The 72089-nt window shown below is 39.3% G+C and overlaps 2 protein-coding genes and 3 long non-coding RNA genes across 8 annotated transcripts; 2 read left to right on the forward strand and 3 right to left on the reverse strand.

The window, feature by feature from the left end:
- Positions 1 to 3989: 3989 nt before the first annotated feature.
- On the reverse strand, positions 3990 to 10990 carry LOC108644706. The gene is made up of 3 exons (XR_001923276.2): positions 8195 to 10990; positions 7237 to 8067; positions 3990 to 4193 (listed from the first exon to the last, which is right to left on the reverse strand). It is a non-coding gene; the product is annotated as an uncharacterized LOC108644706 (long non-coding RNA).
- A 3773-nt stretch (positions 10991 to 14763) lies between these two features.
- On the reverse strand, positions 14764 to 19570 carry LOC108644708. Of its 4 annotated transcripts, XR_004223320.1 has the most exons (6): positions 18978 to 19570; positions 18479 to 18616; positions 18260 to 18318; positions 17574 to 18185; positions 17427 to 17476; positions 14764 to 17219 (listed from the first exon to the last, which is right to left on the reverse strand). It is a non-coding gene; the product is annotated as an uncharacterized LOC108644708 (long non-coding RNA). The 4 variants fall into 4 exon arrangements; XR_004223321.1 differs by having other exon boundaries at positions 17574 to 17642; positions 17850 to 18616; XR_004223319.1 differs by having other exon boundaries at positions 14764 to 16939; positions 17008 to 17219; positions 17574 to 18616.
- Positions 19571 to 20844: 1274 nt separating this feature from the next.
- LOC100497520 (lamina-associated polypeptide 2, isoforms alpha/zeta) lies at positions 20845 to 22364 on the forward strand. The gene is made up of 2 exons (XM_002932051.5): positions 20845 to 21195; positions 21284 to 22364. Exons 1-2 carry the CDS (start codon positions 21152 to 21154, stop codon positions 22350 to 22352), a joined length of 1113 nt encoding a protein of 370 aa, XP_002932097.3. The 5' UTR covers positions 20845 to 21151; the 3' UTR covers positions 22353 to 22364.
- Positions 22365 to 22379: 15 nt separating this feature from the next.
- Positions 22380 to 35879, forward strand: LOC101731677. The gene is made up of 4 exons (XM_031904175.1): positions 22380 to 24658; positions 24967 to 25296; positions 32262 to 32483; positions 33318 to 35879. The coding sequence occupies exons 1-2, from the start codon at positions 22394 to 22396 to the stop codon at positions 24970 to 24972; spliced, it is 2271 nt and encodes a 756-aa protein (XP_031760035.1). The 5' UTR covers positions 22380 to 22393; the 3' UTR covers positions 24973 to 25296; positions 32262 to 32483; positions 33318 to 35879.
- Positions 35880 to 40818: 4939 nt separating this feature from the next.
- On the reverse strand, positions 40819 to 43796 carry LOC116411576. The gene is made up of 3 exons (XR_004223215.1): positions 41881 to 43796; positions 41736 to 41785; positions 40819 to 41537 (listed from the first exon to the last, which is right to left on the reverse strand). It is a non-coding gene; the product is annotated as an uncharacterized LOC116411576 (long non-coding RNA).
- Positions 43797 to 72089: the final 28293 nt, after the last annotated feature.

Here is a 72089-nt window from a genome sequence, read left to right on the forward strand (position 1 = left end):
AAAAACGCATTCGGACGCTTTCTGGACGTTCATGGATTAGTAAATGTGCCCCCATATGTCTCATTTTTCAAAGATGTATTTGGAGGCCCTGAGATTTCAGAGTAGGCACTTTTGTAGATCCTGATCACTTCAGGAAAACAGAAAGGTGAGAAAGGGAGAGGCCAAGAAACCAGATGTTTAGCTCATATGCCAACAATACATCTGGCCTGCTAATGAGGGGGTATTAGGCCTAATTGCATCGTATTAAACCCCTCTATTATTATTAACAGTGCAAACCATCTAACATAAGTTCGTCCTTACACGGATACTGGCTCACATTATTACACAAAAATGTGAGCCAGTTGCAAAACTTTACATAATTTTGCAGCTGCAAACCTAACAGGCTTTGTAGATGATCGTTAAGCTCCAATGTTTGGCCTCCTCCTATTATTATGTAATATTGCACAAGTAAGCTTATAGCAGTCTCTTAATAGTGTTGTAGAAAAAGGGAAAAAAACCCAGTGGGCCCTGCCAACCCAGGCCCATTACCCGCAGGAACATTGTACTTGCACCCACAATTAGGGGTGGTAGTGGAGCACACAAAGTTGCACACTTCACAACCTCACTGCCCTCATTGTGAAAAACCACCTACACTGCTTTAAATGAAAGCTCTGTTCCTCTAATCTAAAGGGGTGGGCTCTGGTATCTGCCTATAATCCCCTCAAAAGTACTTGTGAGGGGTCATGTTTACTCTGTACAAGTGCCTTTTTCCAGAGAAAACAACCCCAATCTTGACAGTCTAAACTCATAGCTCTCTCCAGCTAATTAATATGATCAGGAGCCCAGAACGAACGAAGTGCATAACTTTGCACATTGAACCTCATTTTCCAGTTTGCTGCCCAGTTTTCCAATTTTGTCAAATCGCTCTAAGTTCCATGCAGGATGCTGCCGCTTTGCAGTTTTGTACAATTTAGTATTGTCAGCTAAAATACAAACAGTACTTTCTATGCCCACCTCCAGGTCATTAATTTAAGTTAAAGAGCAAAGGACCAAGGACTGAAAATGTCAATTTACCACCACTCTTTGTAATCTGTCCTATTGTAATCTATCCTTCAGTTTTCTATCCAATTACAAATATTATGTTCTAGGCCAATATTCCTCAATGTTATCATTAACTTTCTGTGAGGTACTGTATAAAATGCTTTAGCAAAATCCAAGTAGATGACATCTACTGCCATTCCAGCATTGAGGTTCCTGCTCACCTCCTCATAAAAGGCAATTAAATTAGTCTGGCAAGATCATAAAACCATGCTGGCACAAACTTATTTGTGATTTGCAATGTATTCAAGTATCTTATGCCTTTTTACCTCCTCCAAAAGTTTTTCTTACCACTGATGTCAGACTACCAGGCCTATAGTTTTTAGGCTTAGAATGGGATCCCTTATTAAAAAATGGCACCACTTTAACAATTTGCCAGTCTCTTGGCACCATGCCAGACCTCAACAAATCCTGAAAAATTAAGCACATTATTAAGAGAATGCTATCAGCGAACTGGTGCAATATTACAGCTAGGAGGAGGCCAAACACTAACTTTGTATCCTAACAATCATCTACAAAGTTTAGAGCCACTATTACAAGGTGGGGGAATTTGTAATATACCATTGGGCTCCTACATGGGTGGTTATTTTGCTAATATTAGGGTTTTAAAAAAATTAAAATAATAAAGCAATGAATATCTTGTGTTTTATTGACTTCAGATGTTTATGAGGGGTAGGGTTAATACCTCACTAATGAATATGCTTGCTTCTTACTGGTTCAGTAATTTGACTGACAGTGTTGTTTCACAGAATTGATATTTTATCACTTTTGTGGAACCAAATATTCATTTTGTTGATAGAATGTCACGGAAAGTAAGATTCTATTGCACAGAATTCAAACAGCTATTTTGTCATGAAAATGTGAATATGTATTTGTATTGTGCATTGACCATTTTTTCTGAAAGTGACTTATATTACATTCCCCCAATAGTCACTATATTGTACATATACAGTAACCAGTAGCAATGAAATAGTAACAGCTCTTGTACAATTCAGTAAAAATACAACTTGCCTTTAAAGAGACTTTTTTTTTTTTACATACACTTATGTAATTGTGGAGCTTTTATTGGACACATGTTTTTTTCCGGTGTCTATGTGCCTATACTTTTTTATATTGTATTATACTACATTATATTATGGAAAATAAACTGGCTTTACCGTGGAACATACAAAGGTATCTTTCTTTGACAAGGAATTTTTTTCTTAAAACACACAATGACTTCTGCAATTTTGCCTGACACCATTCATAAAATAACTTTCTTCCAAAGACACTTCTTGCACTTGGTGCAAGTGCATTTATCTAAGTGCAACTATAGGTGACAGGATTGACCCAGTACATTCACATATGAAAAGGATAGTTAAGATTCTGTAGTTAGCTAATAGAGAATTTGTTTAAATCTCTATGCCTATGAGAGGGAGGTTGACAAAAGCTTCTAGTACATGAAGGGCAGAACCTGTTTTAATTGGTCATAATCTGAAATATTAAATAAAACAAGATATTTCAAACTTAATTATAAATTTATATTAAACAGGGATGCCCAGTGTAGAGCTGAGGTCCAAGATGTATGACAGCTGCAATGCTGCAAGTCTATAGAGTACACAATAGACACCCTTGTTTTATGGAGGTTTTATTATGTCTGCCTCATGCATATTTATGCTCTGAAAAGTGTAAGGCTACATAGCACAAGACAGATATATTATATTGCATAATTATCTCCAGGTACAGATTATTACACCTTTAAAATAAATGAGCATGTCAGTCTAAAGCAGTTTAATAAAGAAACAGATAATAAATGATACTGCCCAATATGAACTTCAAATATGATACAGATACATTTCTGATGAGACCCATAAAATATTAATGCAGGATTCTCCAGTACACCCAGAATGCACACTGTGAGTCTGACAGTGATTAAATGTACAACATATAGACTGAGAGTTTCAAATGCTCTGAGATTAATAACATGGTGAATCCAAACAGTTTGTCTCCTATGTGGAAGCAGCAGCTCACATCGGGGGAAGAATAAAGACATGAAGGTAACATTAATACCAGAGTTCATCAAATAGTGAGAAAACTTTATGCATGATTTAAAACAATTAGCTGTACTTACCACAATCCAATTTCAGTCTTTTTAAAAGTAAAACTTAGAATAGAAGAGTGTATTGACATGGAATAAAAAAACATTTTAAATTAATGCCAGTTGCACTTAAGTTAGGATAGTTACTTCCATTATAATAACTACTTTAGGTTGCTGTGGAAAATATTGAGCTACAACCAGGTCAAGAGGCATTTGTAAATCCAGGGCTTCCATAAGTCAATAGGCACGGTAGCACTCAATTTAGGAATGAAAGGCACAAAGGACTTTCATGGACAATTATATGGAAGTTCGAGGTGGGCATTTTGACATAGCCTTTCCTTCTCCTTTAAAAGGTACCCAAGTCACTGGGGGGTGCCAAAATGTTAGGCACCACCTAGTGACTTTAATCACTTACCTTTTACCCCAGGCTGGTGCTCCTATTAGGAGAAAACCTCACCTGCGAGCGAGCGTCTCCTCTTCCTTCTTCTGTCTTTGTGTGCTGTGCAGTAGAGTGAAAAGCTGAATTTTAACAAAAAAGTCACCTTATTCACTCTACTGCACATGTGCCAGCCCAAGGATTCAGAAGGAAGAGGAAACACTCACTGCAGCTACCCCGGGCTGGTGCAGTTTTCTCCTAACAGGGGCACCAGCTCGGGAGAAAAGGTAGCGATGTCTAACATTTGGCGCCCATGTATCTTTGCAAAGGGAAGATACATTTTAGTTGTGACCCCATTGTAATTTTCAGGAAATACATGACTTAAGGATTATATGACATATTTCTTTGCACCGTTTATTTCAATTTTCCAGGTTTTTGATGTCTGAGATGCAGTGAAAAAAAAGTTTAATTGAAAGTTTAGTGAATACAAACATTTGACAATCCTAATACAAATATAGAAACTCCAAATAAAAGTCCAGATTCTCATTCACGTGAGATGTGTTTCGATGCAGCCAAGAAAAACAGTTGCTTTGGGCGCTGATTTGGCCAGTAATCACCATAAATTGCTGCCGGGCTAAGCCTTTTTCCAAACCAGGTACCAACCTGTAAAACAAACATGCCCAAATGGAAGCAGAACACACAAAAATACATCACCTGCCCCCCTATCCCCACTCAGCTGTCAAGACTAAAGAAAAACCACAGTGAGTTTCCCCAAACCATGGTCCGACTTGTAACACAAAAATAAGCCTAGGCAGCACACTTTTGCATAGTAAAGCCAATATATAAAGCCACCCATGTGCAGTGGAAGTTGGAACTATAACTTCATGTACCAGCCCCATGTGCAGCATTTAAAATGCGTTCCTACAGTTTTTAAGGGAGAAATTATTATATTAAGTTTCACAAAAATAAATAAGAAAACAAAAAGGTGTTTATTGCACTTAAAACTAGAGAGCAATTAAAATACAGTAGATGGGTATGAGAGTACCTAAAAAGAAAAATAAGCAATAAAGGAGAAAAACCATATTGCCAACTTTAGTTATTAAGGTCAGTAAAGAACTCCCATTATTCAACAGTCTACACTCTGCTTTTTGTCAATGAAGAGATGCCTGCACTGTGCAGCAACACATGACTACCAGGACCCATGCTCATTAGCCATGTATGAGCTAGTTGTAAAGATGGCTTCTCCATAGGTGGGACAAGACTCAACCAATAAAACAAAGGTGCGCTGGCCAAAGAAGCCCACTCTCACACAAATACCAATCCATCCCTCCACATGCACACCTACTGTACCAGTACCATTTGCAAATACCATGGCATAAACACCTTCAAAACTTTTGCAATACCTTCTGCCAAACTAAAAAACAGATGCTCAAACTAAAGCAAAGCACTCCCATGAAAAACAATCTAATTGATATGCTGGTTCTTGTGGTAGAAATAAACTGTAGAGGCATGTTTGCAGCCACTGCATTAGCCAAGTAAACTACAAAACAAACTAAGCTAAGATACCCATATTGATGAAGCTGACTATCATGCACATTAGACCAATTACTCCTCCTGCATACTAAACATAAGCAGCAGCATCCCTACACACTTAATGCAATCAACATGATCCCTTCAACTACTCTAGCACATCTGGCACAAGTATGGTCACTAACCTGTAAGAGAAACCTAGGCTTAAAGGAGAAGGAAAGGCTAATAAAGAGTTAATCTCAAGCTGCAGGCATACCTTCAGTTGTCTCAATAGTGCCCTTAAGTCTCCCCATACTTCACCCGATCAGAAGCCAAACAGAGAAAAAAAACGCTGAGCAGTGTAGAGAAGATTCCCAGAATGTCTCGCTTTTTCCAGGACTTGAGGACTCATTTCTACAGGCAGCGCATGGGCAGAGAGCAGAAGCGTCCGGTTGCCATGGCAACGCAGCGTTGCCGAGTTCTCTCACAAGCAGGAGGGGGAAAGGGGGGGGTGGGCTGGTGCTGCGAGGGAGATTGTTTGTGGCAGGAGGGGGGGTTTGTGAAGCTGCAGAAACTTTCTAACAGGAGCAGGGAGCTGGCTTGTGCTTTTCAGCCCATACAGACACGCTGGATAAGATGGCGGCGCCGTTCACTGAAACAAGCATGTAAGTTCTAGTATGTGTATCTCTGTAAATCTTTCATTAGGCAAGCCAGGAATATAGCGATTTTACACAGCAATAGTAGTACTTTTTAATAGTGTGCTTAATAGATGTTGCCTTTCCTTCTCCTTTAAATATCACATTCATGTAAAGAAAAAGTAGCCTTATCACATCCCACCTCCACACAGCCACAATCAACACCTTACACCAGCCAAGGTTGAAGTTTTCCAACTTATAAAAAAAAAAATAATTCACCAATGGTGAAATGCAGGGCCATTTCAAAACCAGGGTCCTTCATATAAACAGACACCTCAAAAATGCTATCCCTTCACAAGTAAGTAAATGGGGATCTAGAGGTTTTAAGCTCCTCACACTTAATTATGAAAATCAGCCTTACTATTTACCCTCAACCCTACCAACAAGCAGAGAAACCCCATTCACCAGCAATGGCTAGGGCACTTTAACAAAATTTCCCAAAACAAAGCCAAACTTGTAAACAAAGAGCACATTTTTACTTAAAACCAATGCCATTAACACTTCTACCAAACACATTTGCACCCCCACTCACCTTCCATGGGTGAAGCGCCCCAAAGCCTAAGTTATCGAAAACTTGGCAAACAAAGAAGCTTTAAGAAGCACAAGCATCCAAATCAATTGATCCCTTCACCCTTGACACTATCCACATGTATAGTAATTAGACCACCAGGAATAGCGATGAGCTAATTTTTTCGCCAGGCATGGATTCGCGAAGAATTTACACATTTCCCCATTGGCGAATTGTTTTGCGAAACTTCCGTGAAAATTCACCATGGAAAAATTTGCAGCACGTAAAAAAATCCACTGCGTCAAAAAAAAAAACGCAGGCTACAACAAAATTGCGTAACGAATGGGTTTCATGAGTTTTTCTCCGTTTTGCAAATTTTCTTGCCGTTTCTCGAATTTTATGGCGAAACGGGACAGATTCGCTCATCACTACCAAGGAATATAGTAGAAAGGTTGCTTCTCACTAAGAATCCTGTATTTCATTTAAATGCAATAAGACTGTAAAATCATGTACATTTGGCTACGTTCCTTAATTGTAGATATTTGACATACTAGTACATAAACTGGAATGTAAGATTGTTTTTTCCTATAACAGGAAAAAACAAATAATAAAAGCCCAGGCTAAAGCACTGCACACTTACGTCCAGTGTAGTCAATCTATCCTTTATCTCACACCTCACCAAAAGCCCCAGCATCCCCACTCCCCTGCCAAAGTTGAAGCTCAACCAATTCTGGATATTTCTCAATGTTGCAATCTATAAAATAGATTTCCCAACAAAGATGCCTATGCTGAAGAATGACAATGCCAAACTGAATTAGTCTACAGTATACTGTATGTGTTACAAAAAACAGGATCTCAAGGAAACTGGCTGAAGAATCATTTATCCATGAACACCTATTCCTCTACTCACCAAGCAATGTCTCAACCTGTAAAACAAAGATGCCCAGATTGAAGAATAAGATAATTATGCATGCATATCTATTTTTCCACTCACCAATCACAAGCTTTTGCAGTACAAGGTTTCCTGACTCCGATGCTATCCATTCCCTCACAGTGTCCCAACCTGTAAAAAAAAGATGCACATGCTAAAGAGAGACAAAGCCAAATTTAATTTGTTCATCCATACCTACCACAAGAAACTGGTACTCCAGCCTGGCGTCTGTGTTCCTTAGTGGCTAGGTGTTTCCCCAAAATAGGAAAACCTGTAAAACAAAAAGATACCCAGGTTAAAGAACCAGAATAACCAATGCTAGCCTATTCTACTTACCAATCAATCACGGGTTTCAACAGCACAAGGTTTCCTGATGTGGCTGGTTGCCTTCCCTCACAATGTCCCAACCTGTAAAGAAAAGATGCCGATGCTGAATAATTCGAAGTCGAATTTGTTTATCCATACCTACCACAAGAAACAGGTTCCCACTAAAACTGCCAGTGGATAGACAATTCCCAACCAGGAAGACCTGTAAAAAGAAACAAATGCATGGGTTGAAGAATCAGTATAATCTGTGGCCATTAATTCTCTTTACTCACCTATCTATTACAAGCATTAGCAGACCAAGGTTACCTTCCTATGCTTTTAGCCTTCCCAACAATGTCCCAACCTGTAAAACAAATATGACCATGCTGAAAAATGACAGTGTCAAACAGAATTTGTTCATTCATACCTACCACAAGAAACAGGTTCCCAAATAAACTGCCAGTGGCTAGACAATTCCTAAACAGGAAAACAAATTCCCAGGCTGAAGAATTGGTATAATCTCTGCACATTTATGCAGACCAAGGTAATCTGAGCTAGCTTCTAGCAATTACCACACAGAATTCCAACCTGTAAAACAAAGATGTACATGCTGAAAAATGACAATAACAATCTGTTCAGAAAAAACCTGTAAAATAAAAAGATGCCCCAGGTTGAAGAATCAATATTATCAGTGCACATCTATTTTTCTACTCACCAATCACAAGCGTTAGCAGTACAAGATTTCCTGACTCTGCTGCTAGCCTCTCCCTTACAATGTCCCAACCTGCAAAACAAAGATGCCCATGCTGAAGAGACATGAACATTGAATTTGTTCATCCATACCTACCACAAGAAATAGGATTCCAAATAAACTGCCAGGCTGAAGTTCTCTAGTGGCTTGATGTTTCCCAAAACAAAAAAAAACAACCTGTAAAATAAAAAGATGCCCAGGTTGAAGAATAAGTATTATCCATACACATTTTTCTATTCACTAATCACACGTTTTAGCAGTACAAGTTTTCCTGACCCTTCTGCTAGCCTTCCCTCACAATGTCCCAATCTGAAAAATGAAAATACCCATGCTAAAGAGAGACAATGTCAGATTGAATTTGTTCATCCATACCTACCACAAGAAACAGGAACACAAACTGCCAGGCTGGAGTACCATAGTGGCTAGATGTTTCCCAAAAGAGGAAAAGCTGTAAGATAAAAAGATACCCTGGTTGAAGAACCAGTATAACCCATGCATGCCTATTCTTCTACTCACCAATCAATCACAGGCTGCAACAGTACAAAGTTTCCTGACGTGGCTGGTTACCTTTCCCTCAAAAAGTCCCAACCTGCAAAACAAAGATGCCCATGCTGAAGAGAAACATTGAATTTTTTCATCCATACCTACCACAAGCAACAGGATCCCAAATAAACTGCTAGGCTGAAGTTCCATAGTGTCTAGATGTAGCCCAACAGGAAAACCTGTAAAATAAAATAAAAGAACCAATAGAACCCATGCATGCCTATTCTTCTACTCACACTCACAGTATTTCCAGTCATACTTACCAATAAAACTGCCAGTGGCTATACAATTCCCAACCAGGAAATCAGATGCCCAGGTTGAAGAATTGGTATAATCTGTGCACATTTATTCCTCTACTCACTTATCTATTAGAAGCTTCAGCAGTCCAATGTAACCAACATGATGTCTAGCCTTTGCCCCAGGATCCCAACCTGTTAAACTGGATGCCCCTGCTAAAGAATGACAATGTCGAATTGAATTTGTTCAAAAAATGAGGAATTGAATTTGTACCGCAAAAAAAGAGGATCCCAAATAAACTGCTAGGCTGAAGTAACATAGTGGCTAGATGTTTCCCAGGGTTGCCTTTCCCTCAGTTTCCCAACCTGTAAAACAAAGATGCCCGTGCTAAAAAATGACAATGCCAAACAGAATTTTTAAATTCATACCTACCGCAAGAAATAGGATTCCAAATAAACTGCCAGGCTGAAGTTCTCTAGTGGCTTGATGTTTCCCAAAACAAAAAAAAACTTGTAAAATAAAAAGATTGCAAGGTTGAAGAATAAGTATTATCCATACACATTTTTCCACTCACCAATCACAAGCTTTAGCAGTACAAGGTTTCCTGATTCTGCTGCTAGCCTCTCCCTCACAATGTCCCAACCTGTAAAACAAAAATACCCATGCTGAAGAAAGACAATGTCAGATTGAATTTGTTCATCCATACCTACCACACGAAACAGGAACACAAACTGCCAGGCTGGAGTACCATAGTGGCTAGATGTTTCCCAAAAGAGGAAAACCTGTAAAATAAAAAGATACCCTGGTTGAAGAACCAGTATAACCCATGCATGCCTATTCTTCTACATACCAATCAATTACAGGATGCAACAGTACAAGGTTTCCTGACGTGGCTGGTTACCTTTCTCTCAAAAAGTCCCAACCTGTAAAACAAAGATGCCCATGCTGAAATACAATGCCAAACTGAATTTATTCATCCATACCTACCGCAAGAAACAGGATCTGAAATAAACTGCAAGGCTCAAGTACCATAGTGGCTAGATGTCCAGATTTCCAAAATAGGAAAACCTGTAAAATAAAAAGATTCAAAGGTTGAAGAATCAGCACTATCCATGCTCATCTATTTTTCTACTCACCAACCACAAGCATTAGCAGTACAAGATTTCCTGACTCTGCTGTTTCCCTCACAACCTGTAAAACAAAGATGCCCAGGCTGAAGAATGACATGAAAAAGTATTTCAATTCATACCTACCATAAGAAACCTCCAGGCTAAAGTCCATAGTGGCTAGGTGTTTCCCAAAACATGGAACCCTGTAAAATAAAATGACTAGGCTGAAGAATCAGTATTATTAATGCACACCTATTATTCTACTTACCTATCAATCACAAGCTTCAGCAGTCCATGGGCCTAGCCTATAATACAAAAATGCCCAGGTTGAAGGACACTATCACATTTCATCAAGGTCACTTACACGCAAGTATAAGCAGGAAAAAAAGCTTCCATGAAATGCTCAGGAATTACAAATATTGTAGAATATATAGCAGTATAATACCTAAACAAGAGTCCAGCCTACAAAAGATGTTCATGCAGAAGAAGCACAAAGGCATGTAAGTTGAGGGAGATATTTGTATGTATATAAGTGCCATATGGTATGAGACACAGTAGGATGGTTAATACCTTATAAATAACGTAAATAATAACATAATACCAGGATCCACATTCCCCTACATAGAGTCAATTTGAACTCTGAAAAAGAATTTTGACATCAACAGGTTACCACCTGCAAAAGAAAAGACACCCAATATTACAAACATCGAAATCAAGCTATCAGTTTTGCAGGTGCTTGAGGCAGGGAGGGCAAGTCAACTCACAGACCACAGAGCCACTGAAGCGAATATTTCCCAAAGCAATTATAATAAAGATGACCAGCATCCCCCATGCACTGAAGTGCCTCCATGGGAGTTTTTTAAATACAGGGCCCAACCTGTAAAACAGATGCCAAGGTAAAAATATCACACACTTATTAACACTAAAAGCAGTCTATCCCTTCACTCCAACCCCCAGCAACCCCCTCCACCTACCAAAGCTAAAGTTCCTTTCATGAGTAAGACAAATATTTTTATTAAAGGAACACATTAACAGACAATAAAATTCATAATACATATTGTGCCTGCAACCCTATCACCCCACCAAGACCCATAATCTCCACTCACTTACCAAGATTATATAGTCTTGCAGGACAACTCCAAAGACAGGGCCCAGTCTATTAATACCATAAATGAGTACAAACTCACAATAAAAAAAAATCCATCCCTCCACACAAAACTCACCTGCTAATGCTAAAGCACCTCTGCTGTTCTTCTCACTCCAGGGCACAACCTGTTAAAAAGACACCAGTTGAGGCAGCATATTCACACACATTGAAATCAATCTAAGCCTTCACTCCCACCCTAAGCACAAGCAACCCCAATACCTTTTCCATGGCAAGGCTCTCCCCCCCCAAACAAACAACCTGTAAAACAAAAAAATCACCAAAGTATATAAAGCACACTCTCCTGTACAATCCATACCTCCACCAGCAAACTTAGTACAGCCACCTCCATCCCCATTCACTTGAAAAAGCAAAAAACGCCACAACCTGTAAAATAAAGGACATCCAGCCTGAAGTAGCATACTCAGATAAGGAGATATATAACAATACAAACTTATTATGCACTTACCTGTTGATACGGTACATTCCAGATGAGTGATTCACTGGCGCTATAACCATGTGCAGATTCATTCACAGCCTTTGTCAGATTTACAGAAGTGCTCATCCCTGTCCCTTATAAAGCCAAAATGGCGGGAAAACCCACAATGATGAGATAATCAATGTCTCACACTGATGACATCATATCCTTTGTGAACACTCCCTTTCAATGTAAATAAATACAAGCTGATTAAATGACTGCATAGCAGTCAAATACTTAGAAACAAATAAGATTAAAAAAAAGAAATCAAACAGAGTGAACAGATACAACCCTGCAAATGCTATTTATTGCAAACTGATGCAACAAATAAAATATTTAAGATTATAATCATTTAAAAATATGTAAATAGAATTATAAAGTGATTTAACTACAATACAGCAGAACCCATGGCTGACAGAGACCTTGACTGTAAGGTCTCCTGTATAGTAATCTCCTTCCCCAGACATTACTGCCACATTAACTTTGCCACCCAGGGCAGATGGGTGACCAAACAGTGAGGGACTGCTGTGCCAGGCAAGTGGAAGGGGGCGCTGAACACATGCAAATATTACAGATTTCAATTAAAGAAAAATGTAATGAAGGTTCCCATGTTTTTTTACCCAGAATGCTGAATTTCCCCCAGGCAAATTGTGATTGTGCAAATATGGCTGTTACATAAAATTGTTTCAAGGACTGGATGCAAGTGATGAGCGAATTTTTTCACCAGGCATGGATTCACAGTGAATTTCCACATCTCTCCATTGGCGTATTGTTTTGCAAAACTTACGTGAAAAATTCGCCGTATGTCAATTTGTCCACGGTCCCATAAAAAAAGGGTGTGGTTGTGTCAAACTAGGTGCAGTCATGTCAAAATTTGGGCGCGGTTTTGTCAAAAAAGGGTGGGTGACAAAAAATAGACGTGGGCGACAAAAAAAATTGTGCGACAAATGCGTTTCACGCATTTTTTGCCGTTTCGCAAATTTTCTTGCCGTTTTGCGAATTTTATGGTGAAGTGAAACGGGACAGGTTCGCTCATCACTACTGGATGCCATTGCACTGCAATTTTTAGAGTCAGCATTGCATAATTTCTGTGCATGATTCTTTAGGTGCAAGTACTGTAAATGTAATGATACAAGCCACTTTAGAAACAATGGACCATTGGTGGTACTGCAGCTCTTTATTTCACTTGTAGCAGCGCCGGACGTAAGTATGTGGCAGTTCAAGTAGTATTGTAATGAATGGTGTCAATTTGAACATGGATTATGTGCATTTTTGTGCAACCAGATCTGTACTTGCAGTTATAGAACAGACCTTGAGCCTCATTTACTTCTCCATGTTTTTACCTTCTGTGCAGCATTTTCCCTCCCAAGTTTCCAACATAGTGTGCAGTGCATACACTGTTTAATGGTATTTTTTTTATAAACTGAGCACTGTTGGAGCAAAGACCTAAGATAAATTATACCTGTATGTTGGAGACCATGTGGCATTTTATCACTTTATTTTGTAGAATCCAGTGGCAACACAAAAACAACAAATCTTTCTGTGGAAGTAGAATTACAAAAGGCAGCTCCAAAGTCCTAAAAAAGACAATCCAAATACCAAAGAAAAACCCAATGAAAGGAGAACTAAACCCCCCAGATACAAAAGCCCTCTTAACTGCCCTGCACTGACCCCCCCCCATCTCTCCCTTCTCGCATAGCCTATAACTTTAAAAAGTGGCCCTATAGAAAAACCTAAGTTCAAAAAGCAGTGCAGCAGCGTACCTTGGGGACATCTTCTGTTCATTAGAAAATGCTTTGGGTCTCACTACCAATACAGATCTGCTTGAGCATGTGCAGTTGGGGCTAGCCAGGGGTGTACAGTAGTTCTCCTTCAAAGAGTAAATGAAGAGGTACACGTAGAACTAAAGTGCAGGAATCCTTTTATTTCTTCCAAAAACATCACCCAAAACTCTTTTTATTATCCAAATATCCCAGACTACATGCATATCCCTATTATTATGCACATAATTTGAAAACTTAGGTTAGGGGAAAAGGATCCGCTGTTCTCAGCCTACAGGTTGAAAAAAAGTTGATCTGCTCATCCATGTAGCACCCCAGTGGGCATATACCATTTTAAGCCTAACATTTATTCATTGCTGCATACAGAATGGTGCTGTGCCATACTAAATGTGGGCTGAAAAAAGCAGGTCATTCTTCCCTTTGCGCCTGGATTATTTCTATCTACTGGCACTACTAATTGCTCAAATAGAAATGTGCAGAATTATTGGTGCATATGGGGGTAATCAATACTTATCTGATTCCTATTGTCTATACATGCACTCCTTGAGATCAGGTTCTTAGTAAATCAGAACTTTATAGATGCCAGTTAAATATCTAAGGGTCAAATTGTCATGAAGGATTGCAGAAGTTTTTACTACTCCCAAAGGACTTACTTGTGCATGTTACATCTATCAGACCCACAAGTGTACTTCTGCACAACAACCAATGATTGTTTTCAGCCAGGCATTTTCTTTTAACTTTCCCATATTCTATTTTGATTATCATCAACTTCTTATTTTCCATGATGTATTGCATCATGTTATTGTTATTTTGTAAACAAAAAGACATAGGGCACTACTAATGATTGACTGTTATGCTTAACATAATGAAGTGTAACATAATGATATTTTAGCCATGTGTTGTAGTTAACACTGTATTTGCATTGCAGTCAATACACATGGAAAGTTAATGGCATTTTCAGTGTAATTACGCCATTGAGGGAGTTTTTAAACACCACCAGGAGCCTTATTGATACCACAAGCATCCATCTTTGTAATATTGTATTTACATTAAATGCACATATAAGACATACATATAAAAGAAGGAAGTGCTCAGTTCTTACTAATCATTTCTTTTGCTTAAAGAGCATAATTGAAAATTCTCCCAATCTACTAGGCAATTATGAATCTATATAGTTAAGTTGCACCTCAGTCTAAAAATGATCATTATCCTTTTTTTTTTTTTTTTTTTTAAAAGCCCCTTTATTAGATCTCCCATTGAAAATTCCTTTTATATTTAAAGTAGTTTAATGCAAAGGAACTTTTTTTTTTTACACATATATGCCACTTTAAAGTATAGACCAAAATCTGTAATATTTGCATATTCTAACTATGCAAAGATAAGAATTTTTGGTATTACTATATTTATATATAGGTTAAAAATATATTTAATTGAAAGTTTAATGAAAACAAACATTTGACAATCCTAATTCAAATATAGAAAGTCCGGATACAAGTCCAGGTTGTCATTCACATGAGACGTGTTTGGTGTAGGCAAGAAAAGCTGTTGATTTGGGTGCTGAGTTGGTCAGTCATCACCATAAGGAAACTGCTGCAGAGCTAAGCCTTTTTCCAAACCATGTCCTGACCTGTAAAACAAACATGCCCAAATGAAAGCACAACACACAAAAATACAGCACCTGCACGCCTCTCCCCCACTCAGCTGCCAAGTCTAAAGCAAAACCACAGAGAAGTTTCTCAAACCATGACCCAACTTGTAACACAAAAATAAGCCTAGGCAGTGCACTTTTGTATAGTAAAGCCAATATATAAAGCCACCACATGCACAATGGAAGTTGGAACTATAACTTCATGCTCTGGTCCAATGTGCAGTATTTAAAGTGTGTTCCTATAGTCTTTCAGGGAGAAATAATTTTATTACAATTCAAAAAAAAAAAAATCTAAACAAACTGTTCAAATGGAACATGGGTATAGGAGTACCTGAAAAGACATCAATTGATCAATCATCAATAAAGGAGTATAACCAAATTGCCAACATTGGTAACTGGTCAGTGAGGTATCCACTACTCAACAGTCTGACCAAAAGCAGAATGTAATCAAGAGATGCCCACTGTGCAGCAACACATCACTACCAAGAATCCATTAATAATCCAATCCAATCCAAAATAAAAAGATACCCAAGGTTGAAGAACCAGTATAACCCATGCATGCCTATTCTTCTACTCACCAATCAGTTACAGGCTTCAACAGTACAAGGTTTCCTGTTGTGGCTGGTTGTCTTTCTCTCAGTTTTCCAACCTGTAAAATAAAGATGCCTGTGCTAAAAAATTATAATGCCAAACAGAATTTTTTAATCCATACCTACCACAAGAAATAGGATCCCAAATAAAATGCCAGGCTGAAGTTCTATAGTGGCTTGATGTTTCCCAAAACAATAAAACCTGTAAAATAAAAAGATACTCAGATTGAAGAACCAGTATAACCCATGCATGTCTATTCTTCTACTCACCAATTAAGAGTGCTAGCAGTACAGAGTTTCCTGACTCTGCTGCTATCTTCTCCCTCACAATATACCAACCTGTAAAACAAAAATACCCATGCTGAGGACAGACAATGTCAGATTGAATTTGTTCATCCATACCTACCACAATAAACAGGGACACAAACTGCCAGGCTGGAGTACCATAGTGGCTAGATGCATCCCAAAATAGGAAAACCTGTAAAATAAAAAGACACCTAGGTTGAAGAACCAGTTAAACCCATGCATACCTATTCTTCTACATACCAATCAATCAAGGGCTTCAATAGTACAAGGTTTCGTGACATGACTGGTGCATTTCCCCTAAAAAGTCCCAACCTGTAACACAAAGATGCGCATGCTGAAGAAGAACAATGCCAAACTGAATTTGTTCATCCATACCTACCTCAAGAAACAGGTTCCCAAATAAACTGCCAGGCTGAAGTTCTCTAGTGGTTTGATGTTTCCCAAAACAATAAAACCTGTAAAATAAAATGATACCCAGATTGAAGAACCAGTATAACCCATGTATGTCTATTCTTCTACTCACCAATCAATCACAGGCTTCTAATGTACAAGGTTTCCTGTTGTAGCTTGTTGCCTTTCCCTCAGTTTCCCAACCTGTAAAACAAAGATGCCTGTGCTAAAAAATGAAAATGCCAAACAGAATTTTTCAATCTATACCTACCACAAGAAATAGGATCTCAAATAAACTGCCAAGCTGGAGTTCTATAGTGGCTGACTCTGTTACAGGTTGGGACCTGTAAAACAAAAATACCCATGCTGAAGAAAGACAATGTCAGACTGAATTTGTTCATCCATACCTACCACAAGAAACAGGAAAACAAACTGCCAGGCTGGAGTACCATAGTGGCTAGATGATTCCCAAAATAGGAAAACCTGTAAAATAAAAAGATACCCAGGTTGAAGAACCAGTATAACCCATGCATGTCTATTCTTCTACTCACCAATTAAGAGTGCTAGCAGTACAGAGTTTCCTGACTCTGCTGCTATCTTCTCCCTCACAATGTCCCAACCTGTAAAACAAAAATACCCATGCTAAAGAAAGACAATGTCAGATTAAATTTGTTCATCCGTACCTACCACAAGCAACAGGATCCCAAATAAACTGCCAAATTGAAGTTCTATAGTTGCTTGATGTTTCCCAAAAGAGGAAAACCTGTAAAATAAAAAGATACCCAAGGTTGAAGAACCAGTATAACCCATGCATGTCTATTCTTCTACTCACCAATCAATCACAGGCTTCAACAGTACAAGGTTTCCTGTTTTGGTTGGTTACCTTTCCCTCAGTTTCCCAACCTGTAAAACAAAGATGCCTGTGCTAAAAAATGACAATGCCAAATATAATTTTTCAATCCATACCTACCGCTAGAAATGGGATCCCAAATAAACTGCCAGGCTGAAGTTCTATAGTGGCTTGATGTTTCCCAAAACAAAAAAAGAAAAAACCTGTAAAATAAAAAGATGCCCAGGTTGAAGAATAAGTATTATCCATCCACATTTTTCTACTCACCAGTCGCAATCTTTAGCAGTACAAGATTTCCTGACTCTGCTGCTAGCCTTTCCCTCACAATGTCCCAACCTGTAAAACAAAAATACCCATGCTGAAGAAAAACAACGTCAGATTGAATTTGTTCATCCATACCTACCACAATAAACAGGGACACAAACTGCCAGGCTGGAGTACCATACTAGCTAGATGCATTCCGAATTAGGAAATCCTGTAAAATAAAAAGATACCCAAGTTGAAGAACCAGTATAACCCATGCATGTCTATTCTTCTACTCACCGATCAATCACAGACTTCAACAGTACAAGGTTTCCTGACATGACTGGTGCCTTTCCCTTGAAAAGTCCCAACCTGTAAAACAAAGATGCACATGCTGAAGAATAACAATGCCAAACTGAATTTGTTCATCCGTACCTACCGCAAGAAACGGGTTCCCAAATAAACTGCCAGGCTGAAATCCTATAGTAACTTGATGTTTCCCAAAACAGAAGAAAACCTGTAAAATAAAAAGATGCCCAGGTTGAAGAATCAGCACTATCCCTGCACATCTATTTTTCTACTCACCAACCACAAGCGTTAGCAGTACAAGACTTCCTGACTGTTTTCCCTCCCAACCTGTAAAACAAAGATGCCCACCTGTAAAACAAAGATGAAGAATTACATGAAACAGAATTTCCGTTCATACCTACCATAAGAAACCTCCAGGCTGAAGACCATAGTGACTAGGCATTTCCCAAAACATGGAAACCTGTAAAATAATAAAATGACTAGGCTGAAGAAGCACTATTATTAATGCACACCTAGTATTCCACTCACCTATTGCAAACTTCAGCAGTCCATGGGCCTAACCTGTAATACAAAAATGCCCAGGTTGAAGGACACTATCATATTTCATCAAAGTCACTTACCTGCAAGCATAAGCAGTAAAAAACCTTCCATGAAAAGCTCAGGAATAACATATATTGTAGAATATTTTGCAGTTCAATTAGCTGTAAAAAGTGAAGATCCTCCTCTCTGGCAGTACAGTACCTAATCAAGAGTCCAACCTACAAAACAAAAAGATGCACACCTACTGTATATGCATTTACATAACTATAATACCTAATAAATAACCTAAATAATAAGATAATAAAAGCACCAGGATCCACATTCACCTACAAAGGGTCGATTTGACAAAATCTATCTCCAGAGTCAAATATTTTTGTTGTTCAGCTTCCCACCCCAGGGCACAACCTGTTAGAAAGGTTGAAGCAACATATTTACACACATTGAAATCAATCTAGCTAAAGTACCTCTGCTATTGGACTTCTTACACCAGGACACATCCTGTTAAATAGGAAGCATATTTATACACATTGAAATCAATCTAAGCCTCACTCCCACCCTAAGCACAAGCAACCCCAATACCTTTTCCATGGCAAGACTCTCCCCAAACAAACAACCTGTAAAACACAAAAACACCCAAGTAAATAAAGCACACTCTTCTGCACATCTAAGTCAATCCATACCTCCATCCTCATTCAACTGAAAAAGCTGAATAGTCCACAATCTGTAAAATAAAATACATCTAGACTAAAGTAGCATACTTAGAAAAAGAGATATATTACAGTACATACTTACATTTCTTTCCATATGAAGCATTCACAGGAGCTATAACCATGCACAGCTTCATTCACAGCCTTAATCAGATTTACAGAAATCCACCTCCCTGTCCCTTATAAAGCCAAAATGGCGGGAAAACCCACAGTGATGAGATAATCCCACACTGATGTCCCACACTGATGACATCATATGCTTTTCATCCATGTGAACACCCCCTTTCAATGTAAATAAAAACAAGCTGATTAAAAGAATCCATAGCAGTGAAATACTTAAATACAAATACGATAAAAAAAATCGAACAGACTAAACAGATACAACCCTGCAAAGCTTTTTATTGAAAATGAAAGCAAAAAATAAATCAATAACATGATTTAAGTATAATCATTTATAAACATTTAAATTGAATATAATACAATACAGCAGACCCATGGTCAACTGGGACCCTGACTGCAAGTTCTCCTGTATAGTAATCTCCCTCCCCAGCCCCTTCTGCCACATTAACTGCCACCAAGAGCAACAGCATCTAGGGACTGCCGTGCCAGGTACATGGAGAGTGCAAAATTTTATCTTATGGCACTGGACATATGCAAATATAAAGAAAATAAAATTGGTTTTTGCAAATCCATTAAATGGGTCTCCTTTTAAGAATGTTATAGAACTGGGGATTTTCATTACATTTTTCTTTTCTTGAATTCTATTTACTTATGATAAATGCTGAGTGCTATGAACATTTACTTTACAGAGAACTATGTCACTTCAAGGGGTCAAGGGGTGGTTCATCTTTAAATTAACTTTAATATAATGTACAGAGTAATAATTTTTTATTATTTGTAGTTTTTGAAATATTTAGCCTTAAATGTAGCAGCTCTCCAGTTTGGAATTTCAGCAGCTATCTGGTTGCTAGGGTACATATTACCCTAGCAACCAGGCACTGATTTTAATAAGAGACTGCAATATGAATACAAGAGGGCCTGAATACAAAGGTAATTAATATAAACTAACAATAAAATTGTAGCGACAAAGAGAAATAGGTTTCAATAATTCAAAAACTATATAAAAGAAAAGATGTAGACCAGCTGAAAAGTTGCTTAGAATTGTCTGTTTTTTTACCCAGAATGCTGCATTTTCCTCCAGGTGAATTGTGTCTGGCGCAAATGTGGCTGTTAAATAAAAAAAATTTTCAGCACTGGATGCCATTGTACTGCAATTTTCCACTCATGATTTCTGCGCATGATTCTTTAGGCGGCATTAAATTTAGTGATACAAGTCACTTTGGGAACTATGGACCTTTGGTGCAACTGCAGCTCTTTATTTCTCTTGCACCTGGTTTAGAACTAGAGGCTGGGCAGATGTAGCAATGCCGGACGCAAGTATGTGGCAGTATAAGGAGTACTGTAATGAATGGTGTCAGTTGGAGCATAGACTATGTGCATTTTTTTTGCAGTTGCAGTTATAGAATAGCATACCTCCCTACTTTTGAAAAATGGAAAGAGGGACAAAAAGAAATGCTGCGTGTATGTCACCACAAGCACCCATGATTCAGAAAACCATCTTTCCTGGTCATCCCCAGGCAGCATGTCAAAACACACGGGTATGCACTCCTCTGTCAGCTACAGCAGAAGAAAACAACCACGCCCCCAATCAGCATAAGTACCTCCCCAACACTGGTCTCCTTCGTCTTTGTTTTCTTCTGTCAGCTGTTTGGGGGAGGGGTTTGCACTCACTGATCCCAGCAGGGATCCGATTACCGGGTGCAGTTCTCTGCAGCTTCTCTCCACCCGAAGCCCATGCCGTTATCAGCTCAGGCTGTGTGTGCTGGGAACCCTGTGCGGTGGGGGTTTTCCTTGCCGTGGGCAGGTCTAAGCACAGTGTGCTTCTGCTGTCTGGAGGCGACTGCTGATGACATCATAGAGGTGTGCACCTGTAGTTAAGTTGTGCATGGTGCTGGCAACTTTGCCCTTAGTAGTGTGCTGTTCAACATGGAGCCAGCTGCCTCTAAACGCGCCGCTTCTAGGACTTCAGGGTGAGTGCAAACCCACTTCAATTTACCTCCCTTTTTCCTATCTCCGAAAAGAGCTGCCTGTATATTTATATCACTATTTTTTTCTTAGTGATTCTGTCCCTGTGGAGGAGCCTGTGTCTAAAAGGGATAAGCATCATGGCAAAGAGGATAAGGAGTTAAGGATGTGTAAAGCGTGTGATAATTCTGCTATCAAGGGTAGAAGATTATGCCAGATATGTTTGGAGGAGTATGCTACCAGAGACCTTAGCAAGAATTTATCTGCTACTCCTGCTCTCTCTCATGCTAGTTATCCTGAGAGACCCTCCACTTCTGCTGTCGCTCCAGTGGATCAATCCATTATCAGAGACTGGGTTAGAGAAGCAGTATCTGAAAGCCTAAAAAACCTTCCGGGTAGTAAAGAGCCATCTGCGCAGTCTAAAATTGTATTATCTTCTGGGGATGAAGGTGAATGTTCCTTTTCTGATGAGGAGGATGATGATGAAGATGAGTCTCAGTGTTTTGAAACTAAACTTGTTCCTTCTTTAATTAAAGCGGTGAGAAGAACCCTTAGTCTGGAGGTCCCTCAGCCTGAATCTTCCATATCCTCCTTTTTTTCTAAGAAGAAAAAGCCATTTTTTCCTGTGCATCCTGAAATTAAAGACATTATGAATCAAGAATGGGCTAAAGGTCCTAAAAAGACCCCTGTGGAGGCTAAAATTGCTCAGTTGTATCCTTTTTCTCTGGAAGATCTAGAATTATGGGAGAATCTTCCCACTGTTGATGCCCCGGTGGCACGCTTATCAAAGAAGACGGTGCTTCCAATTGACGATATTTCAGCCTTAAAACACCCGATGGACAGACGTATGGAAACTGAACTGAAAAAGTTATTCATGATGGCTGGGGCAGCTTGTAAGCCTTCTGTGTCCATAGTTTCAGTTTCTAAAGCAATTTCCATTTGGGCAGACAACATTGAACAAGCAGTTCTGGAGGATTCTCCTAGAGAGAAGATTGCTCAAGCCCTTTTAGATCTCAAGAAGGCCGCAGAGTTTTGCCTTGAAGCTGCTATTGATCTTTCTAGATTATCGGCTCGTAATCTTATGTATTCGGTTGCTGCCCGCAGAGCATTATGGCTTCGCTCATGGTATGCGGATACCGCCTCCAAAAAATACGCTGTGTAAATTGCCCTATGAGGGTAAACGATTGTTTGGTAAAAGCCTAGATGATATCATTGCAAAATCCTCAGGAGGAAAGAGCACCTTTTAACCGCACCAAGGAAATTTACCAAGGTTCTAGTCGTCCTGGTAGCAAAGATGAGGAGGGAAGGTGTGGAAGTCTACCACTATTTAGACGACCTTCTCATTGTGGCGAGAGAAAGATCTACCCTCCTGCATCATGTAGCCTTGGTCAGGAATACACTGACCCGCTTCGGGTGGTTAGTGAACGAAGCCAAGAGTCAACCGGAGCCCTCTCAGACAATTATTTATCTGGGGGCACTTTTCAACACCAGGATAGGTATGGTGTCCTTGCCTCAACAGAAGATCCTGATGCTATCGAGGAGAGCAGAGCAGTTGATGTTTACTTCAGTCCTGTCGGCCAGAGAATACATGGCTTTTTTGGGTCTCCTAACATCCACCTTGGGTCTTGTGAAATGGGCAAGGTGGAGAATGAGACCGTTTCAAAGTTTTTTCCTCTCTCACTGGAATCGTTATCTTCAGGATTGGTCTCAGATGATTCCCCTGTCTTGGAAGGTGAAGAGACATCTCTTATGGTGGCAGAGTCCCAGCAACCTTCGCAGAGGGTATCCCCTGGCCGAGCCCGAATGGGTGGAAGTCTTCACAGATGCCTCGGGTCAGGGTTGGGGAGCGCATGTAGAAGAGATGGCGATTCAGGGTCAGTGGAGGTCGGACTTGTCTCATCTCCCATCCAACGTCTTGGAGTTGAGAGCGATTCGGGAAGCCTTGGAAGTCCTCAGACCAGTCCTATCAGGGACTTCGGTGAAAATAAGATCGGACAATATGTCAGCAGTGTCCTACATAAGAAAGCAAGGGGGAACAGGCAGCAGCAGATTGATGAGGGAAGTCAGTCCTATCATGAATTGGGCTCAGAGCAATTTGTTGGAGATAACAGCAGTTCATATTCCGGGGGACAAGAATTATCAGGCGGATGCCTTAAGCAGAACCTTGTTCCAGAGAGGAGAATGGGAGCTCAAAACAAGCATCTTCCAATGGATAACCTCTCTGTGGGGCCTTCCCCATATAGACCTCATGGCTTCGGAGAAGAACTACAAGATCAAACATTTTTTCTCCAGAGTCCCATCAGCTCGAGCAGTGGGAATCGATGCCTTTTCCCAGAACTGGCGGAACCTCTGGGCTTACATCTTCCCTCCATTCCCGATCATCTTCAAAGTTCTGAGGAAGATTCTTGTCTCTCACATGGACGTGATAGCCATAATTCCAGATTGGCCACGCAGGCCATGGTATCCCCTCCTCAGACGATTATGCATTTGTCAACCCCTGAGATTGCCTTTGATGGAGGATCTCTTAATGCAGGGCCCGTTTCTTCATCCGAATCTCAGCAGTCTCAATCTTGCGGCATGGAGGTTGAGAAGTCCAGACTTAGGCGACGGGGATGCTCTGACCAAGTGATTAATACTCTGTTGAAGGCCAGGAGGCCTGGAACGTCTAATACTTACCATAGAATATGGCAGCGGTTCGTTTCCTGGGCCAGAGAGAAGAATCTTGATCCTTTGCAACCTTCTACACCCATGATTCTGGAGTTTCTGCAAGCAGGCTTAGATTACGGGCTAAGTTTAAGTTCCTTAAAAGTACAGATCTCTGCCTTGTCTGCAGTGTTAGGAGAAAGGTGGGCTGAAGACCCCTTGATAGAGCAATTTTTCAAAGCCGTTTTGAGAGTGAAACCTCCTGTAAAGAAATCCTCTCCACCTTGGGATTTGCCGTTGGTCCTTCAGGCTCTTTCAGCTGCTCCTTTTGAACCCATTGATCAGATTCCTCTCTGGTGGTTATCCCTCAAGACGGTGTTCTTGGTGGCCGTGACTTCAGCAAGAAGAGTTGGGGAGCTGCAAGCTCTGTCTGTAGATCAACCCTATACCATTTTTCATGAAGAAAAAGTTGTGTTAAGAACTGTTCCGTCCTTCTTGCCTAAAGTCCTCTCAAGATTCCATGTTAATGAACCTATTATTTTACCAACCTTACCTGTTGAGAATGGGCAGAGTTCCTTGGATGTTAGGAGATGTCTTCAGGTCTACATCGACAGGACAAAGTCCTTAAGAAAGTCTCAGAGACTCTTCGTGGTACCGGCAGGGTCAAGAAAAGGAGAAGCGGCAGCAAAGTCTACTTTGAGCAGTTGGATTGTTAAAACCATCCTTCAAGCCTACAAGGAACAGGGCAGGTCATCTCCTAGAGCGGTGCGAGCTCACTCAACCAGAAGTATTGCAGCCTTTTGGGCAGTGGAGGCAGGAGTTTCGGTAGAATCCATTTGCAGAGCAGCTACTTGGGCTTCCACTAATACCTTTATTAAGCACTATAAGCTAGATGTATTGTCTGCAGCAGATGCTCAGTTTGGGCAGTCTGTTTTGTCTGTGTCTCAAAAATAAATGTCTTGCAATCATCCCTCCCTGTTTATTGCTCTGGTATTTACCCGTGTGTTTTGACATGCTGCCTGGGGATGACCAGGAAAGGGGAAAATTGTTTCATACTTACCGTAATTTTCCTTTCCTGGTCATCCCCACGGCAGCATGCCCGCCCTCTTAATTTTTCTGTTCATATTTTTCAGCTTTAAACTAAGACGAAGGAGACCGGTGTTGGGGAGGTACTTATGCTGATTGGGGGCGTGGTTGTTTTCTTCTGCTGTAGCTGACAGAGGAGTGCATACCCGTGTGTTTTGACATGCTGCCGTGGGGATGACCAGGAAAGGAAAATTACGGTAAGTATGAAACAATTTTCCCCTTTTCTTACAAGATTTTTGTAATATTGTAATTACATTAAATGCACATTGAAGACATAAAAATAAAAGAAAGAAGTGTATTCAGTTCTCACTAACCATTTCTTTTGCTTAGAGGGGACATAGAGCATAAGTTGGATATTCCACCAGCCTTGTAGGAAGGTATGAATCTATATGGTGTTGGTTTCACTATGGTTTAAAAATGATCATTGTCTTTAAAAAGATCCCCTTTATTGAATTTCCTAAGAGCGCTACAAAAAGGTGCAGCCTAAGTGACCTTTTACCTCAAGCCAACCAGATTTAATTCTGCCAATAGGAAGCCTTCACTTACCTTGACGCAGTGAGCAAAGTGCAATTTTGAGCACAACTGACATTTCCATTACGTCCTACAGGCAGCACAGACAGGGTTAACTCCCGCACCCCCTGATAGGACAGGTAGCATCAACAAATTATTAGCCAGCCTTAAAACCCTCCATAGACTCCTCCCCCAGCATGTTTTTTTCCTGTCCTACCTGAGGAATGGTGGTGAAGAAAGGAAGATCCGGATCCTGAGGGATCTGAAGGCCGACTGGGGACTACCTGAGGGTGAGGCCCTGGGGGAAAGAGAAGCTTTCCTAGGCATGCTGATCGCAAAGGAAAGTAAAAGCGATCAAGGAAGCTGGCCAAGGTCCTCACCGGTGGGGGAACTGAAGGCAGCAGGACGCGTTGAAGCAGGGAGCGCAGTGTGATGCGCAGGATACACGAAGGACCGGAAGTCGCGCTTGCGTGACGTCATCAGCGCGCGCGAACCAGGAAGAATGGGGCTTGGAACGCAGGACCGGCATTTCTACCCGAGGGGAAGAAGAAAAAAGGTATTTATACCTCCAAATTTGCTGGGATCTGTGCCTATGTTTGTTAGGTAGGCTCTGTGTATAATCACTGTTAGGAACGGTGCACCGGAAGGATCTCTGTGCTGCAAGGCTGTTTTGTGCTGGTATCCAGGGACAAGGTAGATATATGTATATAAATACATATATAACTCCATCTCTATTTATTGGGGGTTTTGCATGTCTGATTTTATTTTATGCATTTAGATGTCTAGGTCTCCTTCTAAGAAGACACAAAAGCTGAAACATAGATGTTGTATAGCCTGCGAACAACCCTTACCTGACGAGCATGTTCAGAAGATGTGTATGTCATGCATGAGAGCTGCGGTAGGTGAAGATCAGGCGCAACAATCTGAAGTCTTCATTGATTGGTTTAAGAATATGATGTCCCAGACATTTGAGGATATGAAACAAGCTGCAGGACCACCTGTTGATGTAAACAAAGATGACTTGATTGTGATTGATCAGGTGTCTGGAGATTCTGATTCCGGCGAATTGTCTTCTTCCTCCACTTCCACTAAAGGAGAGGCTAAAGAAAGTATTTTCTTGTTTCAACCGGATAAAATCCAGAAGTTAATAAAAGCTGTTAACAAGGTGATGGAGGATCAGGGGAAGAAGAAGAAACAAGAAGCAGCAAGAGATACACTGTTGTATTTTTCACGACAAAGTACAGATACTTTTCCAGTCAATCCGATTATTAAAGAGTTAATGCAAACAGAGTGGAAGGATCCATCAAGAAGGCCTGATATTTCTAAAAGATTTAAGCAAATGTTCACTCTTCATAAGCAAGAGATAACAACCTGGCAGGATCCTCCAGCGGTAGACATTCCGATTTCTAGGATGTCGAGGAGAACTACTATACCAGTAGAAGATATTTCAGGATTGAAGGATCCAATGGACAGAAGGGCAGATACGGCATTGAGAAGGTCTTATGTCGCAGCGGCGGAGCTGACAAAACCCTCCATATCTGCTGTTTCGGTGTCAAGAACATTGAAATGCTGGTTGAATAACTTAGCAGAAGATATTGACTCAGGGGTGTCAAGAGACGATTTATTGGATGCATTTAAATTCATCAATTTGGCAACAGATTTTTTATGCGATACAGCGGTGGAATCTGTGAAATTATCGGCAAGGTTAATGGCATTATCTTCAGTGGGCAGAAGAGCTCTGTGGATGAAGGCATGGAAGGCGGACCTATCGTCTAAAAACAGTCTTTGTGCGATGCCCTTTGAACCAGGTAAATTATTTGGAGCAAAACTTGATGCCCTAATTGAAAGTCTTCAAGGAGGAAAATCCAAGACTTTACCACAAGACAGGCCTAGGACGTCAAAGAGAAATTTTTTTCGGCAGAGATCAAGAAGCTTCTCACCAAGATCCAAGCGCTCTAGATTTGCATTTCGGAATAGAGAATCTTTCAGAGGTTCTAGAAGAACAAGATACTCTGGACCAAATAGAGACGATAAGCAGAGAGCCAAGGGCAAAGATGCGAAGAGCAAGAAGCTGGATTTCTGACGCCAGGCCTCAACAAGACAAAGTTGGAGGCAGATTATCTCTCTTTTTCCATCAATGGCAGAAAAAAACGACGGACAAATGGGTTCTTCGTACAATAAAAGAGGGATATCGGATAGAATTTTGTCAAAGGCCTGTAGAAAGGTTTTTGGTTTCCTCTCAAAAAGGGGAAAAATTTCAGGATACGGTGAAAGAATTCATAGAGATGAGAGTATTAGAAGAAGTAAATCCTCTGGAACAACAGCAGGGAGTATACTCCACAATGTTTCTCGTACCCAAGGCTGGGGGCAAGGTAAGACTGGTCATCGATCTGAGATATTTAAATCAGTATATCGAAAAGAAAAAGTTTCGAATGAAGACAATTCGTTCAGTTCAGAACCTTCTCAACAAAAGGGATCTGATCGTCACCATCGATTTAAAGGATGCCTACCTACACGTGCCAGTTCACGCAGATAGCAGGAAATTTCTAAGAGTGGCAGTGTTTCTGGAAGGAAGTCTCAGACATCTCCAATTCAGAGCGTTACCCTTTGGCATCACATCCGCGCCAAGGGTGTTCACCAAAATTGTTGTGGTGCTAGCTGCAGCCCTAAGGAGGGAAGGCATTTACATTGTACCCTATCTAGACGACTGGCTGTTAAAGGCATCAAGCCCAGAGGAAATGAGAAAACATCTGCAAATGACTCTACATGCTCTGGAAGCACATGGCTGGCTGGTGAACAGAGAAAAATCAAGTTTGCATCCATCAACCTCAGTAAGATTTTTGGGGTTTCAAGTCAATTCCCAGTGTATGAAGATTTTTCTACCCCAAGAAAAGTCAGACAGGATCATTCAAGAAGTGAACACAGTAATGAGGAAAAAGAGAATTACAATCCACAGAGCAATGAAGGTCTTAGGTTTGTTGACTGCGGCAATAGAGGCAGTGCCATGGGCCAAAGCCAAAATGAGATATTTCCAATCCCGTATATTGAGAACATGGAATCGGAAGATTTCAGGATTACACAGAACCTTGGAGATTACAGAGAAACTCAGGAAGTCATTGAGGTGGTGGACACACCATTACAATTTGAGCCGGGGGAAACTGTTTCTTCCGAAATGTTCTGTAGTGATAACAACAGATGCATCTCTCCAAGGCTGGGGGGCACATCTGGGGAGACACACTGCTCAGGGACTGTGGTCCTGGAGAGTGAAAGGAGAATCCTCAAACTACAGAGAACTGAAAGCAGTTTGGAAAGCTCTGAGGACATTCAGACACAGAATCAAGGCCAAAGATGTTCTGATCCAATCAGACAATATATCAGTAGTGGCTTATATCAACCATCAAGGGGGAACAAGGTCAAAGAAACTGGCCAAGTTATGTGCCAGGATAATGACATGGTCTCAGAAGAGATTGTCACACATTGCAGCGATCCACATAAGGGGTGTGAACAACTGGTGGGCAGATCGGCTCAGCAGACAGATGGTAACTCCGGGAGAGTGGACGCTGAGTCAGAGGATTTTCCAGGAGATAGTCGAACTATGGGGATTTCCTCAGATCGATCTGATGGCTACCAAAGAGAATCGCAAATGCAAGAAATTCTGTTCACTGTACCGGAAGGACAGACCGACATTTCTGGATGCATTCTCTATCAGTTGGGATTTTCAACTAGCGTATGTATTTCCTCCAGTGCCCATGATCCAGAGAGTGATCAAGAAAGTGAAACAGGATCGGGCAAAGGTGATAGCGGTTATACCAAGTTGGCCCAGGAGGTCATGGTACCCGGAGCTCTTGCACCTGTCCAGGGGCAGGTTTTGGAGGCTGCCGCTGAGGAAAGACCTGATAACTCAGAAAGGAATGATGTTTCCAGACCTGAAGAGACTCAAGTTGACAGCCTGGATGTTGAGCGGACAACATTGATAGAACAAGGTCTGTCTAAAGAGGTAGTGGAAACCTTGTTGTTGGCAAGGAAAGAGTCTACATCGTTGTCATACAAAAGGGTATGGAGAATATATAATAAATGGTGTTCCCAGAAGAAAGTGCAGGTATCCGCCTTGTCAGCCTACCTGAATGTAAGATTGTCCTTGGATCCCATGGTAAAGAGATTTCTGACAGCGACTAAGAAATTGAGACCACATGTTAAATCATACGTTCCACCTTGGGACCTGAATTTTGTCCTTAACAGAATGTGTGTGACTCCATTTGAACCTTTGCAAGAGGTATCATTAAAGATGTTGACACTTAAAACAGTTTTCCTAACGGCAATGACTTCAGCAAGAAGAGTGGGGGAAATTCAAGCCTTAGGAGCTTTCGAGCCATATATTGTCTTTCTCCCAGACAAAGTATGTTTAAGAACTTTGCCTTTTTTCATACCAAAAGTGCCTACTTCATGGTGTGCAGATGCTGTCATTAGTCTTCCAACTTTTTTTCCGGATCCAAAAGATGAGGCGGAAAGATTACTTCACAATCTGGATTTGAAAAGATGTTTGAAGATATATTTAGAGAGAACTAAACAGTTCAGGAAGACTGATCACCTCTTTGTCCTCTTCAATGGGAGAAATAGAGGAAATAAAGCTGCAAAGACATCAATTGCAAGATGGATTAGAGAATCCATTAGATTTACGTATGAGTTGGAAAACAGAGAACCTCCGGCGATTACCAATGCTCATTCTACAAGGAGCATGGCAACATCGTGGGCAGAGAGAGCGTGTGCAACGCCTCAAGAGATCTGCAGTGCAGCAACTTGGATCAACCTGCATACATTTGCGAAGCATTACAGACTTGACATCTTGTCCAGAGGTGATACAGCCTTTGGCAGCAAAGTTTTGCAAGCAGCACTTCCGAAAGAGAAATACCCTCCCAATTAGGGAAGCTAGCAATTTCCCTGTCTGTGCTGCCTGTAGGACGTAATGGAATTAGAAAATTGGTATACTTACCACTGGAATTTTCTTTTCCATTAGTCCGTAAGGCAGCACAATAACAACCCTCCCTGTAAATAAAATTGTGTGGATAGCAAGCAGTGTTTTGTTGTTTGTTGGTATGCTAGAAAAATAACATGCTGGGGGAGGAGTCTATGGAGGGTTTTAAGGCTGGCTAATAATTTGTTGATGCTACCTGTCCTATCAGGGGGTGCGGGAGTTAACCCTGTCTGTGCTGCCTTACGGACTAATGGAAAAGAAAATTCCAGTGGTAAGTATACCAATTTTCTAAGTTTTTCACCCACAAAGCAGTACTTTTCCCCCAGAATCTGTCGTCATTGGAGACAAACAAGCAACCTCAGAAAGTGCGGCACAATTGCGTGTAAAAAGTCACTTTTTTGCCAAAAATTTACGCTGAATGTTTAGGAGTCTACCTGGCATCATTTCCAGTGTTTGGCATGTGAGTAACATGTGCACCCTATACTTTCAGCACAAGTGTGCTGCACTGTTGACAAGTGATGAGCGAAATTATTCGGCAGGCATGGATTCACAACGAATTTCCACGTTTTGCCATTGTTTCACAAAAGGGGCTCCAATATTGACATGAAAAAATGCGCCGCACAACAAAAAAACTTGACGCACGTATCAAAACAAATGCTCATCAAAAAAATGACATTTTCATTTTCCACGTTTCACAAATGTTTTGCAAATCATGTCAAAGTTTTGTGAAATTTTCAGCAAAATGGGACAGATTCGTTCATCACTACTATTGACTTACTGTACACATAATGAAGAATTCTCATTGCTAGTACATATATTGCCTTGCTAAAAAAAAATGCAACTATTGTATGTAAGCAAAGAATCTCAGCATCTTAAGTAACTTTAGAAAGGCTAATGGCCAAGGCTGGAGACAATTATTGTTATCTGGTGTCATTTAAATTCAGATATCTGGTTAGGTTTAGGGAAATGCTATTTCGAATTAGGAGCATAAAGCTGCAGTAACTAAATTGCTGGTTGGTCTTGACAGAACAGCTTTATAGGGAAGGCTACACAAGCAACATCCAATAAGTTCTTATAGCTTACTACAACAGTTGCATGTCTCAGAAAATGTATGGATGATCACACGTGCCTTGTGGGCTATGAAGCTACAAGACAGATGCCTGCACTGGAAAAGAGATTTATATGTAATATAAATATACAGCCAGACTGTGACAGCAGTTACAATTGATTTATTTCAAGATGCCTGATCAACAGATACATTATTTAAGAGGCAGATTTATGGAAATTTACATTTTAGAATTTCTGAGTTTTTAAATAGTGATGAGCAAATTTTTTGCTAGGAATTGCTGAGAAATTCTGCATTTCACCATTGGCAAATATTTTTGCAAAACTGCTGCAAAATTTTTCAGCAAGAAAAAAACACCGTTAATGTATCTGGAGTGAGAAAAAAGGTGCTTGTGTAAAAAAATTCCAGTATTTTAGTGAATTTTTCAGCAAAGCAACAGATTCACTCATCACTGATTTTAAAAGATTTTTAAAAAAAAATTAAAATAATTTTTTCTCACTTCCCTGCATATTACAAAAAACATGAATCAAAAAACCTGGATGGCACTAAATGGCACCAAATTACTCAATCACACTAAAATAAAAAAAAATATATTTTAATGAGTTTCCCAAATCTTTAATTCTCTTACAGCACAATGAGATTTATTCTGTCTCCACTGCTGATTAGTGTAAAAACAACAAAAGAGTTAATACACAACCACACCCATAAATACAGGCTTCCAATTTTTTTTGTCCTATCTACAGTAGGTAACTGAGTTATTTACGAGTTTATTAATTCTTTGTTCTTTCTTTCAGGTTTTTTGCCAGGTCCCTAGGGGACTTGAGGATCGCAGGATGACTCCGAGGTATTCATCATCCGGGGGTGAGGAGATAGTCGCTTAGGTTTAAGTCCTTCATTTACTGTGCAGCCCAGGGTTGCCCTAAACTAATATGGCAGCGGATGAGCGGCTAAGAGTTGGTGCGAGTTATCAGGGTGGCTTCGGATGTTGTCACGTGTGTGCGTAAGAAATCACACAGGTAAAAGCCACTTGCATTTAAACTATGCACCCTTTCTGTGGCGCAAAATTTAACACGTTCCTAGCTCCGGTACTAAGCGTTTTTCTGCCTAGGCTGCAGCCCCATAAAACAAAATATAAATCTAAAATTACTAGTAAAGATCCAGCTTACCCAATCAGTAGTTTGGTCTGGGTGCTCATGCCCCAGACCCTCAGCATAGGGGAGCCAATATATGAAATCAAACAATAGGAAAGGCAGGCACTCCAGAGATCCAAAAAAGTTGAATAGAAGCTCAAAATTGAAGTAAAATCATGAGTACTTTATTTTAATATATAAACATGCTATAAAAGAAGCCTTATGCGTTTCCTACCATTTGGGGTACTTAATCATAGGCTAAATGGTGTTCTCTAGATACTTAGTATTTAAAGTCATACTGGCCTATCAGAGGGCTACAGTGCTAGCCAATTACAACTAAGCAACAGCTAACAATAAATTAGAACCAATAGTGAGGGCAATGTAATTAACTAGGTAATTACATAGGTAATTACTTAATTTACACTAAAAGAAACACATAGCAGTGTATATATATATATATAGATTGGTAGAACGAATTCTGAAATACAGATATATATTAATAGTAATGATAATAAAAATAAAAAAATAAAACATTGTGCTTATCAATAAAAAATTGTAAATTATAAGTCACTATAAATACAAGTATAATATTGCTGTTATTACATAATAGGCTGCAGCCCCGTGTGCTGGCTGTGAGGTATGGAGGTTTCTGCTGGGTTGCTGCTTCACCTTAGTGCCGTACTTGGTAAATTATATATTAATTATATATTTATATTACAGATGCCTGATATCCATGATCCTCCTCCCTCCAAAAGATATAAGAAGTCTAAACATAAGCAATGCAGAGAATGTGAACTACCATTACCAGATTACTATGGCAAAAGGTTGTGCATATCACATCTGGCTTGGAAGGAACCTGCTGTATTACCAGAGCAATGCAAGAGATGTTTAACCAATTACACACTGAGCCTGCTGCATCATCTGGATCCACAATTATGCATTCTCCTGAAGACGTTCAAAATGGAGGCTGTCAAGTCTGTGATAGAGATCCTAGATCGGGGAGAATTCATGGCTTCTTTGGATTTGAAAGACACATATCTCTATGTAACCTTATGTCAAAACCACAGGAAGTTTCTATGCGTTGCAGTACAAAGGAGTTATTCCAATGGTTAACACTTTCAACTGATAATGGTGAATAACAACTGCACCTCAGGTATTCACCAAGATTGTGGTTTCCATTGCTGCTGTGTTGAGGGAAAAAGGAATTACAGTCATCCCTTACCTAGACAACTGGGTAATAATGGCAGTATCAGCATCCCTGTTAAAGAAGCATCTGAACAAAACCATTTCTCTTCTCTAGTATCTGGGTTTGATTATAAATAAAGACCAATCTGTCCTGTCCCCTCCATAATAGCCAAGTTTCTAGGCTTCATAATCAATTCAACAGAGATGAAGATTTGTCTACCTCAGGACAAAATCTACAGGATTATGTATGTCACCCAGGGGATAACCCAAAACCCCTTTGCACATTCAGAGAATTAATGAAGGTGTTGGGACTTCATCCCTAAAAGTAGTTCCTTGGGCTTGTTTTCACATGAGACCCCTGCAGTCAGCAATGCTGATGAAATGGGATCAGATAATTTCCTTCTTAAACATGAGGGTCTGCATCAGCAGGGAGACAAGAATCTCTCCCGGGGTCGAATTCTTCAGCAGTCAACAGATGCTTCTCAGTTGGGCTGGGGAGCCCATTTCAACCAGTTAACATTTCAAGGCATGTGGATTCTGATGGAGAGCTCTATGTCTTCAAATTTTTGGGAGCTGAGAGCTGTGTATAGAGTGATCTTGGAGTTTCAACATCTTCTGAAGGGGAAAAGTCTAAAGATTTATATATAGCTTATATAAACAAACAGGGAGGAACCAAAGCTCCTATATTAAATCATGAAGTTTTCAAAATTTTTACATAGGCAGAAATTCAGTTTCTGTATTTAATGGCAGTGCATAAAGGAGGGGAAGACAACCGTTTGGCAGACCATCTTAGCCGGAAGTTGATCAACCCCGGAAAATTCAACTAACGAATTTTCAAGGAAATTACAGAGCAATGGGGAGTCCCTTCTATAGATCTGATGGTGACCAGCAAGAACCTGGAGTATCTGGAAGATCTTCAGAGGCTGGTATAGCAGACAGCAGTTTTCATCTACGGAACCAAACATTTTTGCTAAAGGGCTGGCTGTCAATACTATCAAAGTACAGATTTCAGTGCTGTCAGCTTTATTTAATAATTCTTATCTTCACTTACCATTATTAGAAGATTTATTTAAGCAATCTCTAAGATCCGACCTAGGATTCTTAAGCCTCCTCCTTCGTGGGACTTACCCTTGGTTCTCAACAAGCTATGTGAGATTCCATATGAACTTATAGAAGACTGTTAGCGGATGTGATAGCAACCAAGAGAAACACTTCATCTAAGAGTTGGGGAACTTCAGGCATTATCAGTTATAGAACCTTATTTAACTTTCCTTGTGGACAGATTGTTTCTTAGAACACTTCCAAGTTTCAGACCAAAAGTGACTACTTTTTCCAATGTTAACCAGGAAATTGTCTTACCATATCTTCAGGAGACCCAAGAAGAGAACAGCAATCTACACCTTTGAAAGTAGGCAGAATTCTCAAAATTTATGTTGAATTTTCTGAAAAAAATAGGAAGATGGAGAACCTATTTATTAGCTTTGCAGGGAAGAACAAAGGGATGAAGGTTTCTAAACCATCCTTAGCCTGCTGGATTAAAGAGAGAATTCAGATATTTATGGGTGTGGTTGTGTAACCCTTGTGTTGTTTTTCCACTTGTCCTACTCAGCAGGGGAGACTGAATAAACCCAATCGAATTGTTTTGCACAATGAGATTTATTCAATGTTAAGTAAGTAGATTTAAGTTACAGAAAGACCTCTTTTTCAGAAAGCCCCAGGTCCAGAGCATTCTAAAGAACTGGCCCCATACCTGTATATGAATTCTAGTTCTTCCTAGTCAAGTTCTGGCCATGTAGCATGTAGCTAAACACAGATTAGATCCCTTCTTCGATGAGACTGCTGACTGTGAGAGCACAGAGCACCAGGATAGCTAACTTTAACAAAAATAACCTAACTTTAGCAAATAAATGAAAAAGTGTTCATGATATGAAAATCAGTAGAACCTTATGCAATTCATGGTATCACTTCCTCAGAAGCAAGTTAAAAACCCAGCACCTGTATAACAAATCCATTCATGTATACCATATAGTGATCGCTGCAAAATTATGCATTTTACCATTGTCAATTTTTTTTTACGAAACTGCCTCAAAATTTTGCCGTAATAAAAAATGTATCGAGTGAGGAAAAAGTGACAGTTGCTCTTGAAAAACATTATTCACCGTTTCAGGATTTTTTCATCCATCAAATACAAATAAGAGGAAAAAATAGTACAGAAATCAAACAAACTGAACAGATACAACCCTGCAAATTACTAAATATTAAAAAGTGTAATCATTTAAAAACATGTTAATAGAATTATAAAGTGATTTAACTACAATACAGCAGAACCCATGGCCAACAGGCACCCTGACCATAAGGTCAGCTGTATAGTAATCTTCCTCCAACCACTTCTGCCACATTAACTTTGCCACCTGGAGCAGGTGGGCAGTTGAGCAGGGAGGCACTGAACTCTATACGTTGTGGCACTGGACACATGCAAATAGAAGCAGATTAAAATTGGTAATAAATGGAAACAAACCCATTTTTGCAAATCTATTAACAAGTGGCATAGTTCTCTCTAAAGTAAATGTTCATAGCACTCAGCATTCATGAAGTAAATATAGATTTCAAGTAAATAAAACTGTAATGAAGGTCACCATGTTTTTTTCCCAGAATGCTACATTTCCCCCAGGCGAATTGTAATTGGCACAAGTGTGGCTGTTACATAAAATTGTTTCAAGAATTGGATGCCATTGCACTTCAATTTTTCAGAGCCAGGATTACATCATTTCTGTGCTTGATTCTTTAGGTGCAAGTCAATGTAATGGTACAAGCCAATTTGGACCAGGCATGGATCTGTGGTACGACTGTAGCTCCCTACTTTACTTGCACCTAATTTAGAACTGGAGGTGGATGCTGGACACAAATATGTGGCAGAGTTCAAGTAGTATTGTGATGAATGTTGTCTGTTTGCACATAGACTGTGTGCATTTTTGTGTGACCACACACAAGTTATAGAACATATCTTGAGCCTCATTTACTTCATGTTTTTACCTAAAGTACAGCATTCCTCCCCCCAAAAAAATTCCAGCAAGTGTGTAGTGCATGCATAATTTAATGGGTTTGTTTCATAAACTGGGTGCTGTTGGAGCATTGACCTAATATAAATTATACCGGTATATTGGAGACCATATAACATTTTGCTAACTTTATTTTATAGAATTCAGTGGCAAGCAGTAGGATGTAGCTCACTAGACAGCGTATGCAATTTTTAGTCCATAATCCAGTTAGTGTAGCTGCAAACAGGCTGGCACTGTGCTATACAGGCTGAGAAAAGTGTGCCTGGATTATTTCTATCTACTAGCACTGCCTATTGTTAATATAGAGATAAGAAGACTTATTGGAGTCTATGGGGGTAAGAAATATTTATCCAATTCCTATTGTCTAAACAGACACACCTTGAGATCAGGTTCTTAATAAATCAGTACATTTTCTTCAATTCAATCAATAATGCTTAAGCAAATTTAAAAATGCTTCACATGAGAATTTTGTCTTTTTTTGGATCTACTAGCAGGCAGGTTTAATGTATAGGGTGTTTGTGTGTGTCTTATAAACACTTCTTGGGTTTAAAAGAAAAACTTGTTTATTAATTATACTTACTCTGTGGCTGCTCTGTTTTTGAATGCATACGTGGAGGGTTTTAGGGGCTCCACCTCCTCTAATGTATACATTTCTGAAGGGGCTATACCCTACATGTAAGAATTAGCGATAGGCGATCTTTTCCTGTTTCGCTTAGCTGATAAATTTTTAAAACACAGCAAAAATTCACACAACACATTGAAGTCAATTAATGGCTTTTGCATTAAAACCTGGTGAAGAATTTACCCACCACTAGTAAAAACAGCTGTGATACTGCTACTTTGGGATATCTCAAGATTATTCTTGCACATCCAAAGTTTTCATTAGAGCTATAAGTAAATGCTTTTCACAGACAATAGTTAAATCTATGGGTCAAATTGTCAAGAAAGATAGAAGTCCCATGCACTAGTAACTCCTTTGGGAGTGGTAAAAACTTCTACTATCTGACCCAAAAGCAAACTTGTACAATGAATGATGCTGGTTTTAAAGGTAGTAATTTGCTTATCAAACCTTGGCTAACGCCATGCGTTCGGTTTTCATCCTGGTTTTTAAAAATCCCCTCAGCATTTTTTTCCCAAAAGACATACAAATAATGTGCTGTGCCTTCTGCAGTTGCGTCAGATTTACCAAAAATAGACACCGAAAGTTTAGGAGTCTACCTGGCAAACTTCAGATGTCTTGGATTTTTGACAATTTGAAAGTCACAGTTTATCATGCGACAAGTTGAAAAATATTTAAATTTTCGTGACTTTTCACACAGAAACAAATTTATTTGAATTTTAAAATAGAATATAAGGAATGTTACCATTTTGGTAAATCTGCACCTTATTCAAAAACCTGGGTAATTTTATGTCTGAGATACAGTGAGAAATAGGTTTAATGGAAAAAACTTTAATAAAAAAAACATTTGAAAAAACACAAATATAGAAAAGAAAGTCCAGATAAAAGTCCAGATAAAAGTCCAGATAAAAGTCCAGATAAAAGTCCAGATAAAAGTCCAGATAAAAGTCCAGATAAAAGTCCAGATAAAAGTCCAGATAAAAGTCCAGATTCTCATTCGCATGTGATGTGTTCCGTACAGGCAAGAAAAACTGTTGCTTTCGGAGCGGAGTTGGCCAGTCATCACCAAAAGGAAACTGCTGCAACCAGGACCCAAAAGGAAACTGCTGTAAACAAGGTCCTGTAATTTTGCCTAATGGTAGGTGTTTTAGAATTAAAATGGAATATGGGTATAAGGAAAAATAAGCAATAAAGGAGAATAACCAAATTGCCAACATTGGTAACTGTGGTCAGTGGGGTCTCCCATTACTAAACAGTTTAACAAAAGCAGAATGTAATCAAGAGATACCCACTGTGCAGAAACACATCACTACCAGAACCCATGCTCACCCGCCATGTGTGATTTACTTGTTAAGATTCTACAACAGCACAGTCACTGCTTGGCCTTTTCATAATTGAAGTCATCAAAATCCCTATTCTGGCTTACAAGTGTGAGGCTCTGAAGCCTTACAGACTCCTCCTATTTCAACCACTGCTAGTGGCACCTAAATTCACCTTTCACCTTTGAGAGCAACATCCAAGGGGTTGGTGAGCAACATGTTGCTTACAAGCCACTAGTTGGGGATCACTGCTGTAGAGGCATGTTTGCAGCCGCAGCCTTCGTTTGTATGTAGGTTGCCAATTGGTTTAGGCAAAGATACCAGGTTGATGAAGCCGAGTCCCCCCCATCCACATCAAACCAATTACTCTTCCTGCACACTAACCATAATCAGCAGCATCCCTACACACTAACCAAAGCTAAAACACTACTGTGGCCATATTATGCCTGGATCCCAATAAAATTTCTAATTTTACTCTCAGGATCACTAAATCAACATGATCCCTTCAACTACTGTAGTACATCTGGCACAACTATGGTCACTTACCTGTAAAAGAAACCTGGGGTTAAATAGCACATTCATGTAAAGAAAAAATTTACTTAATCACATACCCCCAACACAACCACAAGCAACAGCTTTCACCAGCCAATGTTGACATTTTCCAACTTATAAAACAAAAATGGGTGAGAGAGGTATGTATGTACATCCAACCAGCAGAAGGAATACTGAAATTTATAAAGTGTCACCACAGCCTGCCCTTTGAGTACTTTAAGAAAATGAACCCCTAAATTAAAGTGAACTCCAACCATAGGTCTGTCACAAGCAAGCAAGAAATTCTGCAACACAGTAATATTTGTGCTACCCTAAAACTCTTCTCGAAACATCTATATATCTCAGTGATGAATACTATAAAAAAATCATCAAAACCACAAAATATCTCATACCATGACCTATTCTGTAAAATGATGTAATGTCCAAGCTGAAGCAGTACCACATACATTAGACAATATCAGTTTTTCAACCTGTGCCTGCATCACAAATCACATAGCATTCACCAACAGTGAAGAGATTGTTAGCAGGGCTATTTCAAAACCAGGTCCCATCATATAAATAGACACACCCCAAAATGCTATCCCGTCACTTAAAACCCTCTTAACCCCCATTCACTTGCTAAGAATTCAAGCTCCTCAGACTCAATCATCAAAAGGCAGCATTTACCCTAAAAGGGGAAGGAAAGGCTAAGTCACTTAGGGGTGCTAAAATGTTAGGCACCCCCAAGTGACTTAAATCGCTTACCTCGTACCCCGGGCTGGTGCCCCTATTGGGAGAAAACCACACCAGCCCAGGGCACCTGGGGCAATGCGCTCCCTCCTTCCTTTTGCTGTGACTCAGAGTCCGGCGCATGCGCAGTAGAGTGAAAAAGCCGACTTCTCTGTTGAAATTCAGCTTTTCACTCTACTGTGCATGCGCGCGCAGTGAAGGAGGAAGCGATCGCTGCTACCCCGGGCTGGTGCTGTTCTCTCCATACAGGGGCTAACATTTTGGCACCCCCAAGTGACTTAGCTTTTCCTTCTCCTTTAACCCTACCACAATCAGAAAAACCCCATACACCAGCCAGGACTGAGGCACTTTACAGGTTTGGCTTTGCAAGAATGTGCTCTTTGTTTAAGAGCATTTCCCAAAACAAAGCCAAACCTGTAAAGTAACTCAGTCCTGGCTGGTGTATGGGGTTTTTCTGATTGTCCATTCTGAACTCCATTAACAACTCTGCCAAACACGCATCTTCACTCACCTTCCATGAGTGAAGCACCCCAAAGTCTAAGCCACCAAAAACTTGGCAAACAAAGAAGCTTAGGTTAAAGAAGCACAAGCATCTAAATACCATCCCTCACTTCACCCTTACCACTATCACATGTACAGTAGTTGGGCCTCAGGAATAGAGTGACTGTGGTATATACACATATTAAATATAAGACTGCAAAACAATGCTCATTATTTGACTACATTTTTAATAATCGCAGATATTTGACATACTAATACTTAAACTGGAATATAAGATTGTTATTTTCCTCTTTAAAACAAAATAGCCCAGGCTAAAGCAATGCACACTCACATCCAGTGTAGTCAATCTATCCCTTATCTCACACCTCACCAAAAAGCACCAGCATCCCCACTCCCCTGCCGAAGCTCAACCAATTCTGGGTATTTCCCAACGTCCCTATCTGTAAAGCACATGCAAAGCTACAGTACTACAGAAAACAGGAAAACCTAATAAGATTTTAAAAAATCCCAGGCCGAATAATCACTTCTTCATGAATAACTTTTTTTCTACACACCTATCTGTCACAAGCTTTAGCAGTCCAAGTTTACCTGCCTATGCTTTTAGCCTGTTAAAAAAATGACAATGCCAAACAGAATTTGTTCATCCATACCTACCACAAGAAACAGGATCCCAAATAAACTGCCAGGTTTGAGTACCATAGTAGCTAGATGCATCCCAAAATGGGAAATACTGTAAAATAAAAAGATAACCAAGTTGAAGAACCAGTATAACCCATGCATGCCTATTTTTCTACTCACCAATCACAGGCTTCAGCAGTACATGGTTTTTCAACGTGGCTGGTTGTCTTGTTCCAACCTGTAAAACAAAGATGCCCATGCTGAATAATTCCAAACTGAATTTGTTTATCTATACCTACCACAAGAAACAGGTTCCCAATACAACTGTAGTGGCTAGACAATATCCAACCAGGAAAACCTGTAAAAAAAACAAATGCCCAGGTTGAAGAATTGGTATAATCTAGGCACATTTACTGTATACCTCTACTCAAGTATCTATGAGACGCTTCAGCAGTCCAAGGTAATAAGACTCTGCTTCTATCTTTTCCACATAGAATCCCAACCTGTAAAATTAATTAATTAATGACAATAACAGAATTTGTTCATCGATACCTACCACAAGAAACAGGATCCCAAATAAACTGCCAGGCTGAAATCCTATAGTGGCTTGATGTGTCCCAAAACAGAAAAAACCTGTCAAATAAAACGATGTGCATGTTGAAGAATAAGATGTGGATGGATACTACTATTTTTCTACTCACCAATCAAAAGCTTTAGCAGTACGAGGTTTCCTGACTCTGCTACTAGCCTTTCCCTCACAATGTCCCAACCTGTAAAACAAAGATGCCTATGCTGAAGGGAGTATCTCAAATTGAATTTGTTTATCTTTACCTACCACAAGAAACAGGAACACAAACTCCCAGGCTGAAGTACCATAGTGGCTAGATGTTTCCCAAAAGAGGAAAACCTGTAAAATGAAAAGATACCCAAGTTAAAGAACCACTATAACCCATGCATGCCTATTCTTCTACTCACCAATTAAGAGTGCTAGCAGTACAGAGTTTCCTAACTCTGCTGCTATCTCCTCCCTCACAATGTCCCAACCTGTAAAACAAAAATACCCATGCTGAAGTAAAAATGTCAGATTAAATTTGTTCATCCGTACCTACCACAAGAAACAGGATCCCAAATAAACTGCCAGACTGAAGTTTTATAGTTGCTTGATGTTTCCCAAAAGAGGAAAACCTGTAAAATAAAAAGATACCCAGATTGAAGAACCAGTATAACCCATGCATGTCTATTCTTCTACTCACCAATTAATCACAGGCTTCAATAGTACAGGGTTTTCTGAAATGGCTGGTGCCTTTCCCTCAAAAATTCCCAACCTGTAAAACAAAGATGCCCATGCTGAAAAATGGCAATGCCAAACTGAATTTGTTTATCCATACCTACCGTAACAGAAAGGCTCTGAAATAAACTGCTAGGCTGAAGTATCATAGTGGCTAGATGTCCAGATTTCCAAAATAGGAAAACCTGTAAAATAAAAAGATTCAATGGTTGAAGAAAAGCACTATCCATGCTCATCTATTTTTCTACTCACCAACCACAAGTGTTAGCAGTACGATATTTCCAAACTCTGCTGTTTTCCATCACATCCTCCCAACCTGTAAAACAAAGATGCCCATGCTGAAGAATGACATGAAACAGTATTTCCATTCATACCTACCATAAGAAACCTCCAGGCTGAAGCCCATAGTGACTAGGCATTTCCCAAAACATGGACACCTGTAAAATAATAAAATGACTAGGCTGAAGAATCACTATTAATGCACACCTAGTATTTTACTCACCTATCGCAAACTTCAGCAGTCCATGGGCCTAACCTGTAATACAAAAATGCCCAGGTAGAAGGACACTATCACATTTCAACAAAGTCACCTACTTGCAAGTATAAGCAGTAAAAAAACCTTCCATGAAAAGCTTAGGAATTGCATATATTGCAGAATATTTAGCAGTTCAATCAGCTGTCAAAAGTGAAGATTCTCCTCTCTGGCAGTACAATACCTGAACAAGAGTCCAACCTACAAAACAAAAATATACAGTAGGTGAGCTTCTAAGAGGGAGATCTTTTTTGCACCAGGATCCACATTCACCTACAAAGGGTCGATTTGCCAAAATCTATCTCCAGAGTCAAAGATTTTTGCTGTTGAACTTCCCACACCAGGGCACAACCTGTTAAAGAGACATAAAGGTTGAGACAGCATATTTATACACATTGAAATCAATCTAAGCCTTCATTCCCACCCTAAGCACAAGCAACCCCAATACTTTTTCCATGGCAAGACTCTCCTCAAATGAACAAAAGCAACCTGTAAAACACAAAAACACCCAAGTAAATAAAACACACTCTTCTGCACATCATCAGAAGAGTCAATCCATACCTCCAGCAGCAAACCTACTACAGCCACCTCCATCCTCATTAACCTGAAAAAGCTGAATAGTCCACAATCTGTAAAATAAAAGACATCTAGACTGAAGTAACATACTCAGAAAAAGAGATATATTACAGTACATACTTACATTTCTTTCCATATGAAGAATTCACAGGAGCTATATCCATGAACAGCTTCATTCACAGCCTTTGTCAGATTTACAGAAATCTACCTCCCTGTCCCTTATAAAGCCAAAATGGCGGGAAAACCCACAGTGATGAGATAATCAGTGTCCCACACTGATGACATCATATCTCTTTCATCCATGTGAACACCCCCCTTTCAATGTAAATAAAAAAAAGCTGATTAAAAGAATGAAATACGACAAAAAAAAAAATCGAACAGACTGAACAGATACAACACTGCAAAGCATTTTATTGCAAATGAAATCAAAAAATAAATCAATAACATGATTTAAGTATAATCATTTATAAACATTTAAATTGAATATAATACAATATAGCAAACCCATGGTCAACTGGGACCCTGACTGCAAGTTCTCCTGTATAGTAATCTCCCTCCCCATCCCCTTCTGCCACATTAACTGCCACCAAGGGCAGCAGCATCTAAGGACTGCCGTGCCAGGCGTGTGGGGAGGTGAAATTTTTACCTTATGGCACTGGACATATGCAAATATAAAGAAAATGAAATTGGTTTTCACAAATCCATTAAATGGGTCTCCTTTTAAGAATGTTTTAGAATAGTTAATTATGAGCAACTTTTCAATCTACATGTTTTCTTTTATATAGTTTTTGAATTATTGAAACTTCTCCCTCTTTACAGGTTTTAGATGGAAAATTATTTCCCTGTGTCGCTACAATTTTATTGTTACTGTTAGTTTTTATTAATTACCTTTGTATTCAGGTCCTCTTGTATTCATATTCCAGTCTCTTATTCAAATCTGTGCCTGGTTGCTAGGTAATATGTACCCTAGCAACCAGATAGCTGCTGAAATTCCAAACTGAAGAGCTGCTACATTTAAGGCTAAATATTTCAAAAACTACAAATAATATAAATGTTCATAGCACTCAGCATTTATCATAAGTAAATAGATTTCAAGAAAAGAAAAATGTAATGAAAGTTTTTTACCCAGAATGCTGCATTTTCCTCCAGGTGAATTGTGTCTGGTGCAAATGTGGCTGTTACATAAAATTGTTTTAAGAACTGGATGCCATTGTACTGCAATTTTTCACTCAGTATTACATGATTTCTGTGCACCATTAAATTAAGTGATACAAGTCACTTTGGGAACTATGGACCTTTGGTACAACTGCAGCTCTTTATTTCTCTTGCACCTGGTTTAGAACTGGAGGCTGGGCAGATGTAGCAATGCCGGACACAAGTATGTGGCAGTATAAGGAGTACTGTAATGAATGGTGTCAGTTGGAGCATAGACTATGTGCATTTTTTTTGCAGTTGCAGTTGGAAAATAGTATACCTCCCAACATTTGAAAAATGGAAAGAGGGACAAAAAGAAATGCTGCGTGTATGTCACCACAAGCACCCATGATTCAGAAAACCATCTTTTCTTACAAGATTTTTGTAATATTGTAATTACATTAAATGCACATTGAAGAGATAAAAATAAAAGAAAAGTGTATTCAGTTCTCACTAACCATTTCTTTTGCTTAGAGGGGACATAGAGCATAAGTTGAAACCAGCACCATATAGATTCATAACTTCTTACAAGGCTGGGGGAATTTTCACTTTGGTTTAAAAATGATCATTGTCTTTAAAAATATCCCCTTTATTGAATTTCCTAAGAGCGCTACAAAAAGGTGCAGCCTAAGTGACCTTTTACCTCAATCCAACCAGATTTAATTCTGCCAATAGGATGCCTTCACTTACCTTGACGCAGTGAGCAAAGTGCAATTTTGAGCACAACTGACATGTTTTTCACCCACAAAGCAGCACTTTTCCCCCAGAATCTGTTGTCATTGGAGACAAACAAGCAACCTCAGAAAGTGCGGCACAATTCCGTGTAAAAAGTCGCTTGAGATTTGCCAAAAATTGACGCTGAATGCTTAGGAGTCTACCTGGCATCATTTCCAGAGTTTAGCATGTGAGTAACATGTGCACCATGTACTTTCAGCGCAAGTGTGCTACACCATTGACTAGTGATGAGCAAAAGTATTTGACAGGCATGGATTCACAGCGAATTTCAACGTTTGGCCATTGGCGAATTGTTTCGCAAAATGTGCTCCAATATTGGAGCGAAATAATGCGCCGCACAACAAAAAAACTTGACGCGCTCATCAAAATAAATTGAAAATTGTCACGCGCATCAAGTAAAGGCATTTTTATTTTCCACGTTTCACAAATTTTTTGCAAATCATTACAAAGGTTCGTGAAATTTTCGGCAAGGCAAAACGGGACAGATTTGTTCACCACTACTATTGACTTACTGTACACATAATGAAGAATTCTCATTGCTAGTACATATATTGCCTTGCTAAAAATGTGCAACTACTGTATGTTAGCAAAGAGTATCAGCATCTTAAGTAACTTTAGAAAGGCTAATGGCCAAGACTGGAAACAATTATTGTTATCTGGTGTCATATTAATTCAGATATCTGGCTAAGTTTAGGGAAATGCAATTAAAACACCTTCAATGTATCTGGAGTCAGAAAAAAAGGTGCGTGTGTTAAAAAAATTCCAGTATTTTAGTGAATTTTTCAGCAAAGCAACAGATTCACTCATCACTGTTTTTGAAAGTTTTTAACAGAATTTTTTCTCACTTCCCTGCATATTTACAAAAAACATGAATCAAAAACCCTGGATGGCACTAGATGGCACCACAAAAATAAATAAAAATCTACTATTCTTTTTTTATGAGTTTCTCAAATCTTTAATTCTCTTACATCCCATTCGGCAGCACAATGAGATTTATTCTGTCTTCCCTGCTGAGTAGGACAAGTGTAAAAACTTTATGAGTTCTTTATGAGTTTATTAATTCTTTGTTCTTTCTTTAAGATTTGTTGCCAGGTCCCTAGGGGACTTGAGGCGTTGTGCGTAAGAAATCACACAGGTAAAAGCCACTTGCGTTGAAACTATGCACCCTCTTTCTGAGACACAAAATTTAACACGTTCCTAGCTCTGGTGCTAAGCGTTTTTCTGCCTAGGCTTGCAGCCCCGTGTGCTGGCTGTGAGGTAAGGAGGTTTCTGCTGGGTTGTTGCTTCTTAGTGCCGTACTTGGTAAATTATATATTAATTATATATTTATATTACAGATACCTGATATCAATGATCCTCCTCCCTCCAAAAGACATAAGAAGTCTAAACATTAGCAATGCAGAGAATGTGAAGTACCATTACCAGATGACTATGGCAAAAAGTTGTGCTCAGATTGCATATCACATCTGGCTTTGAAGGAACCTGCTGTATTACCAGAGCAATGCAAGAGATGTTTAACCAATTACATTCTGAGCCTGCTGCATCATCTGGATCCACAATTATGCATTCTCCTGAAGACGTTTAAAATGGAGACTGTCAAGTCTGTGATAGAGATCCTAGATTGGGGAGAATTCATGGCTTCTTCGGATTTGAAAGACACATATCTCTATGTAACCTTATGTCAAAACCACAGGAAGTTTCTATGCGTTGCAGTACAAAGGAGTTATTCACCATTATCAGTTGAAAGTGTTAACCATTGGAATAACAACTGCACCTCAGGTATTCACCAAGATTGTAGTTTCCATTGCTGCTGTGTTGAGGGGAAAAAGGAATTACAGTCATCCCTTACCTAGACAACTGGGTAATAATGGCAGTATCAGCATCCCTGTTAAAGAAGCATCTGAACAAAACCATTTCTCTTCTCTAGTATCTGGGTTTGATTATAAATAAAGACCAATCTGTCCTGTCCCCTCCATAATAGCCAAGTTTCTAGGCTTCATAATCAATTCAACAGAGATGAAGATTTGTCTACCTCAGGACAAAATCTACAGGATTATGTATGTCACCCAGGGGATAACCCAAAACCCCCTTTGCACATTCAGAGAATTAATGAAGGTGTTGGGACTTCATCCATAAAAGCATTTCGTTGAGCTCATTTTCACATGAGACCCCTGCAGTCAGCAATGCAGATAAAATGGGATCAGAGAATTTCCTTCTTAAACATGAGGGTCTGCATCAGCAGGGAGACAAGAATCTCTCCCGGGGTCGAATTCTTCAGCAGTCAACAGATGCTTCTCAGTTGGGCTGGGGAGCCCATTTCAACCAGTTAACATTTCAAGGCATGTGGATTCTGATGGAGAGCTCTACGTCTTCAAATTTTTGGGAGCTAAGAGCTGTGTATAGAGTGATCTTGGAGTTTCAACATGTTCTGAAGGGGGAAAAGTCTAAAGATTTATATATAGCTTATATAAACAAACAGGGAGGAACCAGAGCTCCTATATTAAATCAATGAATTTTCAAGGAAATTACAGAGCAATGGGGAGTCCCTTCTATAGATCTGATGTGGCCCGCAAGAACCTGGAATATCTGGAAGATCTTCAGAGGTTGGTATAGCAGACAGCAGTTTTCATCTACAGAACCAAACATTTTTGCTAAAGGGCTGACTGTCAATACTATCAAAGTACAGATTTTATCGCTGTCAGCTTTATTTGATAGTTCCCTATTTTCACTTTCCATTATAAGAAGATTTATTTTAGCAATCTCTAAGATCCGACCTAGGATTCTTAAGCCATCTCTCCTTCGTGGGACTTACCCTTGGTTCTCAATAAGCTATGTGAGATTCCATATGAACTTATTGAAGACTGTTTGTTGAAGTGTTTCTCTTTTAAGATCCTATTCTTGGTTGCTATCACATCCGCTAAGAGTTGGGGAACTTCAGACATTATCAGTTATAGAACCTTATTTAACTTTCCTTGTGGATAGAGTAGTTCTAAGAACACTTCCAAGTTTTAGACCAAAAGTGACTACTTTTTTCAGTGTTAACCAGGAAATTGTCTTACCATATCTTCAGGAGACCCAAGAAGAGAACAGCAATCTACACCTTTGAAAGTAGGCAGAATTCTCAAAATTTATGTTGAATGTTCTGAAAAAATTAGGAAGATGGAGAACCTATTTATTAGCTTTGCAGGGAAGAACAAAGGAATGAAGGTTTCTAAACCATCCTTAGCCTGCTGGATTAAAGAGACAATTCAGATGGCATATATCAGGGATGGTCTTATTCCTCCATTTCAGGTGAAGGCACATTCCACCAGGAAAGTTTCTACCTCTTGGGCTGAAGCAGCAGAGGTTTCCATGGATCAAATATGCAGAACTGCTATGTGGAGCAATCCTAATACAGTACCTCCATTTAACATTACAGGGTAGACATCTCAGCCTCTCAGGGAGCTTCCTACGGCAGCAGAATACTGCAGAAGGTACTCTAAACCCTTGTTACTTGCTAACTCTCATTGCGCTGCTGTACGGGACATAAGGTAATTAGTAAATGTATACTGTACATACCGTAATTTACTTTTCCCTTAGTCTCTTCTGCAGAAATATAAACCCCTCCCCATTAAAGTTCTTTTGAGCATGAATTAGATTCATTATATTAAAAAAAAAAAAAAAAAAACACTAAGGAGCAGGGATTGGTAGGCTGTATTTATGGGTGTGGTTGTGTAACCCTTTAGTTGTTTTTCCACTTCTCCTACTCAGCAGGGGAGACTGAATAAATCTCATTGTGCTGCCAAAGGGACTAAGGAAAAAGTTAATTACAGTAAGTATAAATTTACAAAAAAAATTTTCAAAACATTATGTTGAAAATATCCACAATTAAAAAAACTAAAAAAATTAAAAACAACTTCCATTGACTTCTAAAAAAGTTCACCAATAATTGTGTACATTTCAGATTTTTTTAATATATACCAGAAACAAATTTATTTGAATTTTTACCATTTTTGTAAATCTGCACCTTATTAAAATTACCCACGTTTTTGATGTCTGAGAAATATGAAAAATATGTTTAACTGAAAAAAAGTTGAATAAAAAACAACCATTTGACAATCATAATACAAATATAGAAAAGAAAGTCCAGATCAAAGTCCAGATCAAAGTCCAGATCAAAGTCCAGATCAAAGTCCAGATCAAAGTCCAGATCAAAGTCCAGATCAAAGTCCAGATCAAAGTCCAGATCAAAGTCCAGATCAAAGTCCAGATCAAAGTCCAGATCAAAGTCCAGATCAAAGTCCAGATCAAAGTCCAGATCAAAGTCCAGATCAAAGTCCAGATCAAAGTCCAGATCAAAGTCCAGATCAAAGTCCAGATCAAAGTCCAGATCAAAGTCCAGATCAAAGTCCAGATCAAAGTCCAGATCAAAGTCCAGATCAAAGTCCAGATCAAAGTCCAGATCAAAGTCCAGATCAAAGTCCAGATCAAAGTCCAGATCAAAGTCCAGATCAAAGTCCAGATCAAAGTCCAGATCCTCATTTGCGTGTGATGTGTTCCGTACAGGCAAGAAAAACTGTTGCTTTCGGAGCGGAGTTGGCCAGTCATCACCAAAAGGAAACTGCTGCAACTAGGTCTCAAAAGTGCTGTAAACCAGGTCCCAACCTGTAATTTTGCCTAATGGTAGGTATTTTAAAATTAAAATGGAAGATGGGTATGAGAGTACCTGAAAAGAAAAAAAAAGCAATAAAGGAGAATAACCAAATTGCCAACATTGGTAACTGTAGTCAGTGGGGTCTCCCATTACTCAACAGTTTAACAAATCAGAATGTAATCAAGAGATGCCCACTGTGCAGAAAAACAGCATTTACTTTTTAAGATTCTACAACAGCACAGTCCCTGCTTGGCCTTTTCATAATTGAAGTCATCAAAATCCCTATTCTGGCTTACAAGTGTGAGGCTCTGAAGCCTTACAGACTCCTCCTATTTCAACCACTGCTAGTGGCACCTAAATTCACCTTTCAAAGCTGCTCCATGTGTGGGACAAGGCCCAACCAATAAAACAAATACCAACCCATCCCTCCACATGCACGCCTCCAACCACAGTTACTCATCACCATCACTTCCATTTTGCCAGAAATTTTGTGAAACTGCTGAAAATTTAATTTTTCTGAAGTAGCCACACCTTTTGCCTCACTCGACAAATTTTAGTCTTGGCGATGGCAAAATGCAGACATTCGCAGCAAATCCATAACTAGCGAAAAATTTCATACATTAATAATAATAATATCAATTACCTGTAGAGCAAGGGTCCCCAACCTTTCTTACTCTTGAGCCACAGTCAAATGTAAAGCGCCTTGGAGAACACCACAAGCGTCATAAAAGTTCAAGGAGGTGCCAAATAATGGCTAAGATTGGCTATTTAGTAGCCTATATGCACACTGTCAGCTTACAGGAGGCTTTATTTGGTAGTAAATCTTGCTTTTATTCAACCAAAACTTGCCACCAAGTCAGAAATTCAAAAATAACTACCTACACTAACCAAAGCTGAAACACTACTGTGGCCATATTACACCTGCATCCCAATTAAAGTTCTCATTTTACTCTCAGAATCACTAAATCAACATGATCCCTTCAACTACTCTAGTACATCTGGCACAAGTATGGTCACTAACCTGTAAGAGAAACCTGGGGTTAAATAGCACATTCATGTACAGAAAAAATTGACCCAATCACATACCCCCAACACAAGCATCAGCTTTCACCAGCCAAGGTTGAAATTTTCCAACTTACAAAAAAAAAATGCATAGGGGAGAGATATGCATGTACATCCGATCACATTATGAACTTCAGCATTCCTCCTGCTTGAAAAAGTTAAAGTGTCACCACAGCCTGCATTCTGAGTACTTTATTTTAGGGGTTTATTTTATTAAGGTGAACTGCAACCACAGGTTGCAACAACACAGTAATATTTGTGCTACCCTAAAACTCTAATGCTATAATAGTGCTATAAAAAAAAATCATCAAAACCACAAAACTGCCAAGGCTCAAGGGTGAGAATGGCTTGAAATATCTCATACCATGGCCTATTCTGTAAAATGAAGTAATGTCCAAGCTGAAGCAATACCACATACATTAGACAATATCAGTTTTTCAACCTGTGCCTGCATCACAAAACATAGCCCTGCTAACAAGCTTTTCACTGTTGGGCCCTGGTTTTGAAATAGCATTCACATAGCATTCCCCATCATATAAACAGACACACCCCAAAATGCTATCCCGTCACTTAAAACCCTCTTAACCCCCACTCACTTGCTAAGAATTCAAGCTCCTCACACTCAATCATCAAAAGGCAGCATTTACCCATAACCCTACCACAATCAGAAAAACCCCATACACCAGCCAGGACTGAGGCACTTTACAGGTTTGGCTTTGCAAGAATGTGCTCTTTGTTTAAGAGCATTTCCCAAAACAAAGCCAAATCTGTAAAATAACTCAGTCCTGGCTGGTGTATGGGGTTTTTCTGATTGTCCATTCTGAACTCCATTAACAACTCTGCCAAACACACATCTTCACTCACCTTCCATGGGTGAAGCACCCCAAAGTCTAAGTCACCAAAAACTTGGCAAAAAAAGAAGCTTAGGTTAAAGAAGCACAAGCATCTAAATACCATCCCTCACTTCACCCTTACCACTATCACATGTACAGTAGTTGGGCCTCAGGAATATAGAGTGACTGTGGTATATACACATATTAAATATAAGACTGTAAAACCATGCTCATTATTTGACTACATTTTTAATCGCAGATATTTGACATACTAATACTTAAACTGGAATATAAGATTGTTATTTTCCTCTTTAAAACAAAATAGCCCAGGCTAAAGCAATGCACACTCACATCCAGTGTAGTCAATCTATCCCTTATCTCACACCTCACCAAAAACACCAGCATCCCCACTCCCCTGCCGAAGCTCAACCAATTCTGGGTATTTCCCAACATCCCTATCTGTAAAGCACATACAAAGCTACAGTACTACAGTGACTAGACATTTGTCAAAACAGAAAAACCTAATAAGATTTTAAAAAAATCCCAGGATGAATAATCACTTCTTGAATGCGCAACTTTTCGCGTAAGTTTTAACGCTACGAAAAATGCGCAACTTTCGTAATGGATACGAAAAACTTGCGTTTTTACGCAAAAATCGTATTGGTAACGAAAAATTCGTAAAGAATCCGAAAAAATCGCAAAACATACGAAAAAATCGCAAAATACCGATCATGACGAAAAAAACGCAATCGGACTCATTTCGACCCGTTCGTGGGTAAGTAAATCAGCCCCTATGATTTTAGCCTTCTAAACTTTGGCCAAACCTGTACTACAAAGATGTCCATGCTAGAAAATGACAATGCCAAACAGAATTTGTTCATCCATACCTACCACAAGAAAAAGGATCCCAAATAAACTGCCAGGCTGAAGTACTATATAGTGGCTTGATGTTTCCCAAAACAATAAAACCTGTAAAATAAAAAGATACCCAAGGTTGAAGAACCAGTATAACCCATGCATGTCTATTCTTCTACTCAGCAATTAAGAGTGTTAGCAGTACAAAGTTTCCTGACTCTGCTGCTATCCTCTCCCTCACAATGTCCCAACCTGTAAAACAAAAATACCCATGCTGAAGAAAGAATGTCAGATTGAATTTGTTCATCCGTACCTACCACAAGAAACAGGTTCCCAAATAAACTGCCAGGCTGAAGTTCTATAGCGGCTTGATGCTTCCCCCCCAAAAAAAACCTGTAAAATAAAAAGATGCCCAGGTTGAAGAATAAGTATTATCCATCCACATTTTACTACTCACCAATCACAAGCTTTAGCAGTACAAGGTTTCCTGATTCTGCTGCTAGCCTCTCCCTCACAATGACCCAACCTGTAAAACAAAAATACCCATGCTGAAGAAAGACAATGTCAGATTGAATTTGTTCATCCGTACCTACCACAAGAAACAGGATCCCAAATAAACTGCCAAGTGGAAGTTCTATAGTGGCTTGATGTTTCTCAAAACAGTAAAACCTGTAAAATAAAAAGATACCCAGATTAAAAAACCAGTATAACTCATACATGCCTACATTCTTCTACTCACCAATCAAGAGTGTTAGCAGTACAAAGTTTCCTGACTGCTAGCCTTTCCCTCACAATGTCCCAACCTGTAAAAAAAATACCCATGCTGAAGAAAGACAATGTCAGATTGAATTTGTTCATCCATACCTACCTCAATAAACAGGGACACAAACTGCCAGGCTGGAGTACCATAGTGGCTAGGTGCATTCCAAATTAGGAAATCCTGTAAAATAAAAAGATACCCAAGGTTGAAGAACCAGTATAACCCATGCATGCCTATTCTTCTACTCACCAATCAATCGCAGACTTCAACAGTACAAGGTTTCCTGACATGACTGGTACCTTTCTCTTAAAAAGTCCCAACCTGTAAAACAAAAATACCCATGCTGAAGAAAGACAATGTCAGATTGAATTTGTTCATCCATACCTACCACACGAAACAGGAACACAAACTGCCAGGCTGGAGTACCATAGTGGCTAGATGCATCCCAAAATGGGAAATCCTGTAAAATAAAAAGATACCCACATTGAAGAACCAGTATAACCCATGCATGCCTATTCTTCTACTCACTAAACAATCAAAGGCTTCAGCAGTACATGGTTTTCCGACTTGGCTGGTTGTCTTGTTCCAACCTATAAAACAAAGATGCCCATGCTGAATAATGACAATGCCAAACTGAATTTGTTTATCTATACCTACCACAAGAAACTGGTTCCCAATAAAACTAGTGGCTAGACAATATCCAACCAGGAAAACCTGTAAAAACAAAAAAATGCCAGGTATAATCTGGGCACATTTATTCCTCTACTTACGTATCTATTAGAAGCTTTGGCAGTCCAATAAACAGGGACACAAACTGCCACGCTGGAGTACCATAGTGGCTAGATGCATGCCAAAATAGGAAAACCTGTAAAATAAAAAGACACCTAGGTTGAAGAACCAATTAAACCCATGCATACCTATTCTTCTACATACCAATCAATCAAGGGCTTCAATAGTACAAGGTTTTGTGACATGACTGGTGCATTTCCCTTAAAAAGTCCCAACCTGTAAAACAAAGATGCATATGCTGAAGAATAATGCCAAACAGAATTTGTTCATTGATACCTACCACAAGAAACAGGATCCCAAATAAACTGCTAGGCTGAAATCCTATAATGGCTTGATGTTTCCCAAAACATAAGAAAACCTGTTAAATAAAAAGATGTGGATGGATAATACTATTTTTCTACTCACCAATCACAAGCGATAGCAGTACAAGGTTTCCTGACTCTGCTGCTAGCCTTTCCCTCAATGTCCTAAACTGTAAAACAAAGAGGCCCATGGTGGAGAGAGAATCTCGAATTGAATTTGTTCATCCATAACTACCACTAGAAACAGGAACACAAACTGCCAGGCTGAAGTACCATAGTGGCTAGATGTTTCCCAAAGAAGGAAAACCTGTAAAATAAAAAGATACCCTGGTTGAAGGGCCAGTATAACCCATGCATGCCTATTCTTCTACTCACCAATTAATCACAGCCTTCAATAGTACAGGGTTTTCTGACATGGTGCCTTTCCCTCAAAAAGTCTCAACCTGTAAAACAAAGATGCCCATGCTGAAAAACGGCAATGCCAAACTAAATTTGTTTATCCATACCTACCGCAAGAAACAGGATCTGAAATAAACTGCCAGGCTGAAGTACCATAGTGGCTGTTTCCCAAAATAGGAAAACCTGTAAGATAAAAAGATGCCCAGGTTGAAGAATCAGCACTATCCCTACACATTTATTTTTCTACTCACCAACCACAAGCGTTAGCAGTACAAGACTTCCTGACTCTGCTGTTTTCCCTCCCAACCTGTAAAACAAAGATGCTGAATGCTGAAGAATGACATGAAACAGAATTTCCATTCACACCTACCATAAGAAACCTCCAGGCTGAAGACCATAGTCCATAGACCATTTCCCAAAACATGGAAACCTGTAAAATAATAAAATGACTAGGCTGAAGAAGCACTATTATTAATGCACACCTAGTATTCTACTCACCTATCTACACACCTAGTATTCTACTCACCTAACCTGTAATATAAAAATGCCCAGGTAGAAGGACACTATCATATTTCATCAAAGTCACTTACCTGCAAGCATAAGCAGTAAAAAACCTTCCATGAAATGCTCAGGAATAACATATATTGTAGAATATTTAGCAGTTTAATTAGGTGTCAAAAGTGAAGATCCTCCTCTCTGGCAGTACAGTACCTAAACAAGAGTCCAATCTACAAAAAGATGCACACCTACTGTATATAAGAGGGAGATATTTGCTTGCATTTACATAACTATAATACATAATAAATAACCTAAATAATAAGATAATAAAAGCACCAGGATCCACATTCACCTACAAAGGGTCAATTTGACAAAATCTATCTCCAGAGTCAAAGATTTTTGCTGTTGAACTTCCCACATCAGGGCACAACCTGTTAAAGAGACACAAAGGTTTAGGCAACACATTCACACACATTGAAATCAATCTAGCTAAAGTACCTCTGCTATTGAACTTCTCACACCAGGGCACAACCTGTTAAATAGGAAACATATTTACACACAATGAAATCAATCTAAGCCTCACTCCCACCCTAAGCACAAGCAACCCCAATACCTTTTCCATGGCAAGACTCTCCCCAAACAACCTGTAAAACAAAAAAAAACACAAGTAAATAAAGCACACTCTTCTGCACAAATCAATCCATACCTCCATCCTCATTCACCTGAATAGTCCACAATCTGTAAAATAAAAGACATCTAGACTGAAGTAGCATACTCAGAAAAAGAGATATATTACAGTACATACTTACTTTTCTTTCCATATGAAGAATTCACAGGAGCTATATCCATGAACAGCTTCATTCACAGCCTTTGTCAGATTTACAGAAATCCACCTCCCTGTCCCTTATAAAGCCAAAATGGCGGGAAAACCCACAGTGATGAGATAATCAGTGTCCCACACTGATGACATCATATCTCTTTCATCCATGTGAATACCCCCTTTCAATGTAAATAAAAACAAGCTGATTAAAAGAATGCATAGCAGTGAAATATTTAAATACAAATATGACAAAAAAAAAATCAAAAAGACAGAAGAGATACAACCCTGCAAAGCTTTTTATTGCAAATGAAAGCAAAAAATAAATCAATAACATAAACTGCCACCAAGGGCAGCAGCAGCTAGGGACTGCTGTACCCAGGCATGTGGGGGGGGGGTGAACTTTCTACCTTATGGCACTGGACACATGCAAATATAAAGAAAATGAAATTGGTTTTTACAAATTCATTAAATGGGTCTCCTTTAGGTTAACTTTAAGAATGTTATAGAACAGACTATTCTAAGCAACCTTTCAATTGGTCTACATCTTTTCTTTTATATAGTTTTTAAATTATTGAACTTCTGCCTCTCTCCAGCTTTTAGATGGAAAATTATTTCTCTGTGTGTCTACAATTTGATTGTTACTGTTAGTTTTTATTAATTACCTTTGTATTCAAGCCTAATTGTATTCATATTCCAGTCTCTTATTCAAATCAGTGCCTGGTTGCTAGGGGAATCTGTACCCTAGCAACCAGTTAGCCGCTGAAATTCCAAACTGGATAGCTGCTAAATTTAAAGCTAAATATTTCAAAAACTACAAATAATGAAAAAATTATCCCTTTGTACATTATGCTAAAGTTAATTTAAAGGTGAACCACCCCTTTACCAAGTGGCATAGTTCTCTTTAAAGTAAATGTTTATAGCACTCAGTATTCATCATAAGTAAATAACTCTAAGTATTTCATGATTTCTGCGCATGATTCTTTAGGCGCCATTAAATTTAGTGATACAAGTCACTTTGGGAACTATGGACCTTTGGTACAACTGCAGCTCTTTATTTCTCTTGCACCTGGTTTAGAACTAGAGGCTGGGCAGATGTAGCAATGCCGGACGCAAGTATGTGGCAGTATAAGGAGTACTGTAATGAATGGTGTCAGTTGGAGCATAGACTATGTGCATTTTTTTTGCAGTTGCAGTTATAGAATAGCATACCTCCCAACATTTGAAAAATGGAATGAGGGACAAAAAGAAATGCTGCGTGTATGTCACCACAAGCACCCATGGTTCAGAAAACCATCTTTTCTTACAAGATCTTTGTAATATTGTAATTACATTAAATGCACATAGAAGACATAAAAATAAAAGAAAGAATTGTATTCAGTTCTCACTAACCATTTCTTTTGCTTAGAGGGGACATAGAGCATAAGTTGAAAATTCCCAGCCTTGTAGGAAGTTATGAATCTATATGGTGCTGGTTTCACTTTGGTTTAAAAATGATCATTGTCTTTAAAAAGATCACCCTTATTGAATTTCCTAAGAGCACTACAAAAAGGAGCAGCCTAAGTGACCTTTTACCTCAATCCAACCAGATTTAATTCTGCCAATAGAATGCCTTCACTTACCTTGACGCATTGACCAAAGTGCAATTTTGAGCACAACTGACATGTTTTTCGCGAATCTGTCGTTACTGGAAACAAACAAGCTACCTCAGAAAGTGCAGCACAATTGCGTCTAACAAGTCGCTTGAGATTTGCCAAAAATTGACGCTGAATGTTTAGGAGTCTACCTGGCATCATTTGCAGAGTTTGGCGTGTGAGTAACATGTGCACCCTGTACTTTCGGCACAAGTGTGCTGCACCATTGACTAGTGATGAGCGAAATTATTCGGCAGGCATGGATTTGCAGCGCACAACAAAAAAACTTGCCGTGCACATCAAAACAAACTGAAAATTGTCACGCACATCAAAAAAATGACAAAAAAAAAGGCAAAACGGGACAGATTCGTTCATTACTACTATTGACTTACTGTACACATAATGAAGAATTCTCATTGCTAGTACATATATTGCCTTGATGAAAATGTGCAAATACTGTATGTTAACAAAGAGTATCAGCATCTTAAGTAACTTTAGAAAGGCTAATGGCCAAGGCTGGAAACAATTATTGTTATCTGGTGTCATTTAAATTCAGATATCTGGTTAGGTTTAGGGAAATGCTGTTTCAAATTAGAAGCATAAAGCATCTCTGCTGCAGTAACTAAATTGCTGGTTGGTCTTGACAGAACAGCTTTATAGGGAAGGCTACACAAGCAACATCCTGCACTGGAAAAGAGATTTATATGTAATATAAATATACAGCCAGACTGTGACAGCAGTTACAATTGATTTATTTCAAGATGCCTGGTCAACAGATTCATCATTTAAGAGGCAGATTTATGGAAATTTAAATTTTAGACTTTCTAAATTTTTAAATAGTGATGAGCAAATTGTTTTGCCAGGAATTGCTGAGGAATTCTGCAGTCACCACTGGCAAATATCTTTGCAAAATTTTACAGCAAGAAAAAAACACCAAAAAAGCAACAGATTCACTCATCACTGTTTTTGAAAGTTTTTTTTTAAAAATGAACATAATTTTTTCTCACTTCCCTGCATATTTACAAAAAACATGAATGAAAAAACCTGCATGGCACTAAATGGCATCAAATTACTTAATCACACTAAAATAAAAATCTACTATTCTTTTTTAACAAGTTTCCCAAATCTTTAATTCCCTTACATCCCATTCGGCAGCACAATGAGATTTATTCTGTCTCCCCTGCTGAGTAGGACAAGTGTAAAAACAACAAAAGGGTTAATACACAATCACACTCATAAATACAGGCTTCCAATTTTGTTTGTCCTATCTGCAGTAGGTAACTGAGTTCTTTATGAGTTTATTAATTCTTTGTTCTTTCTTTTAGGTTTGTTGCCAGGTCCCTAGGGGACTTAAGGATCGCAGGATGACTTTCCGAGGTATTGATCATCCGGGGGTGAGGAGATAGTCACTTAGGTCCTTCGTTTTCTGTGCAGCCCAGGGTTGCCCTAAACTATTATGGTGGCGGATGAGCGGCTAAGAGTTGGTGCGAGTTATCAGGGTGGCTTCGGATGATGTCACGTGTGTGACACGCGTGTAAGAAATCACACAGGTAAAAGCTGCTTGCGTTGAAACCCTTTCTGAGGCGCAAAATTTAACGCGTTCCTAGCTCCGGTGCTAAGCATTGTTCTACCTAGGCTGCAGCCCCCTGTGCTGGCTGTGAGGTATGGAGGTTTCTGCTGGGTTGCTGCTTCACCTTAGTGCCGTACTTGGTAAATTATATATTAATTATATATTTATATTACAGATGCCTGATATCCATGATCCTCCTCCTTCCAAAAGACATAAGAAGTCTAAACATCAGCAATGCAGAGCATGTGAACTACCATTACCAGATGACTATGGCAAAAGGTTGTGTGCAGACTGCATATCACATCTGGCTCGGAAGGAACCTGCTGTATTACCAGAGTAATGCAAGAGATGTTTAACCAATTACATTCTGAGCCTGCTGCATCAACTGGATGCACAATTATGCATTCTCCTGAAGATGTTTAAAATGGAGACAGTCAAGTCTGTGATAGAGACCCTAGATCGGGGAGAAATCGTGGCTTCTTTGGATTTTAAAAACACATATCTCCATGTAACCTTATGTCAAAACCACAGGAAGTTTCTATGCATTGCAGTACAAGGGAGTTATTCACAATTTTCAGTTCAGCATGTTACCCTTTGGAATAACAGCTGCACCTCAGGTATTCACCAAGATTGTCGTTTCCATTGCTGCTGTGTTGAGGGAAGAAGGGATTACAGTCATCCCTTACCTAGATAACTGGTTAATCATGGCAGTATCAGCATCCCTGTTAGAGAAGCATCTGAACAAAATCATTTCTCTTCTCCAGTATCTGGGTTTGATTATAAATAAGGAGAAATCTGTCCTGTCCCCTCCATAATAGCCACGTTTCTAGGCTTCATAGTCAATTCAACAGAAATGAAGATTTGTCTACCTCAGGACAAAATTTACAGGATTATGTATGCCATCCTGGGGATAACCCAAAACCCCCTTTGCACATTCAGAGAATTAATGAAGGTGTTGGGACTTCATCCATAAAAGAGGTTCCTTGGGCTCGTTTTCACATGAGACAAGAATCTCTCCTGGGGTCGAATTCTTCAGCAGTCAGCTTGGTCTGTGTTGATGACAGAGGCTTCTCAGTTGGGCTGGGGAACACATTTGAACCAGTTAACAGTTCAAGGTATGTGGAATCTGATGGAGAGCTCTATGTCTTCAAATTTTTGGGAGCTGAGAGCTGTGTATAGAGCGATCTTGGTTTCAACATCTTCTGAAGGGAAAAAGTCTAAAGATTTTTTCAGGCAACACTACAACAGTAGCTTATATAAACAAACAGGGAGGAACCAGAGCTCCTATATTAAATCAGGAACTTTTCCAAATTTTTACATGGGCAGAAATTCTGTTTCTGCATTTAATGGCAGTCCATAAAGGAGGGGAAGACAACCATTTGGCAGACCATCTTAGCCAGAAGTTGGGGAGTCCCTTCTATAGATCTGATGGCGACCAGAGGTTTGTTTCCCTGAACAAATTTACCAGCAAGATTTTTTAGATGCCATGTCATTGTCAAAACAGTTTTGGATTCTACCACAGATTCCAACCCTTTTGACTCAGGGGCCCATTCAGTGCCAACAGTTACCAAGACTGCAGTTGACAGCCTGGAGAGTGACAGGTCCCTTTTAGAGCTACAAGGGCTTTCTTCGGAAGTGATCAATATCCTTGTTCAATCCAGGGGAAAATCTACTAACAAAGTCTATGCTAGGATCTGGAAGATCTTCAGAGGTTGGTGTAGCAGACAGCAGTTTTCATCTACGGACCAAACATTTCTGTCATACTTAAGTTCCTACAGGAAGGATTTGATGAAGGGCTGGCTGTCAATACTATCAAAGTACAGATTTCAACCCTGACAGCTTTATTTCATAGTTACCTATCTTCACTTTCCTTTATGAGAAGATTTATTTAAGCAATCTCTAAGATCCGACCTAGGATTCTTCAGCCTCCTCCTTCATGGGACTTACCCTTGGTTTTCAACAAGCAATGTGAGATTCCATATGAACTTATTGAAGACTGTTAGATGAAGTGTTTCTCTTGGTTGCTATCACATCCACTAAGAGAATTGGAGAACTTCAGGTATTATCAGTTATAGAACCTTATTTAACTTTCCTTGTGGATAGAGTGTTTCTAAGAACCCTTCCAAGTTTCAGACCAAAAGTGACTACTTTTTCCAATGTTAACCAGGAAATTGTCTTACCATATTTTCAGGAGACCCAGGAAGAGAACAGCAATCTACACCTTTGAATGTAGGCAGAATTCTCAAAATTTATGTTGAATGTTCTGAAAAAATTAGGAAGATGGAGAACCTATATATTACCTTTTCAGGGAAGAGCAAAGGAATGAAGGTTTCTAAACCACCCTTAGCCTGCTTGATTAAAGAGACGATTCAGATGGCATATATCAGGGATGGTCTTATTCCCCCATTTCAGGTGAAGGCACATTCCACCAGGAAAGTTTCTACCTCTTGGGCTGAAGCAGCTGAGGTTTCCATGGATCAAATATGCAGAACTGCTACGTGGAGCAATCCTAATACAGTACCTCCATTTAACATTACAGGGTACACATCTCAGCCTCTCAGGGAGCTTCCTACGGCAGCAGAATACAAACAAGTTCTCACCCTTGTTACTTGCTAACTCTCATTGTGCTGCTGTACGGGACATAAGGTAATTAGTAAATTTATACATACCATAATTTACTATTCCCTTAGTCTCTTCTGCAGCAATATAAATCCCTCCCTATTAAAGTTCTTTTGAGCATGAATTATATACATTATTTTAAAAAAACAAAACAAAAAACACTAAAGGTGGCCATACACGCACCGATATTATCGTACGAAACCTCGTTTCGTACGATAATCGGTGCGTGTATGGCATGTCGGCGAGTCGACCGATATCGCAGGAAGCTGCTGATATCGGACGACTCGCCGATCGGACCAGTTTGAAAATTTTGATCGGGCGCCATAGAAGGCGCCTGACCAAAATTCTCCCTTCAGAGCTGAATCGGCAGAAGGAGGTAGAAATCCTATTGTTTCTACCTCCTTACCTGCCGATTCAGCCCTGAATGGTGTGTGGCGGATCTGACGATGTTTCGTGCGACCGACGGTCGTACGAAACATCGTGAGATCGCCACGTGTATGGCCAGCTTTAGGAGCAGGGATTGGTAGCCTGTATTTATGGGTGTGGTTGTATAACCCTTTTGTTGTTTTTCCACTTGTCCTACTCAGCAGGGGAGACTGAATAAATCTCATTGTGCTGCTAGAGGGACTAAAAGAAAAGTTAATTACGGTAAGTATAAATTTACAAATTTTTTTTTCCAAAACATTATGTTGAAAATATCCCGAATTTCCAAAAAAAACCCCAAAAAATGCCTCCAATTGACGTCTAAAAAAGTTCACCAGCAATCATTTAACTTGGATTTACTTCAACTGATAGATCTTGAAAATGCAAGATTTGAAAACTCAGATTCAAAAATAATTACAATTGCCACAGAAAAATTGAACTGTGAAAAAAAAACCAAAATCTTAAATTTTAATAAATCCGACCTGGATCTGTTATCCAGAACCCATTATCCAAAAAGCTCAAAATTACAGGAAAGCCGTCCCTTAATAAATTATTTAAATTTTTGTAATTCATTTTATTTTTTTCTGTAATTATAAAACTGTACCTTATACTTAACCCTAACTAAGTTTTAATGAATCCTTATTGGACGCAAAACAATTATATTGGGTTTATTCAATGTTAAGTAAGTAGATTTAACTTACAGAAAGACCTCTTATTTGGAAAACCCCAGGTCCAGAGCATTCTAAATAACATACCTGTTTATGAATTCTAGTTCTTCCTAGTCAAGTTCTGGCCATGTAGCATGCAACCCAGGGAGCTAAGCACAGCAGTCTCATCGAAGAAGGGATCTAATCTGATTGCGGCAAAGAGAGCACAGAGCACCAGGGTAGCTAATTTTAACAAAAATAACCTAACTTTAACAAAAAATTAAAAAGTGTTCATGATATAAAAATCTGTAGAACCTTATGCATTTCATGGTATCACTTCCTCAGAAGCAAGTTAAATACCCAGCACCTGTATAACCATTCATATGTATGCCATGTCGTGATCACTGCAAAATTCCGCATTTTACCATTGGCAAAGTCACGGTTGGCTAAAAAAAAGTCATGCGTGTCAAAAAAAAGTTGTAAACGTCAAAAAAATTTTTAGCTGTTTCGGGATTTTTTCGTCTCTTTGCAAATCTTTTAAAGATTGACAAGCTAAAGATGAAGCTAAACAGGACGGATTTGCTCATCACTAGTTGCCATAAATGTATTAGATGTTTTATATTTAATTGACCTCTTAATGGTCAAAACTACTGTAGGAACATTCTGTCAATATTCACAGGACAGATGGAACATTCCAATGGGGCATTTCTATTGGCCAAGCAGGTCGGGTTATATTCTGACCTCTTGCTGGTCCTAGCTAGGAACATTCTGTAGAGTCTATATTCACTGGCCAGGCAGGTCAGATTTTTGCTAATTTTGTTTTTCCCTTTTTTGCTGGAAACAGTAGTGATATTTGTGATAAATGTGATGCTAAAATCATTCCTTGGACACACAGATGTTTGCTCAGGATACTCTGATGAAACATTATAATTTGCATCATCACATCTCGAGAAAAAAATGCTTTAATTAATATAAGATTATTTGGAAGATGCCATTTGTATACAAATCGCCTTCTGTCAAAAAAAAGTTCTTTAAGACAACCACAAGTTGTATGCATTTCTATCCTTAACATCAATTTATCTATTTTAAATATTAATGTGTACAGTATAATCCATGCAAGCTGATCAAATAACACACTGTATATTTTCAACCCTGTTTTTTATTTTTCCTCAAAATATTATTTCAAATCAAATACACATTTAGGGCAGGGAGAGTTTTAACGGTTTAACAGGAGTTTTCTCATTATTAGTTTAATCGCATTGTTAGTTGTGATTATTATTTACTATGTAGGAAGGCATTTCCTCCTGCACTTTATAGACTGTGAATTATTTTTCATTCAAGCAATCTAATTATTTCACATAGCAAAACACATGAAAAAGCTTGCCTGCTGCAGTAGAATGAACAAACAAACCACCCACAAGCAAAGAAATGAAATCTCATTGGGACTTTTGGATGAATTTATTCTCATTTTTTGGTTTTCATGTTAGTTTGATTCTTTTCGCAGCTCAAGCAGTAAACCCATAGAAACCATAACTTAATTTGAGGATTTTTTAATGCTTATTTTAATGTTACATTTTTTCCCCACTCTGTCAGAAAAAAAGTGGAGAGCGCTAAGGGATGTAAAAGCAAAATGCAAATGTAGCCCAGCTGGTTTCCTTGAAAGTAAGCTTATTTTCCTGCTTTATGTGGATTTTCACTGTTGATATAAGGACTGCAGCAGTATTTATAGTAATAGGAATGAAGGGACTACAGATCCCAAACCCTTGCTCTGGAGAGGATGTGCTCCAAAAAGGAAGAGGAAGAAGGGAGGAAGTGGATCTGAGGACCTGAGGGGTGGAGAGCTGCCAGAGATCTCTGCTAAAGGCCAGAGTATGTGTGTGATGCTGCATAGAAAACAGTGACAGAGATCCCCCCTACGCAGTGTGGGAAGCTGACTGAAATCCTGCCAGCACCATTCCTAGTCACCAGATCAGCACTGAAGGGAGACCTGTGGTCCCAAACAAGTTTCCTGTCTCACATCTCAGTAGTAAGTGTGGCACAGTACTAAGATACAGGTAACTAGCATATACTGTATACATACCTCCCAACATTTGAAAAATGAAAAGAGGGACAAAAAGATTTGGCGCGCGCATCGCCCACTTTTGTGGCCTCGCCCCACTTACCAAACCCCATTTAAAAAAATACTCCTTTTATATAGATGAAATGGTGGGATCAGACGCAAATGTGCTATACCCTCATACTGTACTACCTAAGGAAAACAATATAGCAACTCCTACATTAAAATACAAATATAGAGAGAAGGCAGCCAATAAATGAGTTATAACTATGTACCAGTTTTTCCCCCCATACACAGTAGCCCCCCACATAGCCCCAACAGTAGCCCCCCATACACAGTAGCCCCCCCATCACAGTAGCCCCCCTACACAGTAGCCCCCCATACACAGGTAGCCCCCCCATACACAGTAGCCCCCCATACACAGTAGCCCCCCCCTACACAGTAGCCCCCATACACAGTAGCCCCCCCATACACAGTAGCCCCCCATACACAGTAGCCCCCCCATACACAGTAGCCCCCCCTACACAGTAGCCCCCCATACACAGTAGCCCCCCCATACACAGTAGCCCCCCATACACAGTAGCCCCCCCTACACAGTAGCCCCCATACACAGTAGCCCCCCCCATACACAGTAGCCCCCCCATACACACTATCCCCCCATACACAGTAGCCCCCCATACACACTATCCCCCCATACACACTATCTTCCCATACACAGCAGTCGCCCATACACAGTGCCCCTATACACAGTACCCCCCATACACAGTAGTCCCCCATACACAGTAGCCCCCATACACAGTGCCCCCCGCTGGACAGTTGGGGGGTATGTGTATATCTAACTGGTGCAGCAGCAGTAACACTGGGATATCCTGTACAATATAGTTCCCTCATACATACTTTACAGGAGGAACAATCTGTGTCAGTTGTCACAGGAGATACTGCAACAAGCCACTGTGGGACTATTATTACTGACCAACACATCCTGGATGTAAATTGCTGTTTAAGGGCCCCAACGCTGCCGGCTTATAGGACATTAGGGGAGCTCCCAAACACCCACATTTTTGAATTTTAGGTGTTTATTTACTTTGTTGTTAGAACTTAACTGCTGGTGCAGTTTACATTGCATTGCACTGTAGTTGCCATTTCTGCCTGTTCATACTTTCTGCATTTATCTGCATTTAATTTTTCTAACTCATTTTCAGCCCAGTTCCTGTGTAGTAAATCTGGGTTTACTTCCTGTTTGTGTTGGTATTTACTGGGAATCTTTGGGGTGTCACCAAAGTCACAACTACAGTAGTGTACATCAAGCCATACCCTAGGGTGGGCTACACAAATGACATGCAAGTTAGGACATGGGTAGAGGGTGGGAAGGTGGAAGATGCCATCCCTTTCCACCCCTCATGAATACAGCACTGCTTAAAGCAGGTGGCATTGTATTCATGAGGGTAGCCACAGCTGCAGCAATTAGGGAACACCATAAGGCAGCGTGCAAACTACAAAAAAAAGGCATGCAGCCTTTATTTGCTATTTATTTCATTTATCCTAACTTTGCAGTGTGCAAAAAACATGACCATTAGTAATATTTTAAGGCAAGAAAGTCGGCCTCCATTTTTTTTATTTAACTGGTTTAACCACTGATGGGAACTGTGCTATTTCATTTATTTTGTTTTTCAGCTCTGCGGTTTGAAGTTCAATCTGTTATGTTTTGCCATACAAAGCCAGATCAATGCGATTTGGTCCAGATCTAGATCTGGGCCCAAATTAGCCAAACTGTGTTGGTCATTAGCCTGAGGGTAGCCATTGAATGAAATCAACATCAAACCTGCCTGACTGATATCAGCTTAATTTTCAGAAAGATATTGGTCAGACAAACCCTTTGATTGGGCCAATACATTGGCCACTAAGTTACTGACTTGGTCTGTTGGAATCAAGTCCGCCTATTTTATTGGCCAATATATCACCTTTACTTGCCCTACCAACCAAACAAACAAAATTAAAATAAATAATGATAATAGTAAAATATTATGCTCTGCATTTTTGTTCGACCAGATATTTTAAATTTAAGGTTCATAACCTTATAGGTAGTGCTGCTGTATGAAAATGTGTCCAAAGCATAAAGGCAGACTGACTTGTAGACTGTTTTAGCCACTGGATTGTGGCCCATGAAGGCTCAATTCCAAGAGGCAGAATATGCATTTGTTTACACACATATACCAATGCTACCCAATGATGATGCTTTACAATATATTTAAGTTAATGTAACTAAGTATAAAAGGGTTTCTGGCCAAATTGTAACAACCACAGAAAGCAGTTTAAGAAAGTTTGACAATATTTAATCCTCTCTCCACAGTTCAGCAGCTAGCTTAGTGCAATTAGTGTAATAATAAATACATTTCTGACAGAGCCAGATTCAACAACAGGCTTCTTTCAGCCAAAAAAGTAAAAATAGCACAAGTAACTTAGAGGGATTGAGCACTGTAAAAACTAAAGAGTTGAGAATTCTGGGATATTGTTGGTGTGAGAAGTCCTATGACAATGACCCAGCACTTAATTCCACTCACTCCCTTTACTTCTGGTTCACTTTCCTTGTAATAATATCCTATTACATAGTTACTTCCAGTTGTACCCCATCCCATTTGCTCACCAGTTCAATTCCACTTTCAAGTACATGAGTTCATTGAATTGTAGAAAATGTCAGCTCAGGAATGGAGAAGGACCATTTAATGTAAACACAGATGTGTTGTAAAATCAGAAATGTATAAGTGCACAAAGCTAAGGACTGAGCTTGATATAATGGTAACTGAAGCATGTTAAATGGGATGCATCTGGCTGTGAGGCAGATTTACCCTATGGTGGAACTCAGCTAGGTAGCACTAACTTGTGATGTATTTGCGCCTAATATATCAGTTTAGGACAATGATAGACCATAAAGGAGACATTTATCTATTTATCTAACAACATGCTATACAGACTATTTTTAATGTCAATTTGGGAGTACTTTCATGAACTGGATGAGTAGAGGGGCCTGGATGAGTTCTTGAACAAGCATAATATCCAAGGCTATTGTGATACTAATATCTACAGTTAGTATTAGTGGTTGTATATATAGTTATGTATGTGAGTGTATAGATTGTTAAGTATAGGTTGTGTGCTGGGTTTACTTGGATGGGTTGAACTTGATGGAATCTGGTCTTTTTTTCAATCCTATGTAACTATTCCTTAAAAGTGCACAAGGATATTGAGCAATATGATACCTAACATGGCAATTTTCACTGTTGGGGACCGATTACCTGTATACACATGATACATTTATCAGAGTTTTGTTTGTTTTGTTTTTTATTGAATAGGGTATTTTTATGTGGTGTATAAATAAAATGTATTTTATTTTTGACATTTTGTTGCATGTTTTTTGTTATCATGCTGAGATACTCTGAACCTGCTAGAATATAGTCTTTAGTTGGTGTGTTTGGTATGTTTATACATTTAGATGCCTAGCAGGCCCCAAGTTTCTAAGATTGGTGTTGATACAAAAAACGGAACTGTTACAATATTGGCTACCATTGTCTGTAATTGCTTGCTACTTGCAAAAAATTGGTGATCACAAAATACTGAAGTGACTTGCCTTGGGGACAATAACACTTATTCTGAAAAATATGTCTGCACTGTAGGAAAAACACAATGCAGATTGTGTACATTTTTTGCCCTGTCAGTAAATGAGTCCCTATGTCCAGCAAAAGTTGCTTAAAATAATGTAATGGCATAAACCCCTTTACTAAGGGGCTGATTTACTTACCCACGAACGGGTCGAATGGAGTCCGATTGCGTTTTTTTCGTAATGATCGGTACTTTGCGATTTTTTCGTATGTTTTGCGATTTTTTCGGATTCTGTACGAATTTTTCGGATCCAATACGATTTTTGCGTAAAAACGCGAGTTTTCCTATCCATTACGAAAGTTGCGTAAAAAGTTGCGCAATTTGCGTAGCGTTAAAACTTACGCGAAAAGTTGCGCATTTTTCGTAGCGTTAAGTTTTAACGCTACGAAAAATGCGCAACTTTTCGCGTAAGTTTTAACGCTACGCAAAATGCGCAACTTTTTACGCAACTTTCGTAATGGATACGAAAAACTCGCGTTTTTACGCAAAAATCGTATTGGATCCGAAAAATTCGTACAGAATCCGAAAAAATCGCAAAACATACGAAAAAGTCGCAAAATGTTCGTTTTCAAGTCGGAACTTTTCCAATTCGGGTCGGATTCGTGGGTTAGTAAATCAGCCCCTAAGAGTGCTAGGTGTAGCTTGAGCTTAAAACAACTAGCACGTTCTCAGGAGAGTACTGCTGATCAGATTCACTCATCACTAGCAGTAATCTAAATCTACATCTTTTTACCAGGGTTTCATACAAGGCATAGGGTGAGTGCTATTTGGGCAAACAATTCAGATTTTTTTTTATCATTTTCATTTTCTTTGTATAACAAAACACTGCTTTGTATCTTCATGTTTATTGCACCCTGCTGGTCCTATTCTCTTGTGTTGGCCACCGATTGCATTCAAGTACCGACAATGTCATTAAATTGTGGTGTGCACCCTGACGCCATTTGTAATTGTGCACTGGCCTTAGTTTTTGATGCTGTGGCATTTTCATTGTTTAATGCTTGTCTATCATAGATTCCCCTCTGTTGGTACCAAAATTCACTCCAGATTCTTGTGATTATATATTGCCCAGTCTGTTCTGGTTTCTCAGATCCCACTAAAGACAGTTATTGTGTTTTTATCTGGGTTCTTAATTTTTCTGTTGATTTAACTCTAGCCACCTGTTCTAATTCTTTGTCCAACTACATTTGTACCTCACCCTAGTCTGTACCTACCCAATATCTAGTGAGACATCTTAAGTAGATTTTCTCTTGGTACAATCTCAGAAAGCTCAAAAATAGCCTTGCTGAAAACAGGTGTTTTACCACTTCAAGTAAAACAAGCACCAGAATGCAAAAATAGCATGCTGTATCTACACAGTTCCAGACAAACCCACTAGATTTTGCCATAACAAATGACTTAGGTGACAAACCTGTCCATGTAGTACATTTTTCAAAATACAATATGAACTAATAAAATCTCCATGCAGTTGAGTGCCATGAAATATACAGAACAGAAATTATCTAACTATGTGTTACAGCCATCTAGGATTTGGAAACATCATGCAAAGTTTATGAACAGAAAATGTAATTTTGCTGTATTGGTATTTTTAATATGTAGAAAATTATCTTCCAGGTGTACCATAATAGCCATACAGAGCACGCTCCAAACTAATAAAACAGTTGTGTTTGTGCACTTGCATATTCATTGCAACCATTGGACACAGATCTTTTTTAATGAACTATTAATATTACATTGTGCACCATGCAGACTGTACTTTTTATATACTGAAGCACCTTTAGATTCTTCTGAATATTCCTTAAAAAGCAGCGTGTAGAGGTTGCAAACTGAATACATACCATAAATAAGAGGTTAAATGTGAAAATGGTGGGCATGATAAAAATACCAAGAAAAAGTGATTTCAGAACTTTGTATTATATCTACTAGTACATTTTTATAAAGTTTTTTGTATACAATACACATACAGTAAATATATACATATATATATCATTCCTTGCAGTGTCTGCAAAAATATAAATCTCGTGGGGTGCATAGCCAAATTTGATTATTCACAGTAAATATTTCACGACTGGCACACCCTGTAAAATTATCACTTCGTTTATTGTGAACACATTGTGCAAAAATAGTCCGACGTTTCGGTCCTCAATAGGACCTTTCTCAAGGATAGTACAATAGTGTTTAAACCAACCTCAAATACACTCTCAATACAAACACAGTGCTGTAAATAAATTGCAAAAGGCTGAACCTTGTTGTGAATACAGTGAATTCAGAGGGGTGGGATTGTTGGAAGTACTGGACATCTGTATGTACACCCTAGTATGCACATTATTCATACAAAGCCCTGTGACAGGCATAAAGTATAGGGCTGCCATGCATCTAATAGCACTGTTTTCTGCATTTCACACCAGAAGGTGCAAAGTATAGCCTGCACTAATCATTGCCCAGGGCCACTGCAAAGTACATGGTTAATAAAGGGTACAGTTATTTGGGGTAATGTAACATGAGCACTCTTTTGAGCTTTGCATTCAGTATTGATGGCATAGCTACAAAATTCAAGCCCCAACACAGTGTGCTAAGTGCAAAAAAGGCTGCAATGGGCTTTTGTAAAATAGAAGTAAGTGCATTTATTTTAATACCTTTGGGTTCACATATGTCCATACTGTAACTGCTTGAAAACTGTGCTTTCCCCAGCCCTTTTGCAATCTTCCGGTTTAGACTCTTCAGTATGTGGCTGGGTCTGCTGGCCATGATAGACTTCACTAACAGAGCTGCAGCTACTTAAAGTGCAGTAAATATGCATAGAGTGGGCGGGGCTTAGCAATGTCACAGACAGTCCTTCCCCCCAACCCCACAAGCACACTGGTAAAGCAGCACCTTAAATTTAGGAGTCTATTTTTAGGAAAATAAATGCTACATATTCCTAATTATAAATAAGGAATATATTTATTTTCATAACAATGTATTCTAACATCATACCTCCCAACTGTCCTGATTTTCATGGGACAGTCCCTCTTTCAACAACTCAGCCCACAGTTCT

Source organism: Xenopus tropicalis, chromosome 6, assembly GCF_000004195.4.
Source record: "Xenopus tropicalis strain Nigerian chromosome 6, UCB_Xtro_10.0, whole genome shotgun sequence".
NCBI classification, from domain to species: Eukaryota; Metazoa; Chordata; class Amphibia; order Anura; family Pipidae; genus Xenopus; species Xenopus tropicalis.

Bases quoted from the DNA above. Each gene is read 5' to 3' on its own strand.
- LOC100497520 (XM_002932051.5), top strand. From the start codon at position 21,152: ATGGAGCCAGCTGCCTCTAAACGCGCCGCTTCTAGGACTTCAGG. The intron at 21,196-21,283 runs GTGAGTGCAAAC...TTTTTTTCTTAG, and splicing joins GCCGCTTCTAGGACTTCAGG to TGATTCTGTCCCTGTGGAGG.
- LOC101731677 (XM_031904175.1), top strand. From the start codon at position 22,394: ATGATATCATTGCAAAATCCTCAGGAGGAAAGAGCACCTTTTAACCGC.